Genomic DNA, 72,089 nt, shown 5'->3' on the forward strand with positions numbered 1-72,089 from the left:
AAGGATAAGCTAGAACCCACCAGGCACCGCTGCATCTGTTCATCATCATACACAACTGCAAAAAGAACTTCAAAAACTACTAATTCACTTCTGCCTTCCCAATGAAATACATGTTTTTTCTTTTGTCAAGGTCTAAATTAGATCCATGTAGAGAAACTTAGTTTGAGAAACTCAGTTTCCAGCTTAATTAAGTTGACACAGCACAACTTATCGCAGGAACCACTGCTACTACTAGTATGTTGCTGTAACTATTACTACTATTATTACTACTAATTTGCTAATTTCATCTTTCCTATGAAAAATGAATGTGAAATTCAGAAAATGGTTTTTAATGTAGTCAAGGAACCTATCTACATGCTTATCTTTATGAAGTCTGAATAACTATAGCAAGCTACCAGGAATCCTAATTGCATCAGTCTCTGGATTCTTTGGGAAAGGGAGGTGTATTGGAAAGGAACCTATCTACTTGCTTATCTTTATGAAGTCTGAATAATTATAGCAAGCTACCAGGAACCCTAATTGCATCAGTCTCTGGGTTCTTTGGGAAACGGATGTGTATTAGAAAGACCATCAACACCTAAGCCCTAAATTCAAATTCTGATAATGCCTCTTTCTAGCCATGCATTCTTAAGCAAGTTAAAATTTTCCTTGATACTTAGCTCCCTCATCTACAAAACAGACTTACCTGGACTTACTGTGAAGGTTACTATGAAGGCTAAATCAAATAATATACTGAAACAAATCCACCTTGTCCCCACCATTAGTTAAATGATAAAGTGCACTTTAAGACTGACACTAGAATTAAGTTCCAGAAACCAAGAGATGATGAAATCTGCACTATCATCACAGAGTAGGCATGAAGGGAGAGCTGGTTTAGAAGGAATAGGGTATTCTGAGAAGGGACGTTATGGTCTAGTCAAGGATAATAGTTCATAGTGATCTGTGAGAAACTGAGCCTGTCACATGTTCTCTGGTCCAATTCCAGGAATTAACTTATTTATTCATTCAATAAGTATTTCATGAATAATCACTATGTTTGATTATTACAGTCATTGTCACTGTACAGGGGCTATGAATAGGAAGATACAATTTGTACATCTAAAATGTAATGTAGGAAGAGTTGAAGATGGTGGTGTAGGAAGACTCTGAACTCACCTCTTCCCACAGACACACAGAATCTACATCTACAGATAGAGTCATTCCTCCTGAAAAAGAAGTGAGGACTGATGAAACAGCTTTGCACAGCAAAGGATGAGACGCCAAACAGAGAAGAGACAGAGACACAATAATGACCAAAACCCCACACCTGGTGGGGCGGGGGCGGGGGGGATATCACTGAGTGGCCTGTGCACAGATTCACCTAACCTGGGACACAGCAAAAAACCAAAAAAAAAAAAAAAAACAAAAACAAAAAACAGTGGTTTAAAGGGCAATTAGACTATAAGTGAAGGAAACCCATTTATGAATCCTCGAGTGTACACCAAACAATTGGGGAACTACTGGAACTCTCTCTGAGGTTGGAGCTGCTGGCGAGCACCATTGTTTAGGTTGTCCCTCCACTTTGATAGCGCAGATGGGAGCAGGGACTGGGCGCTGTAGCTAGTCTGCCCCCTCAGTGGGCCCTGGGCCGTTAGCCCATACCAGCTTCAGCTGTTCCACAAGAGTGGCTCCCCAACTATGCCTACCCTAGCTCCAGCCTTCCCACCAAGGCTGCCGTGGCATGGCACACACCAGGATACTCCTGGCCTCTGCCCGCTCCAGCTCCAACTGACTCACCAAGGCAGCCCGAGGACACAACATCCCAGGACACCCCAAGCCCATGCTGGCTTCAGCTTCAGCCATTTCCCAAAGTGCCTCCTACATGGAGTGCGATACGTTTTCCAGACCCAACTGTCCTGCCAGGGCAGCCCTGGCGCAAAGCACCCTGGGATCTGTTGGCTCATGCCCACTTCAGCTCCAGCTGCCCCTCCAGGGTGGCCCTAGTGTGGAGTGCCCTGGAACCACCCAGCCCGAGCCCACCACAGTTCCAACCAGCCAGTCAAAGTCAAGAGGCACATGTAGTCTACACAGTGGATATTCCCACACAAACCCACTCCCTTAAGACTGGCAGAGGTATGTTTCATCTAACCCACAGAAACAAACACAGAAAGTCAGACAAAATGGAGAGATAGAGGAATATGTTCAAAATGAAAGAACAAGACAATACTTCAGAAAAAGAACTAAATGTAAGAGAGATAAACAATCCACCTGATAAAGAATTCAAAGTAATGGTCATAAAGATGCTCACCACATGAGAGAAGACGGAATGAACTCAGTGAAAACTTCAGCAAAGAGATAGAAAATGTAAAAAAGAACCAGTCAGTGCTGAAGAATACAGCAACTGAAATGAAAAATTAATCATTAATCGAAGAAGAGAGGAAGAGTTTTCCAGACAAAAATTTAAGGAGTCCATCACCACTAAACTGGTCTTACAAGAAACACTAAGGAGACTTCTTTAAGTGGAAAAGAGAAGACCATAACTAGAAGTAAGAAAATTATGAAATAAAAACATTTTACTGGTAAAAGCAAACATATAATAAAGGTAGTGGATGATCACTTATAAAACTAGTATAAAGGTTGAAAGACAAAAGTAAAATCAATTATATAAAAAAATGAGTAAAGGGATTCATAAAAAGATGTTCAGTATGATATTAGATATATAAAACATGGAGGGTGGAAGTATAAATGTAGTGCTTTTAGAATGTGTTCAAACTTAAGCGACCATCAGCTTAAAATGGACTGCCATACACTTAGAATTTTATATATGAGCCTCGTGGTAACAAACTGAGAACCTATCTGATAGCTATACAAAAAATAAAGAAAAAGGAATCCAAGCATAACACTAAAGTCATCTATCACAAGGGAAGAGAGTAATAAAAAAGGAGCAGACAACTATAGAAAACAACAAAATGGCAACAAGTACATGCCTGTCGATTAATTACTTTAAATGTAAATGGTCTAATGCTCCAATCAAAAGACAGACATAAGGTGACTGCATCAAAAAAAAAAAAAAAAGACCCATCTATATGCTGCCTACAAGAGACTCACTTTAGACCTAAAGACACACATAGACTGAAACTGATGGAAAAAGATATTCTATGCAAATGAAAGTGAAAATAAAAAAGCTGAGGTAGCAATACTTATATCAGACAAAATAGACTTTATTTTTTTAATTTTATTTTTTATTTAAGTTCAATTAACATATAATGTATTATTAGTTTCAGAGGTAGAAGCGAGTGATTCATCAGTCTTATATAATACCCAGTGCTCATGACATCACATGCTCTCCTTAATGTCTCTCTCCATCCCTTCCCCCTCTCCCCTTCAGTAACCCTCAGTTTGTTTCCTATGATTAGGAGTCTCTTTTGGTTTGTCTCCCTCTCTGATTTCATCTTGTTTTATTTTTCCCTCTCTTCACTTATGATCCTCTGTTTTGTTTCTTAAATTCCACATATCAGTGAGATCACATGATAATCGCCTTTCTCTGATTGACTTATTTAGCTTACCACAAAATAGACTCTAAAACATAGAGTAAGAAGGGCAGCTGCGCGGCTCTGGGCAAGGCTGGGTGGGGAGGCCAGTGGCTGCCGACTGGATGCAGCCATAGGTCATGTGACCGAAGGGATCCCAATGGATGCCGGTCCTCCCCTGGCCTGAGCGCCCAGCTGGATCCCCAGCTATGGGGTGCTGCTACAGCATTAAGAAGAAGTACTCGGACCAGGACTGAGAGGAGTGGAAGCTGCTGCTGGATCCTAGCAGCACCCCTGCCAAAACCCTCAAAGGAGCTGACCCCAGCTACCACAGCCTGCCTTCCAAACTCACAAGATGAGCAGGCCCCGCTCTCCTCCAGCCTTGCTAAGACATGGAAGAGCATGAGTACACAGACCAAGCACGCAGTACAGCACCTGCTTGGCTGTGCTGAGCAGCAGCCTGACCCATAGGAAGAAGCTGCCGTGGCTGCTATCTCTCACCAGCCAGCCTCGCCAAGTGTGGGCTAGTAAGCCCATCCCCTTCTCCAACTTGCAGCAGGTCTCCAGGATAGCTGCTTATGCCTACAGTACACTTTCTCAGATCCAAGCAGATGCAGAAGAAGAGCTGGTTGTACAGTTTGGGATCCCATGAAGAAAAGGATCCTTGAACAGCTCTTCTTCTCCTCTCTTTGCCCCATCTCCATCCTGCTTCCCCTGGCCCCCAGCCTCTCTGAGGCTCTCACAGCACCCTAACCTGCTACTTATCACAAAGAAGAGTGTAGAAGGGGAGAAGAGTGAGGCTGGAAGCCTGAGTAAATAAGGATGGGGCAAGGGAGGGTAGAACCTTCGGGACTGGCATTCAAAACCCTGGCCAGGGATGGGGTAGGGGTCAAAAAGTTAGGGCCCAGTAGGTCTTCACTGTCACTGGAGAAGTGGAGGGACCACTGTGAGGGTGATCCCTAGGGGGCCTATGGAGCCCCTTTCCTACCATCTCTTGGCCTCACTCCTGTCTCCCTCTCCCTGACTTGGTGCTCACATGCACCTCACTAGGGTTTATTACTACAATATTATTGGCTATATTCCCTATGCTGTACATTACATCCCCATGACTTACTTATTTTATAACTGGAATTTTGTACCTCTTTATCCCCTTCATCTATTTTGCCCACCCCCCAATCCCTCCCCCTCTGTTAACCAACAGTTTTTCCCCCTTTATCTATGAGTCCATTTCTCTTGTTTTGCTTTATTCATTTGTTGCATATTTCTTCATTGATGATTTACTTTTCCCATTTCTGTTTCCTCTCTTCTCTCTTGATATTCCAATCTCACTTATTTATACTTTACTTTTTTCACTTACCATATTCTGCTTTTTATTATGATCATTTTATCCACTCATTCAATCAACACGTTGAGGAGGCTTGGAAATGAGGGTGGCATGAATCTAAGTTTGAAGGTGAGAAGTAATTTTTATTTAAGGTTTATTTATTTGAGAGAGTGTGCGTGTGAGAGCACATGAGGAAGGTGCAGAGGGAGAGAATCTCAAGCAGACTCCCTGCTGAGGGCAGAGCCTGAGGTGGGGCTCAATCCCAGGACCCATGAGATCATGACCTAAGCCGAAACCAAGAGTCGGATGCCCAACTAACTGAGCAAATCATGAGCCTCTGAAAGTGAGAAGTAATTTTTGAAATGTCATCTCATTTAAAAATCCTTTCAACAACATTTTAAACATCTATTATCATGCCCTGTTTTGAATGGGCAATCACAGGAAATGTTAGGTTACTCGCTCAAAGCCAGACAACTCTAAGATGGAACTGAAACTTGAGACCAGGTCTTCTGACAGTATCTTCTTTATTATACATCATCTTTCCATTATTCCACACTAACTTCTCGCAGAATTAGCAAGTAAGAGGCCTTCCTGCTGAATCTACCTCTCTCGTTTTGTTTTGTAAACACAGCAGGTTCTGGTTTGATTATTTTATCTGAATTTGAATTCTTTAATCGGAACTGCACTTTTCAACCCTCCAAGGTGCCCCACCAGTACCTGTGGTCTAATTCCAGGTTGTTTCCCACATTTAGGTCCCTTTCCTGCCCTTTAAAAAGGCTTTTGAGTTTTGGATCCCAAATGGTTCCTTAGAGCTCTGGGGTTTTTTTTTTGTTGGTTTTGTTGTTGTTGTTGTTGTTTTATTATGTTATGTTAGTCACCATACAGTACATCCCTGGTTTTTTATGTAAAGTTCAATGATTCATTACTTGCGTATAACACCCAGTGCACCATGCAATACGTGCCCTCCTTACTACCCATCACCTCTGCTTTAGAATTCTACTTCAGAGGTCAGGAAGGCTGCTGAAGTCACAGCTAGTGCATCCACTAGTCTTACTGTAAGAATTAAACAAATAAAAACCTTGAATTTTCTTTGTTACCAAAAGGAAGAAACCTTTGCCCCCTTCCTTAGAGGATTTTCTTGAGCAAATTTGTAATTATAAATCCTTCCTTTGTCCCTTTTAAAATTTTTTTAAAAAAATTTATTCACTTATTTGAGAGAGAGAGCAAGAGTGCAAGCGAGGTGGGACGTGGGGGGCAGAAGGAGACGGACAACCAGACTCCCCGCTGAGCCCGGAGGATGAGAGGGGGTTAATTCCAGGACCCTGAGATCAAGACCATCCCCGATATCAAGAGCCGGAGGCTTAAGGGACTGAGCCATCCAGGCACCCCTCCTTTGTCTCTTTTATATGTACATAAAATTTATTAAAAGCCAAAAAGCCTGTTGTCAGGTATAACTCTCTTTGAAATGTAAATATCAAGGAAAACAGTGCCCCATCTCCCCTCACCGCAGGAGATGATGGCCTAGGCGCCTTGCTCCAAGTTTTAAGTATCTGCTTGTCAGTTTTTTCTTTTGGATCGTGGCAATTAACAACAGGTGGCCACTACAAGGGTGACATACCGAAGAATGTATACAGCAAACTGTGTTAAGTCCTTTTACACTAGAACATGCATGGAGTGGATTGTATCTGCCTGGCATTGTAAAAGGGTATTTCGTTCTCTGCAGTTGCATTAGCGGATTCCCTGGGACACCCCTCCTAATCTGAATAACGGAATTTCTTTTTTCCCTCCACGTTTGTAGCGATTTTCTGAGATATCGGGAGATGTTGTTTAATTTCTCCTCGCCAATACCGATTTATTTGTGTCTCCGACCTTTACGACCCCCACCCCCAACGGTAAAGCAGGATGGTAACCGACCCGTCGCTCAGCTCGCAGTTCGTGGCGCGGGCGGGGCGAGAGAAGCCGGGAGAACCACGACTCCCAGCATGCCCTGCGCTCCCCGCGCTCCCGACTTCCTTTTCCGGTCCGTGGGCTGCAGAAACCGAAAGTGCTGTGCTTTGGGCGCCGCGCGGAGATTGGTTCACCTTCACCTGCGCGAGCCCCCGCCGACCCAGGTGGGAAGCCAGAGAGCAGTGAGACATGAACGGAGGAGTGGATTATTTGGTCGCTGAGGAGGAAATCAATCTTACCAGAGGACCCTCGGGTATGTGCGGCACAGGTCGTCTCCGGGAGCAGGGTGCTTGAGGTTGTAATTGCAGAGCAGACACCTCCTGCTGAGCCCGATTCCTTTGGCCTTGGAGCCGGCAGGCCCCAGCCTAGAGGTTCCCTGCAACGCGCTGAGCACGTAGAAGTCTATATTGGCATCCATCGTTAGCCCGACCCCTATCAGAGGAATCCACCTTATTTTTCAGTCGGATTATCACATGTATTTATAGTCAGGAAGTTTTTCTTTCGGGTGCTAATAGTACTAGAAAGTTCTGCCCCAAAGCCTGCTTTTTAACACCACATCCCTCCTTCCGTTGCCTACTTTATCCCAGTTCCTGTGAGAGACTGTTAAGTAAAAATGGGAGCGTAAACGGTGTTGACTGTAAACGCATAGCGGCTCTATCGGTGCTAGAATCCCTCCCTCCTTTCCGTTTTTGGGAAATTCATTTAGAGTGTCAGCTGGAATGCTAAAACGGAAAGAAACCTTAGAGATTTGCTACAGCACTTTTCAAACCTGGTTGTGCCTCAGAATTACCCAAGGTTTCTCGGTTTTGCTTTTAAAAAAATGTTAATTCCGAATAAAATCTTTAAAAAAAAATGTTAATTCCTCCGTCCCATCTCTAGGAATTTGGGTTCAAAGCAGGCTTTGTTTGGGTTTTTTTTCTTTCTTTTTAAACAAGCACGTCCTGTGATTCTGATACCGCTAAATCCTCTCTTTGCCCTCAGTCATCTTTCCCCTCGAACCCCCGTTTCCGCCAACGCTTTCTCTCGACTGGGCTCTTAACGCTTCTTACGTGCAGCCTGCCATGGGTTTTGTTGCCTGCCCTTGACAGCTGCCTAGTGTATGGATTAAGAGTTTTAGCTTTGGGATTATGTAGATCCATCTGGTATCTAACCTCTTACTAGAACTTTGACATCGGTTTTCTGACTAACTTTACTGATATAAGCTAAGCCTTAAGGTTTCTCATCCCTAAAATGTGCATGGTAATAGACTATGCTTCATAGCGTTATGAGAATGAAATGAGTTAATCTATGTAAAACGCTCAGAACATTGCCTGACACCTGGAAAGCACTGGGTTTACTACTATTGTTGTTATCATTGATAGATGAATAGCTACATTAGCACAGTAAATCTTGCTAAATACTGTTTTTCCAAGAGTCTTCAATAATTCACCAAGTACTATGAGCTCTGGTTCTGAAATGTTTCTGTAAATCTCCGCCTCCTTTCCGCTGGCATCTCCACTACCTGGAACAGTCCATCATCTTTTCTCATGTGGAATTTTGCAATATCTAGACTACCACTTATAGACTATTCATAAAATATAGCTTTCAGAATCATCTATACTTTGTCTTTTTTTTCTTGTTCTACAAGATTGGAAGTCTGCCCTACTTATGGAAATGTAATTCACTCTAATCTGCATGATTTAGTGTCAGGCTTCATGGGAGCACCTAAACGTTTGTTGAATGCTCATTCAGTATGCTCAGTTCTTTTAGACTAATTTTTCCTACTTTACGTAAATTTCTCCTTCTCTCACTCTTAATATTTATTGACTTTTGAGGCTAATGTGGAAAAGTATTGTTAACCCCAAAATCTGTTTTCTTGTACTTTTCATCCTACTTGTTCCTAGGGCCAGTTAAAACAATGCTAGTTCCTTTTCTGATTGTCCTGCAAGTATTTAAAGTTCTCCTGTTTTGTCTCTTTCCATCTATAGCCTAAGTATCCCTAATTATTATATTAGCTGCCTTAGTGTGATTTGGGATTTGATTCTTATCTCTTAAGAATTTAACGTACTTTGACATAATTCTTTTGCTGTGGCATCCACAGTATTTCCAGGATCTCCTGACTATAGCAGAGCAGAACTCTGATACTATCTTGTGTATTCAAGTCACTGAATATTTTTTATAAAGTTCAGTGTATTATCACTTCACATTTTTTCGTGTTTGCATAGGTAATGTTCAGCTCACCATTTGCTAAAATTTCTGATCCTGTTATCTTGCAGACCTAAAGTTGCTGGTGTTGACATTTTTTTGAATCATTGGAGTTAGGACAAACTTCAAGGTACTAATTAAGAAGAGTGATTATATCTAGCTAATATATTTCCCCCAAAAGTAGTTTAGTTTCTATAGTATATGTGCGTTTATTCACAATGAATATTTATTCATCAGGTGATTCCTTTAATTTTCCTAAGTATTTTCATGTCTTACTCATATAAGTTGATAAACTTACGAGTTTAGGAGAATAGAGCCACAAATTAGAATTGAACTGGGATGAAAACAGTCATTTGACGTTTGGTTACTTCAGTTACCAGGAGAATGTTTCAAGTTTCTGCTTATCACCTCTCAGAACTAGTTACCTGGAATGTGGTACTCTAAGAAGTCTCACATTCTGATTCAGCTTTTCTTCACTGTATCCATCTTGAAGAAGTCATTTATCACCACCAGAAACTTCTAGTAACTTCGGTAGACTCATAGAGAGTTTTTGTTCTGTAGAAGAAATATGAAAAGCCTCTAGTTCTAAATATGCATTTCTGTTTGTAGGAAACATTGTCACTCTTTATGTACAACTTCCTATGCAGAGACCTGATAGTTTAATCAGCTAAAAAATGTATATTCTTTTGCACTTTTGTGCCAGTGTTCTGTCAAGAGCAGGAATCTTGGGATACTTTCAGTGTTTGGGCTCATTTTGTAAGGTAAATGAACTTATTCTGTCTGATCGTGCTTACTGCAAGGGAAAGAATGAAATCTTGGGGGAAGTCATGACAAAGAAGTGAGTATCTGGGGAGGCAGAAAGAAGCTTGACATGTAGCTTGGCATCTCTCCTATTCCTACCTCCTCAGCTCCTTAAGGTGACACTTAGGTTGGATGACTTTGGAGGTGTCTTCCACTTCCAAGAGTTTATGATTTTTTTGGCCCATTCCACATGTTATTTTATGATTCCTGTCATTTTGGACTAACAGTGAGTGATCTGAAGAATTGTCAGAGGCAGTGGTCACAATTTTAAATGGCTTCAGTGGCTTCTAGAGGTCACCTTTTATCCTTTATGGAACACTGTTGATCTTTTTTCTTTCTGTGGAAGTTCAGCTTGGTTACAGTCACTAAGCCTCCCACATTGTCCTTTATCAAAGTAAGAGTTCTTAATTTTGAAAAGACCCAGTTACTCTAAGAACTATCACAAGAATCTAATGTAGTTGTGTGTCGTCGTGTCCCCCCCCCCCCCGCCCCCGCCAACCCCAGCCATAACAGGTAGAGATTGGCCATAAAGAGAACCTTGTGACCCACTGGATGTTAAGATTAGGATTCATTGTTCAGAACTGAGGCCTCAACGGGTTTCAGCAGGTTGATCCTGATACATTATCTTTAAAGAAGGAAGAGAATCTCTATTTTTCTGCTTTTTTTTTTTTGCAGAGGATACTGGGTTGGTATGATGTTTTAATAATAATTAGGGGGGTATTATATTTCTAGCACTATGCTATTTGCTTTATATATTAACTCATTTAATCTTCACAGCAACCCTGAGTGCTAAGTGATTCCTCCACATCATTAGATGAGGAAATGATCTCTCAGAGAGGTTAGGGATTTGTCCAAGTTCTAAAGCCAGTAAGTTTAACCTAGATCTGTTGACTCATACTATTTCATATACTACCTTCCAGTATAGTAGCCATGTCTAAGGAGTTGACTGCTAACCTTTCTTCTGGCCTTTATTTGATTATATCATGCCTTAAAGATTTGAGGCATCTTAAATGACTCACACAGTCCACAGTGGAAAGTTTTTATAGTTTGCTGTTGATAGAGCTGAGGGCATATTAGGGTAAGAACCTAAAAACAAGAAACCCCATTAAGTCCAAGCATTTAAGTCTCTACAGATTAGTCATGGCTTTGCATTTGACCTTGAGACTGTTAAGTTTTCCGAACTGTTACTCATATACCAAATAGATCTGAGACTAAGGTGCTATATCTTTGCCCTGTTTTCTCTTGCTTGCATGAAGCTTACCCTCATGGAATTTACATTACAATGGAGACATTACATTCACATATGAAAAGTGAAATCTCAGTGCAAAGGACGGTTAAGGACTATGATGAGCATGTATGTTGTCAGAGGGCAGAGGAAGTGTGGCGGGGAGTGTGTTAATCTGACACTGTGCTGGAAAAGTTCAAAGACTGAAGCCATTGATAAGGGCCAGACTCATCAATTACAAGAAGTTGGAATTTATGTTGGTCTTATAGACAGTCTGTAGGCCAGTGCCAGGCACGGGGAAGGGTATGGCCTAAGCAGTAATAGAAAAGAGAAAATTAGTAAAGCATATTCTGAGGTCAGTGAATATACCAGCCTGGATAGAAGGGAGGGTTCATTTAGGAGAGTTAAGGGAGATGAAGTTGCTGAGGTAGTTAGACTGGATTATGAAAAGTTCTTAATGCTAATGTGGAAACTTAACCTTTCTCTAAGGTTCCATCTTGATTCCTTCCCCTTCCTGTTCATTGATTAAGACTGAATTCAAGAGTCACCTCCTCTAGGAAGCCTTATATAGGCTAGCTGCCTCCTTGTTGTGAATATCATACACTATTTATTGAATGCTTGTCATATATTGCTAAACTAAGCACTTTGTCTCATGTACTCCCAACAAGGAACAGTTGAAATGGTTATTATTCCCATTTTACAAATGAGAAAACCTTGACTCTTATGTCGTGCAGTTCTTTAAGAGGTAGTTAAGAATCAGATTCAAGTCTGTGTGACTTAAAAACCCAGGCTCTGAACCATCATACAAAGTTTTTGTTCTCTTTAGGCTCCACCTGGACTCTCTGCATACCCCTGTCTCAGTTTTTATTTCTATATTTGCTTCCTTACTTGTATCTCCTCCCTCATTCAAAGGGTATATGTACTTCATCTTCTGTTTTCCTAATGCCTTGCTGGGTATGACACAAGGTCGTGGGTGAGTGTTCATGAAATGACTAGGAAAACTGATAAGTGTCAGAAAAATATAATAGAATGTTAAGTAAAGAAAACCGGTAACATAGTCTATTTCAGCTTTCGAAAAGTCAAACAGGTTCTCCACTAACTTTAAGAAAGAAAGGATGAATTTGAACATAATGCATTATGATGCATAAGAAACTAAGATTCAAGAAACGAGATAGAATAGCTAGAAAATAACATAAAGTGAGAAGAGTGTATTATACAAGTCTCTAAAGATTGCTTCAATGATCATTTTTGTTAATATATCTTCAAGATAATCCTTAAGAATAACTGTAAAGTAAAACATCTAGGAATTACTTTGGAGAAGTAGGAAGGCAAGCTGATAGATGCTGAGCTATAGAAACATTTTTAAAAGCCATGTGACAGGCAGAAAAGTCACCCATGACTGTATTTGAATAAGTGCAAAATTATTGAGGAAAAAGCTCTAAGATGATAGAATAGGAACAGATTGTTGGTTTCAGGAGACTCAGAAATAAAGGGAAGCTGTTCTTAAAAACATTCATTTAGTCTTTGAGGACTACACTCGATGAAGAATCAGATACTAAAATAAAGAATAAAAGATCCCTAATTTTAAGAATTTTGCAGTTCAGTCAGAGAATCGTTATTAATTATGATAGGCATATGTTAAGTACCTTCAAGAGGCAGAGTAACCAGAATAGCTGTGGACCTTCATAAGATATGTTCTGTTCCTTGTGGAGTAAGACAGAAGTCTCAAGACCGTATGAAATGTCTTTAGGAAATGTTTCGGAAACAAATTAGATAATATCCTCCCCTTGTACAAAACTATGGTTTATCCATGCCTACTACAATGTACGGATTACTGTATTTTGGGCAAGAAGCAGTAGAGTAAGAGAAAGTTGAAAAGAGGACAGTGGAGGAGGGTACAGATTGTAAAACGAGGTAAAAATGAAGAAATTGAAACATTTTGAAAGCAAGGGAGCAAAGGGAGACATGATCCACTAGAGACCTGGCATATACATTTAGTGTTTGAACAAAGGCTTATTCTGAAATGAGAGATTAAAGATACCTACATAGATATTTCAGAACAGAGCTGTCGATCAAGAAGAGAAGGCTGTAAAGCAACCAAAATGTTTTTTGGGGTTTCACTGGGATACAGGGTCAACCAAAATTGAAAGTGTGCCTGAGTTGTGAGCCAGGTACAGGCTTATAAAGGTAAAAACCACAAGGTCACATAACTTGTTTTGAAAAAATTATAGTGGTGCTCGTGGAGTTTAAGCTGAGTATCTAGTGCACGATTGGCTGTTTAATTAACAGGTGTTACATTATCTCTCTTTTTTCCAAAGTAGGAGGATGTGTGCAATTGGCAAAAGTCAAAAGTTCATGGTGTTCTGAGAATTGAAACAGGAGAGGTGCATAGGGCCTACTTTCTCAATGTCCTTTGCACTCTATTTTGAGTGACTCTTAGCAATGTTTCCTTCATTTTGAATCTTCTTTTACAGAGCAATAAAAAGAGGCCCAGGTATACGTCCTGGCAGGTACTGCCTGAACCATCTTGGGAGGCCATATTCTTTGTTGCCCCTGTCAGATGGAGCGCTGTGATGGGGAGGGACTGGCCATAGGCATAACAATTTTTGGATTGTGGCACCATCTTTTTGTTCCTTCAGTGTTAAAGATTTTCCCTCTTTCTCTTTTTATTTGTCAATGCGTATTTACTTGTTCATATCTTTTGGAACAGGTAGAAAGAGGCAAGAGACGTATTCCATCTTTGTACCAGAGGGTTTCTGCAAAGCGTAATAGTTTCGAATGAGAAGATGCCTAGTCGTTTCATCTCTTGAGTCACTCATTTGAATCATTCATTCATTCTTTCAATTCACATATATTTATTTTTTGCTAGTTACTGTGGCTACAGAAGAGAATTGAATTTTAATATAATTGCAGTGAGCAGCAGAGCATAGTGATTAAGAGCCAGAATGCTGAGTTACTAGCTGTGTGACCTCGGGCAGGTTACTGCACTTCCAAATGCCTCATTTTCCCTAGATGAGAGTATTAATCAGATCTGCTCATAGAGTTGTGAGACTTAAATGGATTTGTTTGTTTTACAAATATTTTTATATTGTAGACTCTGTAGCAGGCACTGTTCTAATAAGCATTTTACCAAAAGATAACTCAATTCATTTAAAGTACTTAAATGGTGCCTGCCCTTATCACTGCTATGTGGAGAATAGACATCAGCAGGATAAGAGGTCAGTCATCCAGGAAAGGCAGGGTAACCTGTGTCATAGGAATTTTAAGGTCATTGGCCTTTCCCGTCTGTATTTTTCTTCTTTTTCTTTTGTGCTTCCTTTTTTGGGTTATGAAAAAGCTTGCTAGAGTCTCTTAGAAACATTTTTAAACCTTGGTAGATTTCCTCAGAACTGGAAATGTTGGGAGTTCCTGGCCTGGGTATTTCCAACGGCATTAACAGTTGCTTCACACCAACTGAGGTCTGTATATTTACGAGGTACTGTATGGGCACAGGAGATGCAAAAATGAACAAAAGCCAGTTACCTGTGCACAGATGTTTATAGCAGCTTATTCATAATTGAAACTAGTTACTGCAGTAGGGTAAAGAGATAATTAAACAAGTAATTACAGTGAAGTATGTTTCCAGGCAAAGGGAAGAGGACAAAGTCATGGAGATATGGAACAGCTGTGTGTGTAGAATGGTGAAAAACAGAAAGTAGTAGTTATTAATTTAAAAAAACTTGTAAAATTTAATTCCAGTATAGTTAAAATACAGTGTAATATTAGTTTCAGGTGTAGAGTATAGTGATTCAGCAATTCCATACAACACCCAGTGCTCATCAGGGCAAATGCTCTCCTTAATCCCCATCACCTATTTGACCCCCCCCCACCTCCCCTTTGGTAACCATCAGTTTGTTCTCTATAGTTAAGAGTATGTTTCTTGGTTTGCCTCTCTCTTTTTTTCCTCTATGATCATTTGTTTCTTAAATTGCACATATGAGTGAAATCATATGGTATTTGTCTTTGACTTATTTCACATAGCATAATACTTGCTAGCTATATCCATGTTGTTGCAAATGGCAAGATGTTATTCTTTCTTGTGACTGAGTAGTATTCCATTGTATGGAATCCATTCATCAGTTGGTGGATACTTGGGCTGTTTCCATAGTTTGGCTATTGTAAATAATCCTGCTCTAAACATAGGGGTGCATATATCTCTTTGAATTAGTGTTTTTGTATTTTGGGGTAAATACCCAGTAGTGTGATTACTGGATTGTAAGGTAGTTCTATTTTTAACTTTTTTTTTTTTTTTTTAAAGTAGTCTCCATGCCCAGTGTGATACCCAATTTGGGGCTTCAACTCATGACCCTGAGATCAAGACCTGAGCTAAGATCAAGAGTCAGATGCTCAACTGACTGAGCCATCCAGGCACCCCTAATTTTAACTTTTTGAGGAACCTCCATACTGTTTTCCACAGTGGCTACACCACTTTGCATTCCCACCAACAGGCAAATATTATTTTTAAAAATTAAGACTTTATTTATTTAGAGTATTGTTGGTTTCACAGCAAAATTGAGGAAGATATATAGATTTCCCGTATGCCCCCCACCCCCACATGTACATATCCATCAACAGTGACAGGTTTATTTCTTTCTAATCTTTGTCTCTTATTTCTTACTGTACTGACTAGGACCTCCAGGACAGTGCTGAATACTAGTGGAGAGAGTGGACATCCTTTCCTCGTACCTAGTTTTAGGGATGTTAGTTGTTTGTAGATGCTTTTAATCAGACTTAACGTTCCCTTATATTTTTAGTTTGCTGAGAATTTTTATCATGAAAAGGTGTTGACTTTTGCCACCTGCTGTTTCTGCATATACTGAGGTAATCATATGATTTTTCCTTTACTTCACTAACAGCTGAATTTATTCATGTGTTTGACCAGTGTTAAAACCACCTTACATTCCTTAGGTAAACCCCACATTCATCCTTTCTATATAGTGTTGGATTCAGTTAGCTCATATTTTCTTGAAGATTTTTGAGTCTATGTGCATGAGGAATATTTTTCTGGTACCAGTATTTTGGTATCAAGATTATCTTGTCTGCATAAAATGGGTTGAGAAACATTTTGTGAAATTACTGAACATATTGTGGATTTTTTTGCATAAGGGAATTATTTCTTTCTTAAATGTTTGCTGTAATACACTAGTGTAATATTCTTGGCCTGAAGTTGTGGGAATATTTTTTATTATGAATTCAATATCTTTAATACACTTGGAGATATTTTTAATAGATATGGGGATATTCAGATATTCTTTTTCTTCTTGAAGTTTTCTTCTTCAGTTTTGATAAGTTGTGGGTTTTTTTGAAAGAATTTTCCCGTTTTGTTGACAATATTGTAATTATTCAGAATATTCCCTTATCCTTTTAATATCTTTAGGATATATAGTGATAATCCATTTTGTATTCCTGAAATTGGTAATCCGTAAATTACATTTTCTGAATTAGTCTTGCTAGCAGTTCATCAGCCTTATTAATCCTCTCAAAGAACCTCTTTGGGCTTTGTTAAATTTTTTTCACTTATTATTTTCTTCTTTTACTTCCTTTAGGTTTAATGTAGTCTTCTTTTTCTAGCTTCTTAAGTTAGAAGTTGAAATCATTGATTTTATACCTATTTATTTCTTCTGTGAACATGTAAAGGTGTAAATTTCCCTCTAAATGTTGCTTTGGCTACATCCCACAATTTTTTTTTAAAAGATTTTATTTATTTATTTGAGAGAGAGAGACAGCCAGCGAGAGAGGGAACACAAGCAGGGGGAGTGGGAGAGGAAGAAGCAGGCTCCTAGCGGAGCAGCCTGATGTGGGGCTCGATCCCAGAACGCCGGGATCACGCCCTGAGCCGAAGGCAGATGCTTAACGACTGCGCCACCCAGGCCCCCCCCCCCCACAATTTTTAATATATTGTGATTTCATTTTCATTGTCATTCAACTACAGTGTTTTCTATTTTCCCTTATAGTTTCATCTTTTACTCATGGGTTATTTGTTTTACAAACATTGAGGGAATTTTTTCGATATATTTTTGTTATGGACTGAATGTTTGTGCGCCCCCTTCATATGTTGAAGCCTTAACCCTCAGTGTGACAGTATTTAGAGATTTGGAGATAAGGCATTTACAGAAGTCATTAAAGTTAAGTTAAGGGTGGGGCACTGATCATGTAGAATTAGTGTCCTTGTAGGGACCCAGAGAACTCCTCCCTCTCTCTCTCTCTCCACATGCACAAAGAAGCACATAGTGAGATGGTGGCTACCTACTAGTAAAGAGGAGGCCTCAGCATGAAATTTTCCTTGTTGGTACTTTGATTTTGGACCTCCCAAGCCTCCGGAACAGAAATTTCAGCTATGTAGGCTGTGGTGTTTTGTTATGGCAGCCCAAGGAAGCTAAAACAGTTATTTTTGCTGATTTCTAATTTGTGTCTATCTTTTGAAATTTAGTGAGACAGACTTATGGAGCAGCCTGTGGTCAATCTTTGTGAACATTACCTGTGCATTAGAAAGGAATGTTTATTCCATAGTTGTTGAGTCTGTTGTTCTGTAAAGATAAATTAGGTCAAGTTGGTTCTTTTTTTTTTTTTTTTAAGATTTTATTTATTTATTCGACAGAGATAGAGACAGCCAGCTAGAGAGGGAACACAAGCAGGGGGAGTGGGAGAGGAAGAAGCAGGCTCATAGAGGAGGAGCCTGATGTGGGGCTCGATCCCAGAACGCCGGGATCACGCCCTGAGCCGAAGGCAGACGCTTAACCGCTGTGCCACCCAGGCGCCCCACAACGTCTGTTTTTCTGAAAAAAATAGTTATTTTGCTGTTGTTTTTGAACATTGTATTCACTGGATATAAAATTCTAGGTTGGCTTTTATTTTTCTTTTAGTGTGTTAAAGATGATGTTTCATTGACTTAAGGCATGCATAGTTTTTGAGGAAAAAACTATTGTCATTGTCATCTTTGTGCCTTAGTACATGTGTGTCCTTTTTTTCCTGTTTATATCTGCTTTTGAGGAATGTGGTTATGATATACTTCACTGTTTTTTTTCTTTTGTGTTTATTCTGATTGGAGTTTGTTGAGCTTAGATCCGTTTGTGTAAATTTTTCACAAATTTGAGCCAATTGTTTCTTTTTTTAAAATTTTTAAAAATTTATTTGAGAGAGAGCAGAGCTAGTGGGAGAGAACATGAGTGGGGGAGGGGCAGAGGGAGAGGGAGAAGCAGGCTCCCAGTTGAGCAGGGAGCCCGATGTGGGGCTCTATCCCAGGACTCTGGGATCATGACCTGAGCCAAAAGCAGACACTTAACTGACTGAGGTGCCCAGGCGCCCCAAGCCAGTTGTTTCTTCGAATATTTTTTGTTTCCCTTTTTCCTCTTCTTCTGAACTCCAGGTATATATTGCTATTATCCTACATGGTACTGTGGTTTCCCTTCTAAGTCTTTAGGTTCATTAATCTTTTCTCCTGTGGTATCAAATCTGCTGTTAATCACATCTGGTATATTTTTCCTTTCAGACATTGTAATTTTCAAAATGTAAGTTTCATTTTTAAAAAAATCTTCCATTTTCGTACATACATAAATGGAACAGAATAGAGTCCAGAAGTAAACCCATGCATGTATAGTCAATTAATTAATGACAAAGAGCTAAGAATATACAATAGGGAAAGGATAGTCTCTTCAAAAATGGTGTTGGGAAAACTAGACAGAATGCAAAAGACTTGGAAACATGGATGAGAGTGAAACTGAACCACTGTTTTACACCATAAACAAAAATCAACTCAAGGTGGATTAAAGCCTTGAAAAAAATCTTCCGTCAGTATGTTTGACTTCTTTTATTTCCACATAGTTATAATAGCTTGTTAAACATCCTTGTTTGCCCATTTCATCCTTTATTATTTCTGGCTGTTTCTTACGACTGATTTTTCTCTTGATTGTGGGTCATGTTTTCTTGTTTCTTAGCATGTTAATTTTTAATTAGATTCTGGATGTTGTGAATATTACATTGTTGCATGTCTGCATTTTGTTTTATTACAGTAACATTCTTAATGTTACAATGTTGAACTTTGTTTTAGCGGGCAGTTAAGTAACTTGTAGATCAGTTCGACCCCCTGAAGGCCTGTTAGTAACCTTTTCTAGGTTCTAAAGTAGCATTTACTTCAGCTATACTTAAGCTCTATGAATGAGGTATGCTGTAAGTGAATGTCCACAGAATTTTCAAGTGAATCATTGAGGATTTCCATTCTGGCTGGTCGGAACTTGAAAATCTTGCATTTTGTGAACTCTGATAATTATTCAGCATACAGCTTCCTAGTTTTTGTTTTTTCCAGCTTTGTGGAGTTTGACTCAACATATGCAAGGGCCAGTACTTGGTAAAGACTCATGCAGATACCTGGATCTCTTTTTTTTCTGCCTCGTTCCTCCTTTCCAGAACTTTGCCCTGCAGCTTCCAGCAACCTCACCCTCTCCAAACTCTAATCCCCATTGCATCAACTTAGTGAAGCTGCTAGGTTCTGCTTGGGTCTTGCTCCCTCTGGTTGTGATCAGAAATTGCCTCCACATGGAATATTAGGGGGAATCATTGAACTACACTGTTTTAATTCAGCAACGTATTAAGAAGAATGTATGCCATGCCAAAATGGGGTTTATTCCGTGAATGCAAAGATGATTCAATGAACGAAAATCATTCAATGTAATACGACATATTAATAGAATGAAGGGAAAAACAAACATGATCATCTCAGCAGATACACAAAAAGCATTTAAGGACATTCAACACCTTTCCATGTTAAAAACAAAGTAGGAATAGGAGGAAATTTCCTCAACATGATAAAAGCCATGTATGAAGAATCCACAGCTAACATCATACTCACTTATGTAAGCATGAAAGCTAAGATAAGGAACAAGCCAAGGATGCCTGCTTTCACCACTTCTGTTCAACATGGTATTAAAACTTCTAACCAGGGCGCCTGGGTGGCTCAGTTGGTTAAGTGTCTGCCTTCAGCTCAGGTCATGATCCCAGGGTCCTATGGGGAGTCTGCTTCTCCCTCTGCCCGCCCCCCCCCCCATGTGCTCTCTCTCCCTCTCTCTCAAATAAATAAGTAAAATCTTTAAAAAATAAAATAAAATTTCTAACTGGAAAGATTAGGCAAGAAAAAGAAAGAAAAGATAATACAAATTGAAGAGGAAGAAGTAAAATTGTTCACAAAAGTAAACCCTACAGGTTCTACAAACAAACACATAATACCTGTTAGAATTTATAACAAATTCAGCAAAGTTGGAGGATACAAACTCAACATACAAGATCAGTTTCTATACATTAACAATGAACAATCTGAAAAGGAAATTAAATGATTCCATTTACAGTAGCATCAAAAACAATAAAATACTTAAAAATAAGTTTAAGGAGGCAATAACTTGTACATTGAAAACTACAAAATTTGAAAGAAATTAAAGACATGCGTAAGTGGAAGTATATTCCACATTCATGGATTGAAAGACTTAATATTGTTAAGATGACAGACAATACTATCCAAAGCATTCTGCAGACTCAGTGCAATCTTTGTCAAAATCTAATCAGCCTTTTTGCAGAAATAGAAAAGGACATTCTGGGGCGCCTGGGTGGCACAGCGGTTAAGCGTCTGCCTTCGGCTCAGGGCGTGATCCTGGCGTTATGGGATCGAGCCCCACATCAGGCTCCTCCGCTATGAGCCTGCTTCTTCCTCTCCCACTCCCCCTGCTTGTGTTCCCTCTCTCGCTGGCTATCTCTATCTCTGTCAAATAAATAAATTCTTTAAAAAAAAAAAAAAAAAAGAAAAGGACATTCTTCAATTCATGTGAAATCTCAGAGGACCCCCCCCCCCACTAGCCAGTGCAGTCTTGAAAAGAAAGAACAAAGTTGGGGACTCACAACTTCCTGATTTCAAAGCTTGCTACAGAGCTACAGTGTTCCAAATAGTGTGGTAGGACAGATGTATAGAGGACAGATGTATAAGGACATAAAGACAGATGTATAGAACAATGGAATAGAATAGGGGGCCCAGAAATAAACCCTTTCCTATATGGTCAGATGTTTTTGAAAGGGTGCCAAGACCATTCATTTCATGGAAGGACAGTTCCCAACAATTGGTGTTGGGAAAACTGAATCTCTGAATGCAAAACACTGGAGTTGGATTCTTGCCCTACATCACATACAAAAGTTAACTAAAAATACATCAAACACCTAAATGTAAGAGCTAACACTATATATCCATTGATTGATGAATGGATAAAGACGATGTGGTATATGTATACAATGAAATATTATTCAGCCATAAAGAATGAAATCTTGCCATTTGCAGTGACATGGGTAGAGCTAGAGAGTATTAATGCTAAGCGAAATAAGAAAGACAAATTATGATTTCACTCATATGTGGAATATAAGAAATAAAACAAACGAGCCAAGGGAAAAAAAGAGATTGAGGCAAATCAAGAAACAGGCTCTTAACCAAAGAATACAAACTGATGATTACCAGAGGAGAGGTGGGTGGGGGTTAGATTAAATAGGTGGTGGGGATTAAGAAGTGCAGTTGTTATGAGTACTGGGTGTTGTATAGACGTGTTGAATAACTATGTTGCACACCTGAAACTACTATTACACTAACTAGAATTTAAATAAAAACTTAAAAATAATTAATAAACAGGATATCTACCCCCCCAAAAGATCTAACACTATAAAATTCTTAGAAGAAAAGAGGGGAAATATTTACATTTTTGGGCATGGTGATTTTTTGGATGTGACATCAAATGCACAGGCAACAAAAGAAAAAAATAAATTGGGTTTTACCAAAATTAAAAATTTTGTGCATCAAAAGACACTAAAGAGAATTAAAGATAACACACAAAATGAGAGAAGATACTCACAAGTCATATATCTGATAATGGATTAATATCCAGAATATATAAAGAACTCTTACAACTCAACAACAACAACAAACCAATTCAGTTTAAGCAAAGGACCTGAAGGACATTTCTCTAGAGAAGATATGCAAATGGCCAGTAAACTCAGGAAAAGATATTCAACATCACTGGCCTTAGGAAAGTGCAAATCAAAACCATGATGACCTATCACATCCACTTCCACTTCATATCCACTAGGATGACTATTCCAAAAAAAGAAACCACCAAGCTAAAATAAATAGTGTTGGCGAGGATATGGAGAAATTGGAACCCTGGGCATTGCTCGTTGGAATGTAAAATGAGGCAGCTGTTGTGGNNNGTTGAGCAGTTCCTCAGATTGTCAGAAAAATTGCCACATGATCTAGCATTTCAGTTCCTAGATAATTGCCCAAAAGGATTGAAAGCAGGGACTCAGATACATGTACACCAATGTTCTCAGCGTTATTCACAGTAGCCAAAATGTGGAAACAACCAAACGTCCACTGACAGATGACTGGATACACAATATGTTGTATGTACATACAATGGAATATTACTCAGCTTGTAAAAGGAATGAAATTCTGATATGTGTTACAACATGGGTGAACCTGGAAGATACCATGCTAAGTGAAAAAAGGCAAGTCACCAAAGAACAAATATTGTATGATTCCACTTATATATGAGGTATATAGAATCGGCAAACTCCTAGAGATATAGAGTATAATAGGGGTTACCAGGGTGAAGGAGAGGGAGGAATTACTGTTTAATGGGTACAAAATTTTTGTTTGGAGTAATGAAAAAGGTGTAGATCTGGATAGTGGTGGTGGTTGCACAATGTTGTGCATGTACTTAATGCCACTGAGTTATACATTTAAAAATGGCTAAAAGGGGCACCTGGGTGGTGCAGTCATTGGGCGTCTGCCTTCGGCTCGGGGCGTGATCCCGGCGTTGCGGGATCGAGTCCCACATCGGGCTCCTCGGCTGGGAGCCTGCTTCTTCCTCTCCCTCTCCCCTGCTGTGTTCCCTCTCTCGCTGGCTGTCTCTCTGTCACATAAATAAATAAAATCTTAAAAAAAAAATGGCTAAAAAGTTAAATATTATGTTACATATATTTTACCACTAAACAAACAGTGAGTTGGATTGACATCTAGGGAAGATTTGTGATATTATCTTGCAGAAAAAACTGCAGGTTGATAGAGGGGAAATAGGGTGTTTGTCAGTCTGGTGTTCGTAATTCAGCAAGTGGCTACCATTGTTGGTGTTAATGGACTGTTTTGTTTCATTTTAATTATGTCCAGAATTACTATTTCCAGAATAATATATAATAGGTTAAACATTGTTTTTTTCTTTTACTTTATAACTTTTAGATTTTATAGACAAGAATCTAAAATAAACGAGGGGTTTTTCCTTCTCTTGCCTGAAAGTAAGCAAGAGGGACCCTGACTCAGGTGACAGAACTCCAGAATAATCAGTTTTTCCTCTGTAATATATTACTTTTGGAAACTGCTCTACAACCATTATTCCAACACAGGCAGGTTGACTCCCAAGATAGGCAGCCTTGCTTAGCAGACTTTTTCCTAAAGCAGTTGTTTCTATTGCCTACAAAGATACGGTATGGCAAAATGGTTTAAAACTCACATTTCGGAATCAAATATCCTGACTTACTGTCTTGGCTTTGTGAAGAGCTGTGTGACCTTTTGTAAAATTACTTAATCTCTTCATGCCTCATCTTGAAATTCATCTGTAAAATGTGAATAGTAATCACTTCGCCTGTTTGTTGAGAAGATTAAATGAGATAACGTATCTAAAGTGTATAGCATAGTACCTGGTACATATCAAATGCTCAATAAATATTAACTGTTGCTTCTGCTATTACTGCTCTTATGCTTAAACAAGCTCATGGTCCAGACCTGGAGACGGTTGGGGGGTAGCTGCAAGAAGGCATCTCTTGTTTAACTTTACAAAACTCTTATACAAGACGTACTTCCTTTCTCTCCCAGTCCTACGTCATTCGTATGCCGTCTTTACTTTTTTGCATTTAGACTTCTCTTCCAAATTACAGTTCAAGCACCCATTTTAATCTTATCACATTTAAAAAATTTATTGGCACATTATAACCAGAGTTTACTAGGCAACACTTATTCATTCCCTCACTTTTTAAAAAGTCTTTTGAGTCCCAGTCTTTTTCTTTTTCCCTCTCCCCTCAATCCCATTTGGATTATAGATGCTGAGAGCTGAATTTATTATATCCTTTAGCTCCATCACGCATTGTCATCATCAGTACATGCAAAGTCCCTCTCTAGTTTTATTTTTACCCTTCATCCCTAAACTACATGTGGTATCCTTCCCCCAAAGGTACCCATTCTAATGTGTCTTTACATGTCTTTAAATACATGCGCTTTTGTAAGTAGGTAATAACTGTTTTGTGTGCTGGGTTTCTAATTTATAAGAAGATATTGTGCTATTAATGTCAGCATTACATTTTAAAACTCTGTTACCTTATATATGATTATTCAGATCTTCTAACTCTTAGCCAAATTCTAGTTATCTAGTCCCTAAAGGATAGACATCTAAATTACCATCAGTTTCACCCTACCACAAAGCATGCTGCAATTAACATTCTTACATCACCCTTTTTTTTTTTCTTATATTACCGTTTATAGATAGGATGGTCACATTGGTGCAAAATGAGATGCTTTTTAAATTGAAAGGGACTATTTCAATTATACTGGAACAACAGGTATATACCAAGATTCCCAGACAAACCAGGATATGTGATCTACCCTACTTATGAAAGACTTCCCTAGTACGCAGTTGATAATCAGCAGATATATACTGGGATAGACCACTTCCCTCTGCTTATTTCCAGCTGACATCTGTTGCAATTGGTTGGTGCATGTGCTGGACTGATGGTTGCATATTTTAAATACCACCCTTGCTAGAAACTCTTCACGATAGGGCTGTCTGGGTTACGAGTTATAGAAATACTTAATTTCAGTAAGTTTGAGTTCCAAACCAGTCTTGTCCTATTAATGGATGGACTTTTAATCTGCCTTATATTTCAGGACTTACCACCTTGGTACTGTGTATTTGTTAATCTTTTCTCTGTCAAACTCTCCAATTTGGGGTGGTAGCAGGCACCACTGTGTGTTGACAACTACTCTGATAGTAACTACTTTGTACGTCATAAAGGATTTTTTTCAGATTTTATGTTATTAGGCCCTACCAATTATCTTTTGAGGTAGAGAGCGCAGGATTTGTAATCCTTATGTTACAGAAAAGGAAACTGAGAATCAGAGAGGTACACGGACTTATATTAGTCCACATATCTGGTAAGTTATAGAGTTGAATTTGTGACCAGGTCTTCTGACTTTAATTTGTTTCTTCAAAATCTAAAAGGGGCAGGGAAAAGGATAAATTTCTGTTTGTGGTTAAAGCAGGGACTGTCCCATTTAGCTTTATGTCTTCTTCAAAAACATTACACAGTACCTGGCACATAGTAAGTGATCAGGTTTGAATTGGTAGTACTGCTGCTCAGTCCTCTGGTGACTCCCATTTTTTTCAGCAATGCTTCAAATTATAGGTGAGTTCAGTTCTGTAAATGTTCCGGCTGAACAAAGAGACCTCATGTCAGTCTCAGAGTTTTCATGTTAAGTGGTGTAGTTCCTTTATAACTAACGTAACAATCACTTACAAACATGCCTATATAATGTCATTTCTGGGTGAGAGTAAGCACTTGTATGTTTATAGAAAATTTCAGTAAGATTTCTTCCACTCTCCTTTTTAAGGCACTGTTCTGTAGCTTTCAATAACCAGTAGCTAAGTCCCTCCTCTTTCTAACTACTATATTGCATTTAGCTACTTAACACATGCTCCCTGTGCCCCAAGTCCCCCGAGTCATCTGTAACGTTTGGTGAAGATGTTAGATTGGGAAGATTTTCTCCAAATAGTTTGTGCTAGTATTGTGAGAGGCTGGTTGTCCTCAGCCACCTTGCTCAAGCCTGTCACAGTTTTGAAGTAATTTCAAAGCCTTCACGAATCAGGCTTCACCTACGTTTCTGTCTTATCACTACCCACTGTCCCTTTTCCAGTACCTCCCACCCACTATGATACAAATCAAGAGTGTTCTAAGGGAAACCATTTAGTAACTTAAATTTTCATACCCTATTCTTCAAGGAAGTTGAAATAGTCATCTTTCAGAAGGAGCTCTTGCTATCCTGTATCTTAAACCCTTTTCATTCTCTAGCTGAGATGATAGTTGGTCCACAAGGTATGCTATCTAATGAGATGTTTCCTGCTGCTTCTTTCTCTTTGGCCATGTGTTTCCTTAAATCACAGATTGATTTGCTAGTACTTATGTTAATACTGTGAGCTTCGCACATAAGCTTTCATCCCACCAATGGGGAGAATTTTTTGGAAAGCCCACATATGTCTCCTTAAGTGTCTGTTTTCTACTGAAACCAATAGTAAGCTAGTGATTATGGCTATTCCTTCTAATTGTGCCGCCAGATTTTTGTTTAATTGTTTTCAAACTTTTTTTTCTCTTGGCACTGTGGCTATGACTTCTACAGTATCTGACAGAAAGAAAACCCTAGAGAGGTTCCTTTTTTTTTTTTTTTCCCTTTTTAATGCATAGATAAAATCCCTTTGTAACAATGGTTTTTGTATAGTGAAATTCTTTCCACAACTTAGTGGTTTGTCCATGGAAATGATACTTTACTAGTCTTCTTTCTTTTTAAAATTTTATTTTATTTTATTATGGTAAGAACACTTAAATGAGACCTACTCTCTTAATAGATTTTTAAGTGTACAGTAATACTATTGTTATCTATAGGCATCAAGTTCTACGTCAGATCTCCAGAACTTACTCATCTTGCATAACTGAAATTTTATACCCATTTAAATTAGTCACTTAGAGAAACAAAGAATAGAAGAGTGGTTGCCAGGGTTTAGGTCGAGAGGGAGAATGGAGAGCTGTTAACCCGTGGATAGTTTCCTACAGTGAATAAAACTTGGCAAACTACCCAAATTCATGGTTGTTTGCACTGTAGGTAGAAAAAGAAACAGTGAATTTGGTGATTTAGTCGTATTATGAAGCTTCAGTTACCCTTGTAGTTCCCAGGATTCCTGCCAGCATCTACACTCAGAATAGAAAAGCAAATGAAACTCCTAAGACCATTTCTTCCACAACACTTGCATACACAAACTGTCCTGAACATTGGGAGAAGGGAAGGATGAAGGGGAAGCTTTGGTTAAGAATCTCTCCTCCACTGAATTAAAGACAGTTCATTTGCTAATTAGTTTTTTTTAAAAGATTTTATTTATTTATTTGACAGAGAGACAGCCAGCGAGAGAGGGAACACAAGCAGGGGGAGTGGGAGAGGAAGAAGCAGGCTCCCAGCGGAGGAGCCTGATGGACGCGGGCGGGGGAGGGGGGGGGCAGTCACGCCCTGAGCCGAAGGCAGACGCTTAACGCTTAACGACTGAACCACCCAGGTGCCCCAATAAAAAAAGTTTTGCTAGTTACTTAAAAGCATGGCTTCTCATGAGCACAACTCACCGTGTTACATTAATAGCAGGAAAGTCAAGAATTGGGTCCTCTAAATGCCACCAGCAGAATCAAAATCGAATGTGAACAAAAGCACATCTTACAAGAATCACCATTATTCTTTCACTGAGTTTAGTATAGATCTTTTCTTTTTATACCCAGCAAACTATGTTTGATGACTGCGTTTGTATTTTTAGTCTTGCCTGGTCTAAGTGGGCGACTCTGGTATTCTTGACCTCTGTTGACGACACTCTTCACTGACCTTGCCCGTGTCTGCTGGTCAGTTACATCACAGTTGGCTCATCAGCCTCCCCTCCCCACTAGGACTTTACTCTTTCTCTCTTCTCCTCTAATCCCTTTCTTCTTCACCACTGTCTCCTTTACAACTCCTCCATGATTTTCTCAGGGCTGGGCTTCAACATCGTCGGTGGCACAGATCAGCAGTATGTCTCCAACGACAGTGGCATCTACGTCAGCCGCATCAAAGAGAATGGGGCTGCGGCCCTGGATGGGCGGCTCCAGGAGGGTGATAAGATCCTCTCGGTGAGAACTGGCTTCGGCCTCCTTCACTGTTCCTTGCTCCCTAGACCCCAGTTCTTACCCTTGGCCCCTTCCTTGGGAAGATTTCTGCCTGCCTTTTTGCATCTGGAAATATCTGGATTGTAGAATTTTGTGGGAGGGACCTTGATTAGTCACCTTTACCAACCCAAACATAAAGAGGATAATTCCTCACTTGATAGACAAGGCATATTCAGTCCAGAATGTGAAGCTACTTAGCCAAGTTCAAAAGACAGGGAATGGGGAGGGATAAGGGACTAATGTGGGTGAAAGGGACTTAACACCCACAATTGTTGGCCTTCAATTATACTTTATCACCTCCCTTTTGTTAATTGAAAGACTAATGTGTGTCTTCCTGTAGTCCAAAGAGACACAAAAGGAAGGTGGGAATTAAGTGTCTTTTTTAGACTCAGAGCCCTTCTCACCCATCATGAAGATGGAAAATTGGAATGCATTCTTTTTTTTTTTTTTAAAGATTTAATTTATTTATTTGACTGAAATAGAGACAGCCAGCGAGAGAGGGAACACAAGCAGGGGGAGTGGGAGAGGAAGAAGCAGGCTCATAGCGGAGGAGCCTGAGGTGGGGCTCGATCCCATAACGTCGGGATTACGCCCTGAGCCGAAGGCAGACGCTTAACGACTGCGCCACCCAGGCGCCCCTGGAATGCATTCTTACTTGGGTATCTGTCCACTGGGCTCCCATTTCACTCTGCTGTTTGTAATAAGACACTATATGGTGAGCATTAATTTGATTCTTTTTTAGAAGTTCCTCAAGGGCAGGGACTAGATCTTTTTTTAACCTTTTGTATCCTTGCACAATGGTCATTATATATTTAACAAATCACCAAGTTGAGAAATTCAGGCAAACTCAGAAAGGTATAGTATCATGGATGGTAATATCCTATTTTTGTCCTTCTCACCAACTATTTTGCTTCTTTTCAGACCATTGAACTCTCCTAGATCCTTTTTTTTTTAATTTGAGAGATACAGACTGATAAATAAATACCTTTTATCTCAAAACGATACTGAGAAGTTTACAAGTAGATTATTTCCTATAGCTCCCTGGAGAAAGACATCCTAAAAACATGAATTCAACTTGAGTGGTAGATTAAGGAAAATTTAAGAGTGGGTTGTTAAAGTGATAGCATGTAGGTAGAAACTAGGCAGTTTAAAGTGATGTATACCACATTCTCTCTAGAACACTGGGGCCTGGGTTACATTTGAAAAGTATGGGGGTTAAGACGATAGCCATATTATTCAGAAAGATTTGGTAAAAGGTAGATTGTTGAAAAATGAGAATGGTTACAAGTTTTTGAGCACCATATGCTGAGCAATATGCTGAGAACTTTACACTTATTTAATATTGTGGTAACCCTATGAGGTGAGTACATTTATTATGAGTGTTTTGCGGCTAAGGAAGTTAAGTCTTGGTGAGGTCAAGCAGCTTGCCCGAGGTCACACAGGTAGTAGGTGGCAGGACTAAAACTAGTCTGTCTGAATTTGGAGCCTCTACTCTATCAGTTTGATGTACCGCCTCCTAAGAGGTGAATGAGGAGCTAGGGCTGGGTTATCCTAAACAGAAAGTTGAATTAATCGATTTTATGTATGGTTTTATATAAAAACTACAATCAGGCTTTCTATAAAGGATAGAATTAGGGGGGAAAGGTCATATAGCTCAGTGTGAGAGAATTTATCAGACATAAGCTAAGACGAGCAGCTTTTCTTACGTGGACCATTGCCTCATAGAGGAAAGAAATTATTGGAAGGCCACCCAAGTTTTTTTAAAAGGGTATGGCAGGAGATAGATGTCTATGCAGAGAAAAGTAGATGTCAAACTCAGCTCGCTTCACTTTAAAAGTTATAGCAAGAAGAATTTTACTTTATCGAAGTAAAAGGAATAGGAGAAATATCAACAAAGAGCTATACAAGATATTAAATATTACAAATACGTATAAGACACATAATAAAGAATGATTCAAGTTTATGTTTTGGCCAATTAAGACATGGGAAAGTAGAGAGGGAGAAAATGCCTGGTGAAGAATAGGCAAAAATGTAAGAGGGATACGGAGAGAAATAAGACTGAGAGAGAAGGCAGAGCATATAGGGGAGGAGAAGGCTAGCGTGTTCTCTTCATTCTCGCGAGGGCTCTCTTATTTGACTGCAGTTTCCCTTCCAAGAGTTTGCTCCAGAATTCTCCTGTCTAGACCCCATTCCTAAGAAATACTGTCTCTGTTGCCTCACTCACCGTCCTCTCCGTCCTCTCCACTCTCTCTCCTTCCGCAAACTTGTTGGGCCTTAACCGGTAAATGGTTCTGTCTCCTCTGTAGCTCACTCTCTCCCTCTGATGTTCTTAAGTGCTCTAGTACTGGCTTTGGAGCCTCTGTAAAATGATGATGCTGAACTATTTATTAGCCTATATTCTCACTGATTCTTTACTGATTCTTTACGGGTTTTTCTTCACATAGGTTATTTTTCCATGTTGTAAAATATGCCCCAACTCTTTTAACTTTTGCTAGATAATCAGACTAAGAATATGTCACTTCCTTAGCACATCCATTTTGGATAATTAATACAAGTCTCATTTAGTGATCTAGATTTCCTGCCATTTATTATTGATTTAATTTAATCTTTCCATTTCTCTTGAAATAATGCCCATGTTTTGTCTTAATTTCACGTAAAATTCAATAATCGCATGACTTAATGCAGTTTCCTCTTATCAAAAGTTAAATTTTTTGTGATCTCTGTGGAATGTTTAAACTTCAAAAAATGGGGGGGAGAGGGAGGAAGAAAAGAAAAATTTTTAACTAATATAAATTATTTTTAAGGCCCTATTGCATCTGACAGCCATGAGACAAAAACAGACATTACCAGTAGAATGAACCTGAAGTTGAGATGAGGGCTGGAGATGGAGATTCCTCACCCAAAGTTTATTTTGTGTGTGTGATGGTGAGGACAATTTAATATTTGTATAGGTTACCAGGGAACCTGGAGAAATTTTACTTTTGGGGAAAGAAATGTAAACTATCTAGGTTTGTCATTTCCCTTGTGTGTCTGCCTAAATGAGGGCAGGTGGCTAGTCAAGAGTAGGCCTCCTCAGTGAACTTGACATTTTTATGAAGCTCAAGGTAATGTGAGCTGATTATTACACTGAATAGATGAATATTCCCTTTTGACCAAACCCCTTATATGACAAAATGGCACTGATCAGGCCACTCGTCAGCTGCATTTCATGGTCTCATCAAAGAGAATTCTTAACTTGGTGAATGACAGAGCTGAGTAATCCTCGGCATTTGCAGCTACTGTACTTGGCAGCCCGCAGAGCACTGTGCCAGGTGCCGTGGAATGATCTGAAAAATGAATGACTTGGCTTTGCCTGTAGCTTAGAAATCAATGGGAAAGGCCCACTAGAAACCCTCATCCAGTCAGCTGCCAAGACATTGAGCTATGCAGAGTCCCTTAGATGAAGGATGCCTCGAGAGGCCCTTTGTCCTCCTATCTCAGTATCTCCAGCATGTACCCTTGTAGCTGGCCTGCAGTAGGCATGCAGTAAGATCGCTGCTCTGTGAGTGCATCATAGCATAACGGACTTTGTTGGCTTGGTCTGATTTATTAGAACTGGATAATCTGGTTTTTTCTTCCTTCTTCAACTCTGATGAAAAAAGGCCCCTCCCCAATTGTGATTCATTTCAGGATCTTGGCCGAAAAATTAAAATATCCAGAGTATAATCTGTGGTCAGTGCTTATTAAATTGAGTCCATTCCTTCTCTACATTGTCTACATTTATATTGATATTATTTTATAGTTAGAGCTCTTGAGGCAATTCAAAATTATTAATCATCAAAGGTAACTAATTTGGGGGTATCTGGGTTGCACTGTCAGTTAAGCGTCTGACTCTTGATTTCGGCTCAGATCATGATCTCAGAGTTGTGAGATCGAGCCCTGTGACGGTCTCAAGCTGGCTGTGAAGCCTGCTTGAGATTTCTCCCTTGCCCTCTACCTCTCTCTGTCTCTGTCTGTCTCTGCCTCTCTAGAATAAATAAATAAATGAATAAATAATAGTCACATAGGTGAAAAGTTAAAGTTCAAAAAAAAAAAAACCCACTAATTTTTAACTCAGTTTACTCATTTCCTAAGGCAGAAAATAGGAGACTCATTTTTAAAGACTGCTCACAACCACAGTTAAAGCAAAAAAATTGTACGTTTCCCACCTGGCAAGCAGAACACCACCATTTCAGTTCTCTGAACATTCAGTCAGCAGAATTTTCTAGCATGTTGCAAATCTGCCATAGCTCAGGTTCATGAGTTAAGGAAGCTGAAGTAGCAAGTTTAGCAGTTCTAAGATTTCTCCATTGAGTAGCTCTTGGGACTAAAAGTGAGGTCCAAGGACCATCTGGCCATTACTTGGGAGCTTATTAGAAATGCAGTCTCAGGAACCCTCCCAGACCTACTGGAATCAAAATCTGCCTTATAGCAAGATCCCTGGGTGTGAATAAAGGCTGTGAATAAAGTGTGAGAGGCACTGCTATAGGCAAGTGTTACTCAGACGTTTTAAATTATGACCTATCATAGGTAATACACACTCACATGCATACACACATGTAATTGAAGCAGAGCTTAAGAAAATAGTATTTATCCCTTCTGTATGTGATACATTCTATGTTATCTTTTCTTCTGATTTCACTGTTTTAAAATTAAATACTGATCTTAACCCACTGGATTGACTTCGTTGTGTTCTGTGGTGGGTCCATAGACTCAAATTTGAAAAATCACTACTTTGGAAAATGGAAAATCACTGATGAAATCTGTGTATGCACAGAATTTGTATTGAATAGGGTAAGTAGGCTGGGTGTAGAAACCAGTTAAAGATTGGTTCAGGCAGTTCAGGTTAGAATTAACTCATTTGCAGCCCCTTGGAGGGCTTGTGAAAGCATGGATTACTTTTAACTTTTAAGTTCCCTGGTGAATGCTAAAGCTGTTGGTTCTGGGGTCACACTTTGAGAATCCCTGGTCTATATTAGTGTGGATGGTGACAAAAAGAGTGAATTCCACATATATTTAAGGGTAAAATCTATGGAACTTGGTTAGTCAATCTGAGGTAGAATCTAAAAATGCTTAGAGGAGGCAAATATTAGAAAGCCAGCTTGGCTTTGGAGTAGAGGTGACCTTGTCAAGAGACAAAGAATCATAATTTGTTTTATGGGGATGTTTTTATTTTGGGCAAAGGATAAGAAAGGGTTCTTTAAAAAAGAAATTCCCCTTGAATGTCTCAAAGCCCTCTTGTCTGGGTTTTTTTTTTTTTTTTTAAGTAATTAGAATAACAGTCCTTTCATAGTACTTTCAGCCCTAACTAGGAGGGTTGACAGGCATGATTGGTATAATTGGCTTATGCCCTGTATGGCACCCTCTTTTGCCTGATACCACCAATGTCCTTCTTCCCCATGAGCAGAAGGAGGCTCAGGTGAGAACCAAGGTTACACACTGAGTCACTGACAGGCAAAGCTGCTGTCAGAGTCCAGGCCTTTCAGCTTTGTATAATATTGAGAATCTGTCAGTCAGGCTTTTGCAGGGTGCAGTCTGCACGCAAACCTCAGGAAATCATGTGATATTTATTATACTCAAGTGTTGTTCAAAGTACTCTTCAGATATTACAGGAGTTACAATAGTTTTGTGATACAGTCTCTCCAAGTTATTTATAGTAGAATGTAAAGTGATATAATATAGGGTAGAATTCACTTTGAGCTTTAAGATCGTTACGTAATATGGAGATTCAAAGAAGTAAATCAGTCACATCTAGCAGAGTTATCTAGAAAGGTCTTGTCAACGACTTGGCACTTAATTAAACTTTATCTTCCTAAATGTTAACGCTGCTTCAATATGTGCACATGAATAAAAATATTAATATATAAACACCTTATATTCTTATACAAAACTCTAAAATTTTAAAAGTGTATAACAAATTAGATACAAATGAAACTGCAAAATCAGTAAAAATTCAATTTACAATATTAACGTGATGGATAGCGATATGTTGCTGAAACGAAATCCTTGCTTACAATGTAAATTTCTATGGGTTAGTGTTTTAAAGTGAAGGTTTTACAGCCAGGCTATTTGAATCCTGGCTTTGCTACTTCCATTCTATATGCCCATGGACAAGTTGCGTAGCCTTCCAGGCTTTATCATCTATAAAATGGGAGTTCGTAAGTCATAGGATTATTGTGAAGACTAAATAAGTTAGTACGTGTAAAATGAAGAGACCGCTCCATACATGATAATAAATATGCAGTGATTCCTGGCAGTTATTGTTGACTGTGATTGCAAAGATGATTTTGAACTCAGTACTCCTGCCATTGAATGTCATGTAGTGACTCAGTTCTCCCACTTGCATTCTTACCACTATGAAACTTGGTTCTGATATCTTTGACATGCATTGACATGACCGCATCATTAACCTAACTTGTCTCTAAGAGAAAATGCCTATTTCCTTACAATGAGAAATATAGTTATCACATGGGCCGGATTAGTTACATGAGCCTTCCCACTACAGTCAGCAATCTCACACCGATTCTCTCCCCCAGGAATTAACTAGAAAGTTGAGATGTTGAGAATTCATTGTGATGGTTCTAGGAGTCCTGAAGTTCTTTCCCTGGGTCATGTTTGCCAAAACAAACAAAAGGCATAATCAGAAGGTGGCTTGGAGGCATGAAATCAAAGTCTATCAACTAGAAAACTATATTCATTTCTACACTATAGGTAGCAGGACTGATCCTGTTTAAGATTAAACTTGGAAGGTACATAGAATTTTTAAAAAGGGAAGTGTATTCAGATGGTGGAAATAGCTAGGGCATAGGTATAAAGGTAAGGATATATGTTTTATGTCCTAGGGACAGTGAATTATGTGATTTAGAGCACAGGATTTATGAAAGGGAGTAATGCGAGATTAAACTAAGGAGGTGGGTTGGAGCCACTTCCTGGAGGACTTTGAACACCAGAATGAGAAATCAGGCATGCACTCTCTCCGCCCCTGCTCCCAGTTTTGTAGAAACAAAACGGTACCTTAGGAAGCTTGATCTGGAGACCGTATTTGGATAGGATAGAGTGGGGGAGGGACTAGAGGTAAGTGAATCAGAGAGAAGGTGATCACAATAGTTCATCTGAAAGTATCCCGCCTAAAGAGAGAGGCAGTTGAAGGCAAATAGTGTGTTAGGCTATAGGATTTGACAGGGTATTGTATGTGAACATCGATAGGGAGTGGAGTTTAAAAATATCAGAATTTTAGTTTGAAGGAATGGTAGTGGCAATAGTCTGGTTTTGTGGGAAGTATAAAGGAGGCTTTGGATATGTTGAATTGGGGTGTAGCAGAATACTCCAGTACAGGCACCCAGCAGGAAACTGGCAAGTCCAGAAGTAGAAACGAGGATAAAAATTGGGGAGTTGTCTTGCAGAGTACAGTTGAAATTGTGAAAGATCACCATGGGAGAGCAGAGAGAGGGACAGAGGACTACAGACATGGAGGAATGCTTCCTTCCCTTAAGAGGGAAGGAAGGGAAGAGGGATCAGGAAAGGAATCCTTCAAGAACCGAGGGAGCTAAGTCTTCAAAAACTGAGACCATACAGAACTGACCATACAGAACTGCAAAAGGGAGGGAGGTCTGACGACTGGGAAAGGGCTGTAGGATTTGATGATTGGAAGTCACCGCTGACTCGCAGGACAGAATATTCTTTCCTGCCACCTCATACATTAGGGCAGTACCAGGGAATAGAGTGCATGGCTGCAGAGGGAGTGGAGGCAGTGCTTTCAAACAGCTCTTTCAACAGGTTTTGCAATGGAAGGAAGAGGACAGAAGATGGGCAGAGGGTAATAGTGGGTTCCAAGAAATATTTACTTTGTTTTCTTTATAGATGAGGATAATTTTAGCTGAGAAAGAGCAGAGAGCAATAATAATGAAGGAATCAAGAGGATCAAGTGATCACTTATGTTCTCTAAGAAGGCTAGAAGGAATGTGACCAAGAGCACCAGTGGGTGGTTTAGCCTTGGTAAAGGAAATGGATCTAATTCAGAAACAAGGGCCAAAGCAGTAGTGAGAGACTACCACAAAACTTTGAAAGGGAAGGAAAGAACATGGAGAGAGAGTGAGAAGTTATCAGTATTCTCAAAAAAGATAAGGCAAAGGAGTCGAGAGAGGAGATAGGATCAGAGCTGGGGTTTGATGATAGGAAAGGTCTGGAACAGCTGCTCCTGGGCATTCATTAGGGAGTTCACCAGGTGAGTAAAGCGGTCATAAGGATATAGCAAGTATCAGCCAGCATGGATCTGTGCTGGAAAGTATGAGTGTATTTTTCCAGGAGTATTAAACTCAGTGATGACAAGGAAAGTAAATGCAGTGTGTTGTGCAGAATTGAAAAGATGGCAGAAGATCATGGGGACAAGGGATTCTAATAGTTTACAAAGTGCTTTGTTGAAATTACAGCAAGAACTCCTAGATGGGTAAGGATGCAAATAAAGTCTAAAAAGGTTATTAAAGGTTTTGATGAGGAAAATGAGCAGATTCAGTAAAGGAATAGGAAATGTGAAGGGAGTAGAAATTGTGGTCAGTTTTCTGAGAGTAAGGTAGACAGTCTATAACACCAAAGTGTTGTTAGATAAATTCACCTAGCAGGAGATTGTGTGGAAGAGTGATATGAACCTCTTGGAGAAGGAAGACGGTAACAAGGAAGATGAGAGGCTTGAATAAATCAATGGCTTGAGCTTCAGCTAAGAGTAGTTGGTGAGTTCAGGAGGAAAAGTAATAGTGTAGAAGGAACAGTACCTTGCAAGGGCACTGTAACTTTACTTCTGGTATTTAAAAACCCTAGCCCTAGCTCCTACATGTACTTTGCCTTTGGGTAAATTATCTACCTTGCTAAGCTCCAATTTCTTTGTCTTTGAAAACAAGATAAAAATGGTGTCTACCTCATAGGATTATCATGAGAATGACATTAGACAGTGTATGTAAAGCATACAGCACAAAACCTGCCAAATAAGTACATGAGGTGTTCTTGCTGCTGTTGCTATTGACATTGACATGCACAAAAGATGTGTAGGTCTTGTATAAAGTGGGCTCTGCTGTGCCACTGAGTGTGGCATAGGGTAGATATCACTTGTGGACAGTGTCACTCCTAACACTAAGAAGTATTAATACCACTGGTCATGTCTCACTTCTAAATGGTAGGACTGACCTACACTGAAGTTTTAGGAATTTGTATCATCAAAGAAACACTGTAAAATTAGTAAATTGGTGGAGGATGGGAATATCCATGGAATCAAGGAAAATTGTTCACAATTGAACAAGACCAATAGAAAGGGCTAGTAGGTTTGCACCACATCAAAATAAATTGTTTCATAGAGTTATATTTCTAGAGTTGAAGCCTACAGTGCCAGGGATTAGCAATGTAAAGGGTAGGGTCGCAACCCAGAAGACCATGTTAGCTGTAGGCAAGCAGGCTGCTGCTCACGGGAGACACACAGGTACAGTGACAGAAACCCAAGTGTCAAAATGAGATAGGCAGCAGGAGCTAAGGTGAAGGAGAGACTTCCTTTTTTTTTTTTTTTTTTAAACCTTGGTGCTCTTCAGATGGCCCATGGAACCTCAGTTCTAGGAAAACATAGCTTTGAAAGTGAAAAAGTGACTCTGAGCTCTACGTTACTTGACCCATTCTCCTAGTCCTTGGAATTTGCTCTGTAGTTTTTAAATGTTTAGTCACATGAATAGAAATCTTTGACTTATGGTTCTACCTCTCTTACTACTTTTCTTGCTGTTTTTGACAGGTCAATGGCCAAGACCTCAGGAACTTGCTGCACCAGGATGCTGTAGACCTTTTTCGTAACGCAGGCTATGCCGTGTCCCTGAGAGTGCAGCACAGGGTAGGTGTCGACTGCGGCCAGCGAGCTGGCGCCAAGCTTTCGTATCATTCCTGGGCGTAAAGCGCAGAGTCATCTTCCATAGTGCATTTGGCTTTTTTGTTTGTTTTTTCTTTCATTCTCACTCTTTTGAAAAGCTTGTCTGGCACAGGCAGGGGTCTTCAGGGACTTCCACTACTCATGAAAGGAAATTCAGACAGTCTGCTTACAGCCTAGGTCCTAGCTTCCAGGCGATGTGCCTTAAATATAAAGCCTGACAACCAAATTAAAATAAATGGCGAGAAAATTCAACAGAATCAATTTTCTTTTTTAGTGGGGAAGGAAACCTGTGTCTGCCCTTGAACATACCTGTTAATGAAACTTGAAGTGTAGAGGTGGGGGTTTTCTGATACCCACCGTGTGCTTTTCCCTATCACCACATGAACCCTTTTCTTATCAACTTGGTGACCCTCTTGACCAAAGCTCTAATGCTCAAAGGGGATCTCCAGGAGAAAGGAAATGGAATTCAGAATTTAGTCAAGGGGCACCTGAGTGGCTCGGTGGGTTAAGCATATGCCTTCGGCTCAGGTCATGATCCTGGAGTTCTGGGATTGAGCCCTGCGTCGGGCTCCCTGCTCAGTGGGGAGTCGGCGTCTCCCTCTGCCTCCCTGCCCCCCCTGCCCACGTGTGCTCGCGCGCTCACTCACTGTCTCAAATAAATAAATTTAAAAAAATTTTTTTTAAAGAATTTAGTCAAAGCAGCACCTCTCCCTGCATCCACTTCTTAGTTCCTAGTGTTTTATAATTTGTATGGTGGGTGGAGAAGCCGGGTAGACCTAATTCCTCCCGTGGCACCAAGGACTTTGGGGTGCATTTACAGCACAGGTTCAGTGTGCCCTCTTAAATGATGCTGTCATTGCCTCACTCAGCTCTTGAGTGAGGCTTCAGAGGCTGAAGAAGAGCTTGACAGGAGATGGTACAAAGCTGAAGGGGTGAGGCATGAAAGATATCAGGGTTGCAAGCAGAATCTGTGTGATGGATTAGAAAACAGGTCAGTAGGAGACAGTATTGGTAATCAGCTACTTCTGCCTTGGCTCTTCTGTTTCTAAAGCATGGAAGACTTGATGCAATAGTAAAGGCAAGTAGTGAATGTAAGTATACACTTCAGGTATGATTAGAGTTCTTTTTGAAGGCATGTGGGAAATGATTTCCAAAGTTCACGTTTTGGAAAACGTCCATAAATAATTTCTAATAAAACAGAGTAACCCCTAATAAAACTCTGGTCAGAGAATTGGCCTAGCCCTAAAAACCGTATGTTGTTCTTGGGCATGCCCTCTCAGGACATCTGAACAGGAAACGAGTGAAGATGTAGAGATGGGCTAAAGGATAGAAAAGGTAGTTTATGCAGCACTGCCTTTCAGACTGAAGGGTCAGACTTTTCACAGGTTGTAATGAGGAGGTTAAATTGAACCGAAACGAGATGGCATCACAACTGTAGCAAGTTAGCTATTAAAAGTTAATATGAAGAGGGGCGCCTGAGTGGCTCAGTCAGTTAAGCATCTGACTCTTGGTTTTGGCTCAGGTCATGACCTCAGAGTCGTGGGATCAAGCCCCACATTGGGCTCCACGCTGGGCATGGGCCCTGCTTAGGATTCTTTCTCTCCCTCTGCCCCTTCCCCCACCCGCCTCCATGCCCCCACTTGCTTGCTAAAAAAAGTTAATATGAAGAAATGCCACCCAGCCTCAAAAGGGAATGCTTATTAGGCAGTGGAAAATTATTACCACTAGGATGTGATTTGTTTTTACTTGTTTACCTCTGAGTCTTTTACCTCTGTGCCATGTAAGTTTCCTCTTTATCTGTGTCTAGTGTTACAAAATAGAGATGAAGGCCATGACACCGTATCAGGAGATGTTGGTGCCTTTGGGGAATTGGAAAGTATTTCCAGACATGGCACCGTACCTGTGTTACTGTTGCTCAGATCTGCCCTTACTGCTTTCTGACAACTGGCAGTCTTTCTAAGTAACCATTTCTAGGAAGGTGGGCACCCTCTGCGCCTGCCCAGTCATTTTGAGGTTCCCTACAGGATCAATAGGCTTCATTTCCTATCTTCATTTTCCTAGTATGATACACACAGAGCTTGGTGGAGGCAATAGAGAAACAGAAAGAGGTTATCTCTCACCCTTGGGTCCCTCTAGGTCAGTAGCACAGCAAGGTTAAATGCCTCCCCATCAGGCTTCTTTCCAGGGAGTTGATGGCACTGATGTATCAATTGAGAACAGAGAGGACTCCTTCCGCTGGACAGTGCTTGGAGGTTACAGCTTTGGGTGGTCTAGACCCAGGTGATGTGTAACCTGGACACTTCAGCTGGGGTAAAAACACATTGCTCACTAGAGATAACGTTTTTCTCTCCCTTCCAGTTACAGGTGCAGAATGGGCCTATAGGACATCGAAGTGAAGGGGAGCCGAGTGGCATCCCCACAGCTCTGGTGCTGCTGCCTGTGTTCGCCCTCACCGTGATAGCAGCCTGGGCCTTCATGAGATACCGGCAGCAACTCTGAAAAGCTTGCTCTCTTCCAGTCCTCCCGCTAGAAGACACATTTCCTTTCCCTCTCACCCTCGTCCCCTGCCATTCTCCCATGTCCTTCCCTCTCTCTGCGTAGCCAACACATCATTGAAAGAGACTGCTACCCAAGCAGGACCTCTCTGTCCAAATCTCCACATCCTCATATCTCATGGGAGAGTGAAGGCATCGTTTGAAAGAAGGCTGAAGAAAAGACATGCTTAGAACAAATGGGGAGTTACGTATTTTGCTAGGACTGCCAATAGAAGTTCAGCTACAATCCAAAGAGGGAAAGGTCCAGTCTTCCCATCAGCACGGGTGATACCTTTTTCTTAGCTGGCAAGCCTCAAAGGCCAGCTGTGTGATTGAAAGAAGAGAGGATTTTTCTTCTAATCATCTTCCTTGGGAAGTTTTTGTGGCCTTTATTTAATTTCTATCTACATACTTGGGTGCCTATATCAAACACAGGATAATGAGAGCATTTTTACTTTTGTAAAAAAGCAAATGCGTGCACATTCGCACGCACACGCACGGACACACGCACGGACACACACACATCCATACATGACAGTATAATAGTGATGCCTTATGGAGAATTAAAGAAGTGGAAAGCTGCTTTTGGTTTCAGGTTTCTGATAGAAGGGAAGTTCTTAATGGAAGAATTGGATATATAGCAGGAGTGAGACAGTGAGCCTTGAAAGAGGATGCCCAATCCGAGTCATTAAAAAAAAAAAAAAAAGGAAAACCGAAGCAACTAATTAAGGATCTTAGAACAGTATTTCTTCTCATAATAGCTATGCTGAAGTGGGGGTGAAATGTCATAATCCAGCTTTGGTGTGATCCATCTGTTCCCCACACCTCGAGATGTAAAGATAAATCTTACTTGTTCTCTGGGCTGCCCCAGTGAATTTTTTGGTACCTCACAGGCCTGTTAAAGGATCAGTTGGGATGATTGTCGGAGCTTTGGGGATGGGGCCAGACCAACCCAGGGAAAAAAACTCTAAAAGACAAAAGGGTAATGCCTCCAAGGTGGCCCCTGAACCGTCTCAGGCCATCTAACAGATTTTTTGGTTTCTAGTGACAGGCAAATTCTGAGAGAAGGAACTGCTCTCTGGCAGGGTAGACATGAAATCAGCTCTGCTTCTGATTCAGTTGAGAGAGTTTGGGTTGCGGGTTTTTTTGAAAGGCTCTAGGCATTGGCTATGGCTTCTAATAAACCATATTGCACGGAAGGGGAAGAAAAAGGTTTTTTTTGTTTGTTTTGTTTTTTAGTGGGTAGGGAAGTTTGGTGGCTGTTTCATGGGGAAACCTTGAGAGAAGGATACGGATGAATGGACGCTCAGGAATACCAAAGACATTAATGAGGTAGGAGCCATTCTGTTCATGTGATGTCAAACGTTGGTTTTAAACAAGCACTAAGGAGAGCTGAACCAAGGCTAATTCTCTGGCTTTAAAAAAATCCTTTCCATCCTCCAAATATGTTGTCTAGACTGTAGGCCTTACATAATCCTGACAGCATGAGTATGAAGACTTTCCCTGAGGCAACCAGTTGTGTCCAGTTTTTAGCTTGGACAATCCAGTTAGCATTTTACGGATGTTGACTAGACACTGGCTTTGTTAAGACCCTTCTACAAAGAGTGTCAGATTTATATTGCAGACAGCAAAAGGGAACGGTTCCTGAGAAGACACTTAAGAAAGTTCTATGGAGAAAGGAGACAAATGAAGGACCCTTGAGGAGCTCACAGTCTAGTTAGAGTTCATAAATAGATGAGAAGTTAAAAGTATATCATCAGGTTAAGTAACAGTTGAAAACAGTAAGAAATGGGAAAAGAAATTCAGAACACAACGTAGTAACAGAGAAGTGCAGGCAGCCATCACCACCCCCCCAACTCCAAAAAAGAGAGCTGCCACATAATGGCTTCAGGCCAGAGTGGGAGGGAAGGCTTTTAAAGGTACAAACCCTCGTAAGACCTTGCTTCTGGGCCAACCATTGGTATAGGGAGAAACTTGCTTTAAACAATCCTGGTAGGACTTAGGCCTTTAGACCTGAGTTGTTCAGTACCTTTGAGCCTCACTTAGACGGCTGCACCCGTAGGTCAGCAGAGACGCATGAACGCTATTCCAGGTCTCACCTTGACCAGCCCGGCTGTGCCGGCACAAGCCCTGCCGCCCTCCCTGTGTCTGGAGGCGTGTGCAGCAGCTTCTGCGGTGGGCCTGCTTCCCTCCCAGGGTTCATCTCAGGGTTTGGACATCAACGCCTGAGACGATCTTGAGACTTTCAGAATGAAATGACGAGCAGGAGGAAAGCTATCTAGTTTGTTTGTTTGTTTGTTGGTAGGTGTAAATAAAAAGGACACCTGTCCCCTTGTTGGTAGAAGGTTTGCTTGTTCAATAATAGGGATTCTTATGCACTTTAATAATTTAGGTTTTCTCTGGAATTAGCGAGCATTTTAAAGATCCATGACTAAAGTTTCAGGCACGTGTGCTATTCAGTTTTTATTTCTGATTGTCTAGAAAACTAAATTATTATCCTAGGTGAGGTCTCAGAGGTATGATATAGATAGATAATGAGGTATCTATTGTAAGTCGTTAAAAATTCATGGTCTTTATATATCGGATCTATTATTTCTTTCACTTTATAGATTGTATCTAATAGTCCCGCTACCTAAATTACTGTGCTTAAAGTTTTGAAAATTGAGCGCAAGTATTTTAAGACAATATACTTAAAACACTTCTCCTATTTATCATCTTATATTACATATATGATTTTAATAAGACATTGTTTGCTTCAGTTGTCTCCTTCTCCTGCCAAGTTTTAATCTGTGCTATTGATTTAACTTAATTATTCACACCGTCTAGCTATGTGTAATGGAAAAAGGAAATTAATATTTGTTACTGCGTTTCGTGCCAGGTAGTGTACTAAACCCGGGTGGGTACACTATTTTGTTCATCACTCACAACTCTCGAGATCTAAGTATTGTTAAAAAGACACTAAGGAAAAGAGAATAAATTACTTTTCCTAAGATTACATAGGTGGTAATGATAGAAATCAGGAAATAACCTAGGACTTGAGGCGCCACTCTCAATGATATTTCTCACTGGCCGCGGCTCTCAAAGTGTGGTCTCTGGATAAAAGCATCGGCATCACTGGGGAACTTGTGAGAAAAGTAAGTTCTTGGGCTTCACCCCAGACCTACTGAATCAAACTGTGTACAGCACCCAGCAGTCTGTGTGTTAATAATCCCTCCAGGTGACTGATTTGCAGTAGAGTTTGAAAATCACTGCTCCCTGACAATAGTTGGCCCCTTTTTCTCAGGTTAGAATCATCTGAAGAGCTTATAAATTCTGGTTCCCAGCCTGTACCTAGACCAATTAAATAAAATCTCTGGGATGGGACTCAGGCAGCAGTAAAATAAAGTTCATAGGTGGATTCCACTGCGCAGTGTCAGTAGACAATGCTCCGTGGCATTTAAATTATTAAATAAAAACAAAAAAATAATAAATTAGCAAATCACGCACAGGCATTTGCCCCAGGATAAAATGAGAATTTCGCTTGGGTCTTTTTCGAGCCCCGCTCCCTGTGAGTTTCTGCCCAAGTATAGATGTGGAATAAGAAATGGGGGTATTCTGCAGCTTCTTACTTGCTAAGGACTGACCAGCAAAATATATTAGCGTTTTAGTTTGTGCATCTGTTAAATAAATTAGAACCCAATCAAAAAACGTTGGAGCTAAAAGGGAGCAAGAAAGATTCTAGGATGAATCTATCTTAGAGATGAGAAAATCAAAGCTCAGAGAGGTAAACAACTCAGATCAAAGACTTTGTTGCAAAGATGCCCTTTCTGTCTCTTATTTACGTCTGGAATGGATGCACCACATGAACATAGAAGAAACTATCCTTTTTATCTCAACCCACTTCTCTCTCCTCTCTTTGGGCCTTGAATAGAGACTGGGGATTGCAAGCCGTCATGCAGAACCGGGAGATTCCACAGAAGAATCTACGAAAGCCCTAAGATAAAATTCAATCACATGAGTTCTCCTGTGACTAGTCCAGTAGTTCTAAACTAGAGAAGTGTGTTTTTTTGATGCTGGACATTGTTTTTATTGTGTAAATAGCAATTTAAACTATTATTTAAAGAAATGGAACAACATAAGAAACATTAGGTTGTCAAGTATGGGCCGGGGTGGGGAGTGGTATTCGTGTAATTTCATGTGGAGCCAATAAAGATTTTATTCTAGTCCATTTTAGTCAGAATTTATCTTTGGACAGATGAGGCTTTTTTCTTTCAGCACATGACTACCTATATATTGGGTGCTGATGATACAGAGACGCATGAGATCCAGTCACTCTAAGCTGAAATAGCTCATTATCTGAATGTGGGGGAGTATTCGTTGGTGATCTTAAAATATTTTGCTAACATCATCTAGAAATACAAGATTAAGTTATGAAGCTCTCAACCTCCTACCTATAATTGGTTCAGAGTTGGTTACTATCCTGGAATAAGCCCCTTTTGCTGTTTCTCTTTGATCTATAAGCAAATCTTTTTGAGACCAGCACTCACATCCCAAAGGGCAATTGTGATAAAAAAGAAGACTATTTTAAGGAATTCTGTTCTGATGGGAACCAGATTCTTAACTGCCATAGGCTCTTGCCTGATGTTGATAGTTACGCACAGATACACTATAAAGCTTGATGTGCTTACCCGATGCCCTTGGTACTGTAACAACCTATATCGTAGGAAAGTATTGCTGTGTCTAAAGGAGTTCTACAAATGCTAGGTCCCGTTTCCAAACGTTTTCCATGCTCTTCATGTTCTTTTTCTTTTTGCTAGGGGAAGAGAGTAGGGGAGAGGGCTGAAGTCTGTTTTGAAATGCAAGTCAATCATTAACAGAGTCGTTGACAAAAGAACTTCACTAAATTTATTAACCAATTATAGGAAAATGGGATGATCCCTCTTCCTAGTTTACAGATTTCCGAATTGAATCCCACTTTAATTCTGCATTTGCAATGCTGATTTGAATATGAGTTTCTTATTCCTAAATATATGTGCGTTTTTACCCCCAGGCCGTGTTACTTCTTATACGATTATTTCCCTTATGAATCTTGTTTTGCTTCCTTTCTACTTTGATCCTAGTTCACATTGCGTGCCTAGATCTAAACAGCAATCAGTTTCTCAGATCAAATAGATGCCCTGTTGCAACTTGGAAGACACAGGGACATAGAACCATATCTTCTAGAGAACATCGCCACAGATTAAATGTGTAAAAGAGGCCATTAAAATAGCTGATAATCTCTCCTAAACTTTGCTATTTGATACCAGAGATAGCAGATGAGAGAACAGTATATCTGACTGTGCCTAGCTCATATTGGCATTCATAAAAACTTGCTGCATTTGTCAGCGAATCTTACAATCTTTTTTCCACCTTATTTTGGAGATTATTGAATAAATATCTCCTTATTTTTCTGTCATCTTCTTACCATAGCATCTCACAGAACAGTGGAAAGAGGAAGAAGTCTAAATGACCAGTTTGGGGCTTAGCTTTGATATAGGAGATAAGGATAAGGGTACATACAGTCGCCAACATTTACTATCTTACTTATATCCCCTCTCTCCCTGGAAAGCCTGACAAGATATATAGAAGGCAGAAAAGGGTTTGTGCTGCAGAATGAAAAAGGGCTTGTCAGAACTGAATATTGACCTTTTGTCTAAGTTACTTCGCATATAGCTGACTTGGATATGAAGAGAAAAGGCAGTGTACCTTGGTCATCATTGCTCTGTCACATGACTTAAGCAAAGTTCAGACCCGAATGAAGTCCAAGGGCTAGTCTATCATTGTAGTGTGTACAGAATGGCCATTTTCTCCCTTGATGGGCAAAGAAGGTATGTCAGTTACCAATTACGTAACAAACCACTGCGAAACCTTGTGAGTTAAAACAATACTTTAATAATTTTTAAAAGATTCTGTGGGTTTCTGAGCGTTTCCTGCTGATACCATCTGGGGTCACATGCAGCTGCATCCATCTGATGGCAGAACAGGGGTGAGGGGTGGGTAGTCCAGAATGGCCTCACTTTGGCACTTAATGCTGGCTATTGGCTAGGGTGCCTTGATTCTTGACACATGGCCTCTCATCTGCCAATAGACTAGATCGAGCTCTTCACAGCATGGGGGGAGACCACATCTGGTCAAGTTTTGAAGCCAGACCAGAACTTTTTCTGTGCTCCTTATACTCCACCACATTGCTCTTGCTTGTGTGTTTAAGAGGAAAATAGTGTGTATAGAAGAATAACTTACTCATGGAACATTTATTTGCCAGAAGTCACAAAAAGTAGGGTCTCTTCAGGTGCAGATAGAAGACAGGGAATAAAAAAGGGTTGATAGTTTCCCCAATCTGTTTTGGATATGGGTATTAATAGAATAATTGAGGTATAGTAAGGCCAAAAGATCAGGAGACAACTGACATTGAAAAGATAGTTTGTTACACATGGTTCCCAAGAGAAGGGGACACACCATGCCATGGGGACCACAGAGGAAAACACTAGCATTGGTTGTAAGGCACTGGGAAAGGGAGGAGGCGCAGACAGGAACTGTTCCTGTGGTTGCATGGGAAGGAACAGGCAATGCCAGGTAAATAGGGTTAGGATTGGCTGGTTCGAATAATTTTAGTGGTCTGTGTGGCATACCTAGTTGTCTGGTATCTGGCCTTGGGGTGATTAGGGCATGTGAATAATGACCCTGAGTGTGAGAGCGCCATAAAGGAGTATAGGCTCCGGATTGGTTGGTTCGTATTGGAAAAGTACACTTGTGAGAGAGTTGTTCACTATCTGTAAAAATCGGTTAGCCCTGGAAGGAGCAGTCCCTTCAGGGTCAGCAAGGCCCCAGATGTCAAAACATTAAAATACAGAAAATAAAAAACCTAGTGAATACACATCCACTACTACTGTTGTGGGTTCTCTGTCCCTCTAATTTCTACCTTTACTCCCAAACCTACAGAAATGACTGAGATACCCAAAGGTAATCTGAACTCTCTAGAAAATAGCCAAGAACAAGGAAGGAAGCAATGACAACATTTTTTTTTTTAAACTCGAGCAATCAAGTATCACTAAACCCAGGAGCAAAAAGTCCTCAGTTTTATTTGATTTAATTTTCTAACAAGCTTGGTTAGCCGGTTTCCTAATCCATAATAAATTACTAGTTAAAATTATGGCTGGTTTCACTGCCTGCTAGGGTCTGGCAATACGTACCCTCCAGGGCCCCTGAGCAGTTAATGGGGAGTGATTCTTCGATGTCACAACTTTCATCCATCCTCAAACACAGTGCAATTTCAAACTTTACGTGAGGCCAGTGGTTAATTAGGAACCACTTTATAGAAAAGAGGTTTTCAGTTAGCTTTTCTGGACAGCAACCACTAAAGCAAAGGATCATGATCTGTCTCCAGCCACGTCAAAGGACCCTGGGTACCCAGTGGGCCTTGGGCCCATTCAGTTTGGTGGCATGATGCTTTCAGCATTTTATTTGGTCTCTTACTGACTATTCCCCACCACCACATTGTTCTTTGAATCTTAGTCCAAACCACCATCCAATTTCATGTGGACTACTGCATTAGCTTTCTAACTGCCCTCTTCACTAGCCATGTGTCCCCCTCCAATTTGCTTGCCTTAGACTAGAGATCCTGGTAAAATAGATTCAATCATGTCTTTCCTCTGCTTACAAATCCCCTCGAAGTTTCCCACTGCCCTTAGGATTCAGTCCACAATACTCAAAGTTCCTGCCTGCTTCTCTGAACTCATTTCACCCAACACTTAACCCTTTCTCTCTGATCCCTCCCCTCCCCGGCCTTTTGGTTACTCAGAAATGACAGACTCCCTGCTTAGTGGAAAGCCTGCTTCTCCCTCTCCCACTCCCCCTGCTTGTGTTCCCTCTCTTGCTGCCTCTCTCTCTCTCAAATAAATAAAATCTTTAAAAAAAAAGAAAAAAGAAAAAAATGCCAGTCTCTTCCCCTCATGGTCTTCAAACGAACTTTGAAGTTTGTGTGTTTTCTCCTCTACTGATTTTCTAATGAAATTCTTAACTTCATGTTATTTCTTCAGAAGCCTTCTGTTTAGTTTTCTTTTTTTTTAAGATTTATTTATTTTTTTAAAAAAGATTTTAATTATTTATTTGAGAGAGAGAATGAAAGAGAGAGTGAGAGAGCATGAGAGGGGGGAGGGTCAGAGGGAGAAGCAGACCCCCCGCACTGAGCAGGAAGCCTGACGCGGGATTCAATCCTGAGACTCCAGGATCATGACCTGAGCTGAAGGCAGTCGTTTAACTGACTGAGCCACCCAAGCACCTTATTTATTTTAGAGAGAGGGAGAGCGTGAGCATGTGTGAGTGGGGGGGGGGAGGGCGAGAATCTCAAGCATACTCCCCACTGAGCATGGAGCCCAACACAGGGCTCGATCTCACAACCCTGAGATCATGACCTGAGTCAAAATCAAGAGTCAGGGGACACTTAACTGACTGAGCCACCCAGATGCCCCAAAGCCTTCTGTTTTCAAGCTTGTCTAGCCCCAAGGGCACCCTCGGCTTGGTTCCCTTGCTACAGCCTGCACATCCCCTCCCCATCACCACGTGCTTCACGCATCTGCTCCCCACAGCCCTATCTGCCTCACCACAGAAGCCTCCACAAATTAGCCCTTTAACATCCAGCTTCTCCATCCCTTAGACCATCTGAATACCAACTTCTTATGCATTTACATTTTTTTTCAAGTTTGCTTCTTTTTTCTCATTGGTGCGCTAGTCTCCAATCATTCTTCTTGGACTTCTGATTTTTCCCTGGACATCAAATCTGGGGTTACACAGAAAATGATAATTTTTTGACAGACACCAATATGTACAGACAGTAAAATAACTTTGCACCCTGTCCTCATAAAAGTCAGGCTTTAAGAACTCAAATGCTTCCATAAACCTTCAAACAACTGGCAGGGGAAGTTGATATAAGCCCTATGATCATACAGTCAGAAGGAAAAGGCTCTTGGATTCATGAAATGGCAAATTCCTTTGAGGTACCAGTAAAGCTACCTATATAATAGTCCCCAAGAAGAACTTAATAGAGAAGGAAAATTTTGCATGGAGATGGAGGTACAGGAAACAAGTGCTTCCCACTCCTTTTTAAGTAGGTTAATGTAGAGCTTGTTTAAACAAGCATTCAACAAAAAGCAAATTCAAATAATTCAAAATAAAGTACAAAAAATCGCATTAAAGGAGACCCATAGCAACACTGTTTATATGCCCATCCCCCCAATCCTAAATTCTCTTTCATTCTATAACTGCTCCAGACTCTTGCCCATGAATCTACACAATTTTTTCCCAGCACTCCCCACTGTGCAGTTTAACTTAACCTCTCAGGCTAAATGCTCCCACCTTATTGCTTCAGTCCCCAGGTTTGCAAGGTGTCTCTTCTTTGAAGAGACTGGGGTGACAGAAGATTGGAGAAATACCTCCAAAATAGAATTTTTAGTCTCACTTTAATAAAGTTTATCCTGATCAGTCCAAAATCTCCCTTGGCTCAGCTCAGGTGATGCTTCTTTGGGGCACAGGGGATGGGAGGTTTGACTCATTTCCTCAGCCTCAGAACCAAAAATTAAGCCCCAACGTTCAAATTCAAACTCTGAAGTATCCTTCCCTCTCTCCTGTTTTCATCTTGCTTATATGCTATTTGGAGCAACAATGACTTTATACATGAAAACTGATAATACAGTGTGATAGTGTTCTGTGATATATATTAGTCAAAGGCCACTGGAGCTCTGAGAAGGGAGTAATTTATATTGCCTGTGGAGTAAGGGAGGCTTCAAGAACGTGTTGTCCTTGAAGCTGCATTTCGAAGATGTGGAAATTCATGCAATACTTAGGGAAAAATATCTCCTCCAAGATGGAGTATGGAGTGAATGAAGAAGAGTCACAGAAAAGGCAGGCCATTAAAAAGGACCTTAAATTCCTTGCGAAGAAAATTGGAGTGACTAGTGTAGGCAAACAACAAACAAATAAACAAAACCAACCAGGAGAATCTCATCGCTTAAGCTTTTTAGATAACTTTTCAGCAGAGTGGAAGACAGACTTAAGAATCACAATTAAGGTACGTTTGTTTTTTGGGTTTTTTCATATTTGACCCAGTAGGCCTATGGATATGGGTGTTATTACAGCTGGTGAAACGTAGAGCTGGAGTTTCTCCTCTGAAGACCACTTAGGGATGACTTCAATAGGTGGAAAGATGACAAAGGATTAAACCAGGAACATTTCAGTGGCAACAGAGGCAGGGACAGACGGGAAGATCTCAGGGATAACATGGGAAATGTTACTCTATGTCACCTGTATTTTATACTATTATGTCATCCCAAGTAGTACTAGGTAGGTGAGGCTTTCTCTGACTCACCCTGGCAAATGGCACGTGGGGGGTGTTTCCTAAGTAACTATTGTGCTTAAGGCACGTGTTCATTTGCCCATTAAACTGCCCCCTTCTTAAAGGCAGGGATTATATCTTTTCATCTCTGTTTCCCTCGAACCTTCTAATGACCTGCAAAAATATATGCTGGAGGGTTGCAAAATGAGTGGAAAACAAACACTCATAAATGAAGACTACAGGCTACCTAGTGGTTAAAGCACTAGCATTAAAGGATCAGTGATATCAAGGCACTACACTGCCATTCAACCTTCCCTTTCGTGGTGATTTATTTATTTCTAAATCTTTATTAAACTGGTAAACTCCCCATCCCACAAACAGCCAGAGTACCAGAAGCTGCAATATTGGCTCCAAAGTATCTTTTTTTTCTTGGCTAATTTTATAGAGCGGTTATGTGCTAGGGAACATCAGAAGACGTTGGCCAAGACCCAGACCTGGCAGGTATCGGTTTCCACATCACTTGATGAGGACTACAAACACGGTTTCAGTCCTAAGTCCCGACTGCAAACCAGTGTGCCGGAACCAAAGGGCGGATAGTCGAATTTCCACCCGAACGCGCGAGTGTGTTACGACGCATTGATTGTTTTTGTCTGGCGGAGGCCTATTGGGGGAGGACCGACCACCGGGAGGCCAAGGAAAGGAGGCGAGTCAAGGACTGCTTCCTGCGGAGGGAGCCTGGATTCGGGAGGCCGTGCTGGGCCTGTTGAGCTAGGCGTCCGTGCACGTGGGAGAGTTCAGTCATGTCTGTACATTCGGTGATGCGCTCCCTGCGCAAGAACAAAACGCTTCGGTACGGAGTCCCCATGCTGGTGAGCGCAGGGAGGAGAACGTGCGGGGCGGGATTCCGGAAGGGGCGGGGCGTCTAGGTCGGCTGGGTCCCGGCGGCCGGGATCTGGGAGGCGGGAGGCGGGGAGCAGCAGCCTGGGCGGGGAGGGGGCTGGTGGGAGGTGGCGGTCTTAGGCCTCTCCTTTCGCTGATGCCAGGTCTCCAGTTCCCCTTTTACCCTCCCTGGTAGTTACCAGGGTGTGCGTCAGAGAGCGAGGTCAGAACCAGGTTTTACACCGGGTCTGGGTGATTACTAAAGTGACATTTTTAACCCCGTGCTACACCTGGATGGTGCTGTGGATCGTTGGAACTAGATGTATTTACTTAATTTGTACAATTTCGGGCATCTCCACGTTTCAGCTTCCTGGTTTGTGAACTGGTTTAATTCTTCCCGGGTTGTCGTTAGGAGTTAAATAAAACCTTGTGAAAATGGAGTGTTTAGCACGGTGCGTGCCACATTGCAGCAGCCTTCAAAAGGTCGCTGACTTAGAATTGATCATTTTGAAGCACATTGAGTGTACTTTTGGTGTTTATATATTTGCGTCCTGTCCGACACTGAGCTCCCTGAGGATCTCATTCGTCTGAAAGATACAGGTTGAGGTTGACATAACACAAACCAGAATTGGAATCCAGCCATATAATTCCCCTCCTCCCCGCCCCCCCCCCCGCTGTTTCACCTTGGCTAGTTATTTTGCTTCAGCAAGCCTTGATGTGATAGTAAATGAGACAATTTCAATAAAGCGTGTGGACAAAAGCCACTTTTCTTTTTAAATACCTAACAGTTTAATCCTTTATGTGAATATTGGTATAGGCGAAGTTAACAGCTTTTGCATTTAAACAGAATGAAAGGAGAGAAGTGATCTTTATTTGTGTAGATGACAGGACAAGTGTAAAAACTATCCTCTCTATAGATTCCTCTGCCCCCAGATGGAGATCCATTCAGCAGCATTGCGATTGTGGTCACTAACTTGAGGTCACCTTCATGTTCCAGTGAAAGCCAATTTGATTTTGTTTCTTATTTTTCAGAATCACCAAAGCTGCGATATTGAAACCACTAGTGTTGAAGTACCTTCTAGGTACTTAGGGGTTTCCTCTTTTGTTTTATTTCAGGGAATGGAAAGTGCCACAGTAGCCTTTTCCCCAAATGTGTTACTCTGTACTGGTCTCTATCTATACCGGACCTAGAGGACCATGTTTCAAAATATGAATCCTAAACATATAAATAAATTGAAGAGGAAAATGTTGAATTCAGTACTCTGAAACCAAACACTACTGGAAAGAACTCAAAAGATACATCGTCCTCATCATGTATCAGTTGCATATGCATATGCCATAATTACTACACTACATTTATCTTCAAGCTGAAATTATTTCCTCTCTTGGATAACTACTAATGCTTCATGGGACATACAGACTTTGAACACCAGGTATATGCAAATACTGCCCTCCTTCCGTTTTTGTCCAAACTACTTGAGTAAAGAGAATATACTTGTTTCAGCTTCCACACTGCCCATTTAGTCAGAATTTACCTTTCTAATCTGACCAGTGACCTACTGGTTCCTACACACCAAAAAATTAGCCCATTTAAAGCGTTCGGTTCAGCGTTTTTAGTATATTCACAGAGTTATGCGACTATCACCACTGTCTAACTTTACAATAATTTCATCATCCCAGAAGAGACACCATGCTCATTAGTAGTCACTTCCTATTTTCTCCTCCCTCTCCTCCCACCTAGGCAACCGCTAATCTACTTATGTCTATAGATTTAATAGCACAATATGACATGTGGTCTTTTGTGACAGACTTCTTTCAATTAGCGTAGTGTTTCCAAGATTCATTCATGTTGTAACATGTATCAAAACTTCATTTGTTTTTATGGCTAAATAATAGTCCATCATTTGGATAGACAGTTTTTTTAATCTTAATCCTATCCTATTTATTTATCATTATATTTATCCATTGATGAACATTTTAGATTGTTTCCATTTTTTGGCCATTTTGAATAATGTTGCTACGAACATTCACGTACAAGTTTTTGTATGGATGTATGTTTTCATTTCTCTTAGGTATGTACCTAGTGGTAGAATTGCTGGGTCATGTGATACTACATGTTTAACATTTGGAGGAACTGTCAAGCTATTTCCCGGAGGGGCTCCGTCATTTTACAGTCCCACCATCAATGAATCCTCCACATCCTTGTCAACACTTATGACTGTCCATCTTTTTTATTATACCCTTCTTGGTGGATGTGAAGGTATCTCATTGTGGTTTTGATTTGCATTTCCCTTATGGCCAATGATATGGAACCTACTTTGATATGGTTATTGGTCATCTGTATCTCTTTTTTGGAGAAATGTTTATTCAAATCATTTGCCCATTTTTAAATCGGGCTGTTTTTCTTTTTATTGGGTGGAGATTTCCGTAAACACCTGGAAACAGTCAATCTTTGTCGAGGGGCTCTGGGTGCTTGTTTTGGTGTGTCTTCAGCACTTAGCTGGGCAGGTTACAACTCTGCCTTGAGCTTTTATTTCCTGCTTGCTCAGAAACTCCGGGTTAGCCACAGGCACGTGTTTAAGGCCTTCTCAGGTCTTTCCTGAGCTTACTTACGTACCGCTCTGTGCATGGGCACAGTTCTGTCCATGAACATTTCCTACTAGATTCTCAAGAATATGCTTGAACTTTTCAGAGTCCCCTGTGGATACCTTATTTCTCATATTTTCCTTTTAAGGTTTTTGGTTAGACTGTTATTTGCCCTGTTGCCTACCACCTCAGGCAGGCATGATGTTAAACAATTGCATCTGAATTTTTTCAACAAACACTTCCTGGGAGAAGTCTGTTGGTACTGGTTGAGCTCTAAGTCAGGAAAACTGAAGACAGCCTTGTGACTGAGGTTTCCATTGGGCCACCAGATTTGGTCAAGCAGAGACAGTTCTCAGGGAATAAGATTTTAAGGAGCTCCAACTCCATTCTGCCCCTTTAAAGGTGACTTCTTGGGGCGCCTGGGTGGCACAGCGGTTAAGCGTCTGCCTTCGGCTCAGGGCGTGATCCCGGCGTTATGGGATCGAGCCCCACATCAGGCTCCTCCGCTATAAGCCTGCTTCTTCCTCTCCCACTCCCCCTGCTTGTGTTCCCTCTCTCGCTGGCTGTCTCTATCTCTGTCGAATAAATAAATAAAATCTTAAAAAAAAAAAATAAAGGTGACTTCTTTGTACCATGATTACATTGTTTGTTTTCATGGTTACCATGGAGCTGGGGTGGAGAGGGGGAATAAAAATGCCACCAAGCTTTCTGTTCTTACTGAAAGGCAGTCTTCTTAAGAAAATGTTCCCAACATTACTGCAAGTTTTTGCTTAATTTTCAAATTTCTGAAAAAGTTGATTTGAGAACTTTTGCCAGTTTTTTTCATTGCTTTGATGGAGAAGATTTTTGGAGATTCTTAGTCTGCCATTTCACTGATGTCACCTTTTGGTTCTTTTTTTCATGTGTTTTGTGAGATTTTGTAATATTTCATTTGTTTTAAGAACTTCTGTTACTGATCTCTGAAGCATTTTTATAATGGTTCCTTTAAAATCTTTGTTAGATCATGGGGCACCTGGGTGGCTCAGTCGGTTAAGTGTCCAACTCTTGGTTTCGGCTCAAGTCATGGTCTCAGGGTCCTGAGATCGAGCCACATCCAGCTGGTGTGGGCTTGGGGCTCCCTGCTCAGTGGGGAGTCTGCTTCTCCCTCTCCCTCTGCCTCTGGCCCTCCCCAACAGGTGCGGGTGCGGTGCTCTCTCTCAAATAATAAATCTTAAAAAAAAATAAAATCTCTGTCAGATCATTCCAATATCTGGTTTATCTGCATATTAATATCTCTTGATAGTATTTTCTGATTCAACTTGCTGTTTTCCTGATTCTTGCTATGACAAGTGAGTTTTTATTGTATCGTGGACATTCTGAATATTATGTTAGGAAACTCTGTATCCTATTTATGTCTTCTACTTTAGCAAGAAGTCACCATGCTAGACTTAGCTTGTAGGTAGTAGCACACTATTTTGGGCTTTCTTTCCAATGATAATTTAGGTTCCAGAGCCCTTGCAGTGCTATTCTGGTCTGCTTTGTTTGTTTACCTGGTGCTGCTTTGTTCCCCTGGTGCCTGCTTGATCCCTTCTAAAGGTGGAGTGTTAGTAATCAACATGTGACTATTTTTAAAATTATAGGATTGATTGAAATCGCAAAAGAAATCAATGTAGCTAGAGAAGACCAATCATTGTGCCCTGGGGTTCTCCAGCATTAGGGGGTTGAATGTACAGGAAGAACGAATAAAGGACACTAACAAATATTCTCAGGTAAAGGAAAAACCAGGTTTGAGGGAAAAGGAGGAAAGTGATCAACTGTGTCAAATTTTGCTCATGAAATAAGATGAGAGCAGAGAGTTAACCATTGGATTTGGTAACGTGGATGTCTTTGATGGTTGGAATGGGTCTAAGAGAGAGTGGGAGGACAGTGAGCATCAACAACTCCTTTGAGAAATTTTAGTGCAGATAGGAACAAGGAAAGAGGATAGTAATGTGAGGAAGTGAGGTCTAGAGACTTTGTTAATAAGCGGGAGAAATAATAGCATTTTTTATGATGAATCATGTGGTAGTGAGCAAGATTTTCATGGTACAGGAAACAAGAGAATTGATGAATCAGGGTCCTTCGATAGATAAGATGATATGGGATCTATTGCACAAATGAAGATATTTAGTGAGGAGTGTAGATACTGTGGTAATGAGTGGTAGGTGGTGCAGTGCAATTCTGACCCTAATCAGAATTAGCACAGACTTAACAGAGTAAGGGAATAGTCCTTCATGAAACGCCCCTTATTTCAGACACCAGCTGAAAGCTCTGGGATTCTTAGACCACCTGTGCTTCTGATCAACTGGTTATAAATTCATGGGTTCCTATTAACACTCTCAAGTTCAATAATTCTCTAGAGTGACTCACAGAACTCAGGAAAGCACTATACTTACAATTATAGTTTTATTATGAAGGGTACAAATTAGGAAAAGCCAAAGGAAGAGACCCACAGGGTAAGGTCTGAAAAGGTCCCAAAAGCAGAGTTTCCATGTTTTCCTCCTGTGAAGTTAGGGCATGCCACCCTCCCAGCACATTGGTGTGTTCACCAACCAGGAAAATCAAGTAAGCTTCAGTGTCCATAGTTTTTTTAAATTGGGGTTTCATTATCCAGGTATGGTTAATTGAATCATTAACTATGTAAGGGAACTCAGGGTCCACCCCATCTCCTTGGAGGTCAGGTTGATACCATATGGCTTAAAACCCCACCCCTCTAGTCACATGGTTGATCATGCCAGCATGGCCTGCCTGTATACTGCAACTATCTAGGGGCCTACCATGAGTCATTAGCATAAACTCATTAGGCCTCATTAGCATAAACTCAGGTGTGGTCCTAGGGGCCCACCATCAATAACAAAGATACTCCTGTCACTCAGGAAAGTCCGAGTTAGTACCTCCCTCTCAGGAACCCAAGACAAAGATCAAACGAATTCTTCATTATGTAACATGTGGGTGCTGTGATTGCAGTAGTTCCAGAAAGAGGTGATGGTGGCCTGGACTAGAGTATTAGAAGAAGGTAGAGTCAGAAATTGTCAGATTCAAGAAATATTTTGAAAGTAGAGGTGACAGAACTCAGGGATGATTAGATATGAGATATGAATGAGGGGAGCTTATGATGATTACAAAGAAGTTTGCTTGAGCTGTTGGATGAAAGCAGTTGACATTTACTGGGATTTGAAAGATTGGGGCAGAAAGAGTATTGGGGTAAAAGTCGAGGGTTTTTTAAAATGTTAATTTATGTATATCTGTTAGACTTTTTTTTTTTTTTTTTAAGATTTTATTTATCTGAGAGCATGGCGGGGAGGGGCAGAGAGAGAGGGGGAAGCAGACTCCCCGAAGATGGCCCAGTGTGGGCGGATCCCGGGACCTGGAGATCATAACCTGAGCTGAAGTCAGATGTGTAACCAACTGGTCCACCCCGGTGCCCCGTTTATCTGTTAGACTTGCAAGTGGAGGTGTCAAATAGGAAGGCAGGTTTCAGTTTAGTGGGATGCCTCCCATTGAAAATGTGCATTTGGAGGTTGTTAGGTTCTAGAGCCTATTTGAAGCCATGAAATTGGATGACATCAGCTGTGGACTTAGTGTTGGTTTTGAATAGTTAGAAGAAATGTGAAGATTTGAGCCTTTTGGGATACTCCCAACATTTTGAGGTTGGGAAGATGAGGAAGAATGAATAAAACGAGACTGAGACAGTTACGAAAGCCAGGGATGTGTCTTTTCATTGAAACACAAAGACAAAGGTTATTTTGCTTATACAAATTAATTCTTACATATTGACATTGCCAGATATTAGCTGCTTATATATAACAGATATGTTTCCTGATTTGTTGTCTTTTGATTTTGTGTTGTTTTTATTTCATTTATTTGTCAGGATAGACATTTAAAATTTTTATGTGGTCAAACTTACTGGGTTTTAAAATTTATAGCCTCAAGGTTTTGTTAGCATTTCAACTTCAAAATTGTAAAGTTTTATATTTTACAATGTTTTCTATCTTTGTATTTCCTTATTTGGTAATATTAATATGTTGACATAAAAAGGAAGGTAGGGATCAAACTTTATTTTTATCCAAATTGCTAGACTTTTACAGCTTTAGGATTAGGGGTGAAAGCCCATTAGATTATTGGAGGAGGTGATAAAGCAGCAATGACAGTTGGAGGGATCTTTTAAGGTTTGCCATATATTGAGAAGTGTGGTGTATTTTATGAGATTCTTTCATTAGTTGGTGAGAAAATGGAGAAAAATGCTGTCTAGTTAGCTTATTTTGCAAACACATAAAATTGAAAGAATTCTGGTCTTGAAGAAATGAGGCCAGAATTTAATTCCTGGCTTTACTCAGGGTAATCACAGGCAAGTCATGTAGGTGCCTGTGCTTTTATTTCCTCATCTGTTAAATGGATTTTTTTCTTAGCTTCTTTTGTAAGATCAACTAATATAATGCTCGTGATGATGTTATTTAAACCATAAGGTGGAATACAAGTAATGGGGGGGCACCTGGGTGGCTCAGTTGGTTGAGTGTCCAATTCTTGGTTTCTGCTCAGGTCATGATCCCGGGGTCATGTGATCAAGCCCCACATTGGGCTCTGCGCTCAGCGCTTAGCACAGAGTCTGCTTGTCTCTCTCCCTCCCTTTGTGCTCCCCCCCAAAAATGAATAAAATCTTTAAAAATGAACAAACAAGTAATGGGGTACTGACTTTGGTATTTGGTAATATGATAAAATGTTTCCTAGTGACTGTCCATACTGCATCTACTCTGAACAGATGAATGGTAACTCACCAGGAAAATAAAGTATTGCATCACTTTTGGCATTAATCTGTAGATAGACTGAATTCTGCCCTTCTATTTTGTTTAATTGTTTCCTTTCTTTGTTTCAGTTGCTGATTGTTGGAGGTTCTTTCGGTCTTCGTGAGTTTTCACAAATCCGCTATGATGCTGTGAAAATTAAAGTAAGGACGGTAATTGGAGTTCGACATGTGGCTGCATAGGCGGTTGTTCTGGTTTAGATGTGTATACCACACTCTGTACTAAGCAGTCTGAGTTTTGTCTAATTTTTCAAGGGGTTGTATGATCTTTGGGCTCTTTCTTATTCTTTAAGACAACATGAATGATCATATGGAAGTAAATCATGAAATGTAAAGAATTTAGTTATCTTATTCATAGAAAATTTGCAATACTGCATTCTCCCATAAAATGTATTCAGTGGAGTTGTTTTTAAAAAAGGACTTAAAAGGGACTGAACAATGTTCGATAATGTCACTCCCATTATATTACTCCAATTATAAATTAGCTATTTCATATTAATACCAGTAATTTCATAAATTATATTGATATATAAAGTATACTGATATTACTAATACTGAAGGAAAGGAAAATTATTTTTCATTACAAATAATGATATCTTTTTAGGTATAATATGTTTATATATTATATATAAACTTTTATATTTATATATAAATATATGTAAAATTTATTTTGCGGGTGAGGAAACTGAGGCTCAGAGAGCTTCAGTAACTTACCTATGGTTACATGGCTATTTAGAGGTAGTGCTAGGATTTTCACCCTCTTTGATTCAGTTACTAACAAATTTAGGCCAAGTGTTAGATACAAACTCTAGTCATTTAACTCTGATTAATTCATTCAGAAGTATGTTGTTTTTGTTTGTGGCCACATGTGATATTTGAGTTTTTTCCCAAGTTTTATATATATATATAAAACCTATGTACATATATGTATAATTTCTTATATACATATATATAATATTTTATATATAAATTTTCTACCAATATTATTGAGATCCTCTAATGAAATATATATTATATAATATATATTAACTATATTAATAAATAATTATTGGTATGAAATTACAGAGTATTAAAGGGACCTATTCAATTTTCTCAGTTAATTTTATAGTTTAAGAGAAACACCAACTCCAACTAGTCTTAAAGACAGTAAGTATTAGGGTAAATACTAAATTAAAAAGAATGTATAATATATGTAATCTTCCATGAAATCATGTTTTTATTTACTTTTTCCTTTAGTATCTTGAATATATATGTTACTTTAAAGTCTTATCTCCAACATACATCAGCTATAGATCTGTTTTTATTGTCTAATTTTTTCCTTTTGTTGGTTTTGTGAGTAAATGTTCTGTCTTTGAACACAGCTTGTAATTATTTTTATTTTTATTTATTTTTTTAAGATTTTATTTATTTATTTGGAGAGAGTGAGTGAAAGAGAGAGCATGAGCAGGGACAGGGACAAAGGGAGAGGGAGAAACAGACTGAGCAGGGAGCCTGACATGGGCCTCAATCCCGGGACTCTGAGATCATGACTTGAGCTGAAGGCAGATGCTTAACTGACTGAGCTACCCAGGTGCCCTGACCTTGTAATTTTTGAATTAAATATTGGATATTGTTTGTAAACACTTGTAGAGATTCCAGGTGGTATTGTTTTCCTCCTGAAAGGCTTTATCCTTTTTTCTGGGAGGCAGATAGACTGGGGGCTAATCCCCTTACTACTCTGGAGGAGTGAGTATTGAGGTTGATCACTTCTCCTGTGTCTGTTGGCCACTTATATTTCCTTTATTGTGTGTCCTCTATTGTGATGTTTCAGGTCTCGGTTGCCCATTGTTTCTGTTGGTTGTTGGTCTGTTTCTTGTTGTTTTATAAGATTTCTTTATACGTGCCTGATTATAAACCTTTCATCTTAATGGTGTCTTTTGATGAACAAATTTAGTGTAGTCTGTTTTATTCTTTTTTTTACTTTAAAGTTACTTTTTCTTTTTGTCCTTTTAAGAAGTTTTTCTTGCGCCAAAATATAAATATTTTCCTATATGATTGCTAAAGTTCTTGTTTTGCCTTTTATGCTCGGGTCTGCAAATATAAAACCCAAATGGAATTGATTTTTTGTATACGGTGTGAGGAATTGTGATATTCTGATTTATAAGAAGTATGTATTTGGTCTTTGCTCTGTTTTCGGGCATTGAGCTAAAACCCCTGGAATATCCTAAGTGATGAGAGTGAGCAAGGTGTCTTTTGTTATGTTAATGAATTTATGGACTGCCCCTGGCTAACCTACAGATTGGGGCTGGTTGCTAGGAGAGACAAGCTTGTGAGACAGGGTTGGAACTTTCAGTCCCACCCCTTGACTTCCAGGGAGGGGAGTAGGGCTAGAGGTTGAATCAATTGCCAATGGCAAGGACTTAATCAATCACCCCCTGTAATGAAGCCTCAATAAAAACCCAAAAAGATAGGGGTCAGATAGATTCCTGACTGGGGGAGCTCGTAGATGTTGTGGGAGAGTAGCCCTCTTAGAGAAGGCATGGAATCTCCATACCCTTCCCCTATACCTTGCCTGTGCATCTCTTCTATTTGGCCTTTTATAAGTAAAATGTTTCAATTCTGTGAGCTGCTCTAGCAAATTAATCAAACCCAGGGAGGGGTTGTTGGAACCTCCAGTCTATAACCAGTCAGAAGTACAGGTGACATCCTGGATTTGCAATTTGTGTGTAAAGTGGGGGCGGGGGCTGTCTTGGACAACTGAGCCTTTAACCTGTGGGATCTGACTCTATCTCCAGTTAGGTAGTGTCAGAATTGAGTTAATTGCTTGGTGGTTTGAAAAAAAACCCACACACATTGGAGGAACTGTAACCGAACTAGCTGTACCTGAACTAATGTAAATTCGTTTGCTGCTTGGTGAGTTGCAGATAGAGATTACCTGGATTACAACAGGTAATCTCTAAGTAATTCCGGCAGGTGGTATTGTCTCATAAAGGAAACTTTATTTGCGGCAAATAGGAAAGAGATCATGGGAATAACTTCCAAATCCGTGACTACCCAAACAGGGGTGAGAGAGTTCTTTTTATTTAAGATTAGGATGAATATTCGGAAAGGGGAGTTGTCATCACACATAAAGGCAGGAATAAGGTTGTGCAGATGTAGTATGTTATGAAGCCTGTGCTCCTCCTAGGGCAGAGACTTTAACATTGTACTGAAGTAGAGTTAACTGTTGGACAAAGGGAAGGAGCTAGGGATGTGATCCAAGAGCCAGTATAAACTGGATGGGAACTTGGGCTGGTTATCTCAGGTAAGCTCTGCAGGGCCTTGCTTGTTCATAGCTTGGAACCATATCAGTTGACTCCCAAGTCCAGGCCTCTGCAGAGACAACCAGTGTATTTCTTAGTGGAGTCTGAAAAGAAACAGTAGCTGACTACAGAGAAACAGTTCTCTGAAAAATAAGCTTTAAATTTTCTCCTGGTTTCAATCTTGCAAAGACAACTCAGGAATGTGCTAGGTCAATGTTTTGAAACAGCACTGGGAGTTTTACCATTGATTTTTTTGTCTCTGATATGGTTAGGCTATCTACTGGCCCATTAGAGACTTAGTTTTTGCATTCCCATTGTTCCCTTAAAATTCTTAACTACTGTTCCCCCCCCCCCCAATTTCTTTGTAATTCTAACACCCCCTAGGCAGTACTGCAAGAAGTGTGCTTGGGCAAGTAGAGTCGATAAGGCACAGATCCAGGGGGTGGGGGAATGGTGGGAGGGGAAATGGTGGGAGGGGATAGCTGGGGACCTGTAATGACTTCTCTTGTATCACAAAAGCTATGTCTGGGTCTTTCTTTTTCTGGGGATCCCTAACTCTGCTTATAGAATATTTTCCCTAATGTAGACAGCAAGTTGTTCAAGCACCATTTACTGACATAACATTTTTTCCTTCCTGCTCTTCTGTGCCTGTGTTGTTGTCTGTTCTGTTGCATTAGTTTATTTGCAAATTACATTGTGGTTTTCAAGTTAATTGTGCATTCCTGAGAAATGAACTCCCCTTGATCTTGGTATACTGTCTTTTTGATATGTTGCTGTCTTTTTGTAGTGTGTTTTTCAGGAATTCTGCATTAGTGAAGTTGGCCTGTTCTCTCTTTTTCAAATTTTGACATCAAGCTTATGCTTACCACATAACTAGAAAGTTTTTTATTACACTGGCATTATTTCTTCTTTAGTGGAATCCACTGGTAAAGCCATCTGAACCTGGAGTTTTCTTTATGTGAGATTTTAAAGTACAGATTCAGCTCTTTATACATTATAACACTGTTCAAATAATTTATTTTTTCTGTTACATGTTAGAAAGTTGTATTTTTCTATGAATTTGCCCATTTTGTTTAAATTTTCAAGTTTACTGGCCTAATTATCCCAGTATCTATTGCCCATAAGATTTATGTTATTGATCTCCTTTTCATTCTCAATACTCTTATTTGTGACTTCTCTTTATTCTAAATCAATTTTACTTGAGAGTTATCAATAGCTTTTGGTTTAGTTGATTCTTTCTTCATTCGTTTGACCTTTAATTAGTTCTGTTCTCTATTTACTTTTTCCTTTGAGTTTCTTTTCTTTTTCCTAACTTTATGAGGTAGATTCTTAGCTCATTCCCTTTCCATCTTTTTTCGTAATATATGCTTACAAGCTGATGAATTTCCTTTTAAACATGGGTCTAGCTATGTCATGTAAGTTTAATATATAATATATTCACACCCCTTTATTAAAATTTTTTTCAGCTATTCATAAGCTATTTGGAAGTGTGTTTTTCCTTAGTTTATAAGCCTAAAGGGTTTTCTAGTTAAATTATTTTTTATTGATTTCTAACTTAGATGTGTTGTAATCAAAGAATATTTTCAGTGAGTTCATTCTTTGATATTTGTTGAGACTTGCTTTATGACCCAGCATAGGATCAGTTTATATATAAGTAATGTGTGCTTGAAGGAATGTATATCTGCCAGTGTTGGGTACATATTAAAAATTTGTGCATCCATTTGGTCAAGTTTGTAGTGTTTTCTCAAATTTTCTGTAGTGTTGACTTTTTAAATCTGTTTTTTTCTATCTGCTACTGAGAAAATTGTGCTAACATCTCTCATTATGACTCCATTTCACTATATTAGGCACACATAGTTTCAGAATTATTACATCTTCATGGGGATTTGAGTTTTTATTATGAAGTTTTTGTTAAAAAACAAAATTTAAATAAATTTAAGTATCAATACATTTAAAGATCAAATTGGTTTTATTCAGTGATTCATGCATCAGGCAAATGGAATGGAGCTCTAAAGAGCTGTATGAAATAGGAGACTTTTATAGGCCTAACGGAGCAGGGACAAGGAAAGAGCACATTATTTCATCTTTCTTTGGGGGACAGACGGGAACAATCAGGTAGTTTACTTCACTACTTTGACCAGGAAATTCCAGACTGACTGGTTAAGATTACATTCCTGGGGGAGGGTGGAATTTAGATTAGATATTAAGTTTCAGTTTGGTGACATGCTTAGCAGAAGTGACTCCATTTGGGGCCTGTTGTCTTAACACTTTGATTGCTAATAATGCTTTTTTTCCTTAAAGGCTGTTTTGTTGGATATTAGTGTGATTTCATTAGCTTCCTTTTTAATCTTAACCTTTCTATAAATTTAGGTTTTAAATATATCTCTTATAAACAGAATATATGTTTTTAATAGTCCTGTTTTTTAATTGAATCATTGAATCCATTTACATTTCATGTAAGTTTTTACATATTTGGGTTTAAATATACTTTTTTAAAATTTGCTATTTGTTACAGTTATTTCTTTTTGACTTTTTTTGTCCTCTTTTGGATTAACAGTGTTTTATTAATTTGTTTTTGTGTTAGTTTGAAAGCTGTATTTTTACTCTTCCACTGGAGGTTACTCTAGAGATTGTTGTAGTTTTTAGTTTTTGTTTTTTTCCTCCTACTGTTTGGTCTTGAGGGGGAGCAGGATATGCTGTCCCAGAATGAGGCATTTTGACATGTGGATTATTTTAAGCTCAAGACCCAGCAGACTGTGGAAAAGCTTTTTATCTTTCCATTCGCTGCCTAAAACAACTTAGATGGAGGGCCTGTACCAGGAAGAGACCTATTACCAGAGATAACTTTTTATATCAGAAAGACTTATCTGTATGGCATAGTAGGTATTTGTTTACCAAACATTTGCTCTTTTCATCTTCCTGTGAATTGTCTTCCTCCCCTTTTAAACCCTAGTTCCCTACCTCATTTTCCTTACCTTAGAATGATATTTAATTGCCTGACTCAGTTGCCTGTCTACCTGTGAGTCTCCTGTCTTTGTGGGCCTCCCCTACGTACGTAATTAAATTTGTTTTTCTCCTGTTCATCTGTTTTATGTCAATTAAATATTAGGCCAGCCAATGAACATAGAAGGGAAGAAGGGAAAATTCCTCCCCAACAGTCTGGTTTTGGTATTAAGGTAATGCTGGCTTCATAACATGAGTTGGGTTCCCTCCCTTTTTATTTTCTGAAACAGATTGTACAGAATTGGTGTTACTTAACTATTTTATAGAATTTGCCAGTGACACTTTCTGGGCTTCAGTCTTTCTTTACTAAAATGTATTTAGCTATGGATTTAATTTTTTAGATAAGACAATTCTGGTTATGGGTTCCTTTTTTTCCTGACATTTCCTAATTGGTTTTCACTTGAGTAAAGAAACCCTGATGATTTTGTATGTAGATCCATGCACTTTGATTGATTTTTTTGTGTTAATCTAACCACTTTGTTGAATTCTATTAACCGTAATCATAGTAAATATTCTTAACAGAGAAACATTAGAATCATTCCCATTTAAGTTAAGAATAAGAAAAGAATATTCATAATGGTAGCTACTTTTTAGTACTGTTTTGGAGGTCATAGCCCTATAGTGTACGTAGTCAAACAGCAAAAAGAAATAAGTGGTATGAAGCTTAGAAAGAAAAAATTGAAAATGTGATTATGTGCAGATGAAATGTTGCCTACCAAGAAATTTGTCTGCTGAAGAAGATTAAAACTATTAGAATGAAAAAGATAGTTCAACAGGGTCGCTTTTCACTTCCAAATGCTTTGTAATTTTCATATTTTATAGCCTCTTAACATGTTAATATAATTTAAAACTTTCTTAGCTTCCATATATTTGGATTCTTCCTGCAGTTATCTTTTTGTTATTGATTTTATTTTATTTTATTTTATTTTAGATTTTTTTTTATTATTTATTCGACAGAGATAGAGACAGCCAGCGAGAGAGGGAACACAAGCAGGGGGAGTGGGAGAGGAAGAAGCAGGCTCCCAGCAGAAGAGCCTGATGTGGGGCTCGATCCCATAACACCGGGATCACGTCCTGAGCCGAAGGCAGACGCTTAACCGCTGTGCCACCCAGGCGCCCCTGTTATTGATTTTAAATGCTGTTGCTTCTCGGCCTTTGGGCTAAGGTCAAGTAATCTGAAATGTTACCTATTGTAGTCAGTGCGGCATGTATGACAATATTTTTTTACATGTGAATTTGCCTAGTTTTCCTTTCTGCCCTAGAACAAGTTCAGTTCTTACAAACATCTTATGTGTATTTGAGGGGAAATGGCAATCTAAATTTTCTGGGCTCAAAATTCTATATATGCCTGTTAGAAAAATCTTATTATTTTACTCATATCTTCAATAATCACATTAATTTATAATCTGCTTAATCTATTAGATACTGCAAAAGGTATGTTAAGCTCTTCTAGAATGTTTGTGTTTATTTCTTACGTTTTTATCCATTTTGATGCATTCATTTTAAAGCAATGTAGTCACATGAAATTTTATAATTCTTTTATATTTTTGAAAGATTGTTCCATTTACCAATATAAAATGGTCCTTTTTGATGGTTTGCCTTGAACTGTGTTTTGTCCATTATAAATACTGCTATTTATTTAGTGATCCTCCTATCCCCATAGTTTTTTTTGTGGTATATCATTTTTATAGCCCTCTACTGTCAGCTTTGTGCTTTCATTCTTTTTTAAGTGCATTTCTTGTAAGCAGTGTGTAGCAGGATATTTTTAAAGTTCAGAAAATCTCTACTAGCTAATAGATGAGTTTAATACTTACTGTAATTATTGATATGTTTGTATATATTTCTACCACTCAAAACTGATCGAGGAAAAAAATCAAGTAAACGTCAAGAAAGAAGAAAAGATAAAATAGTAAAAATAAAACTTAAAAGTAATCCTCCATCAATAGCAATGCTGAAATAATTCTATCTCTTTTAGCATACAAGGTTGCTAATGAGCAGTCTTTTTTCTAATCCATATTCCTTTATAAGTAAACAGTCTTTTCACTCTTTTTTGATTTTGAGATTTTCTTTTTTATCCTTAATATTCTAAAGCTTCACTCTTACTTGATTAAGAATGGGCTATTTTTGTTTTGTTGTGGTTATTTTTTATTGTGTTGTTTCAATCTGGGGACTCATGCTTTTCTAAATATTCAGTTAATTACTGGTCGATTATTTAATTGTATCCCTTCCTCCATTCTCTTTGTTTTCTGATTCTGAAAACCCTAGTAGACATGTGTTGGAACTTTTGGATCTAGCTTTCATACAGCTTTTCTTTCGTTCATCCCAACTCTTGTGCATCATTATAACGGAATCCTCAGGTTGTATTTCTAGTGTATTAATTTGGTCTTAAGCTGTGTTCGTTCACTATTCTGCTATTCCATTTATTTTAATTAGGGTTTTGTTGTTGTTGTTTGTTTATTGACTTCTGCAATCACATTCTTTTTTCCTAAACCCTTTGCCACACACGGATAACATGGCATCAGCTCCTATTTACCACTATGGAATCCTGTCTAATATTTTCTTAGACGCTTCTTTATTTCAGGTGTATTGAAGGTGTTCTTTTTCGTTTTCAAGAGCAGCATTACATTTATTAGTATTTTATGTTATTTGTATGTAACAACATAATTTAGGGTAGTGGTTAACAGCATGGACTCTGGAAGCATAATGCCAAGGTTCAAAGGCAATTTCTTCCTCTTCAACAAGGCATTCAGACTCTTTGTGTCCCTTTGTCTTTCATCGCGATCATCATCATAATAATTATATGTTTTTGTGAGTATATGTCAAAATGCCTGGCACATAAAAAGTGCTCAGTAAATACAAGCTGCTGATAGTTGTAGTAGTAGTGGTAGCGGTACGTTAGTTATCACTATACGATCGGACTGATGGAGATTTTGTCATGTGTTTGTGATCTGCCTTACCATCCCAGCCACCCCGTATATGACTTTAAATTCAAAATCGAATCTCACAGACTTAAAAAACTTATGGCTCCTCTTTCTTTTCTACAGATTGATCCTGAATTAGAAAAAAAACTGAAAATGAATAAAGTATCATTGGAATCAGAGTATGAGGTACATATGTTAATATATGTTATATGTTAATATAATCTCTCTTTTGTAACAGTCTTCCTAGTCAGTGACTGATTCTATCTGTCTTAAGGTGAACTGAAATTATTACCAGTGCAGAAAAAAATTACCCTAAGCAGTATGGTATTGGGACAACTATGTAGTTATTTGAAAAGAAAATAAAGATGGATCTATATTTCACATATTAAAATGAACAAATTCTAGGTGGAACAAGAATTTAAAAATAAAAAAAACCAATGCTAAGAATACTAGGAGAAAAAAATGGAGATTCTTTTTTGTGGTCTTGAGGCAGAAAAGCTGATTTAAATGTGATACAAAATTCAAAAGCTTTAAATGTAAAGACTGATGAGTTTATATATAAAAATTAAAAGTTCAGCCTAAAAAAATAATGTGTATAAAGTCACTAGTTAAATGAGGAATCCTAAAAATATTGTTTATCTTATCATGATGAATTAGTTTATTTAAATATGAACAGCATCTACAGGTCAACATGGAAAAGTTTAACAATTTAGTTGATCAGTGGGAACATGGGCAAAGAATATAAAGACTTCAGCAAAAAGGAAATATCATTCTTTTTTGTGTGTTTGTCTTTTTTTTTAACGATTTTTTAAATTTAAATTCAGTTGGCCAACATATACTAGTGCATCATTAGTTTTTGATGTAGTGCCCTCCTTAATGCCCGCCACCCAGTTACCCCACTCCCACACACACCTTCCTTTCCACAACCCTCACTTTGTTTCCTGGAGTCAAGAGTCCCTTGTGGTTTGTCTCCCTCTCTGATTTCTTCCCATCCAGTTTTCCTTCTCTTCCCCTATGGTCCTCTGCGCTATTTCTTATATTCCACATATGAGTGAAACCATATGATAATTGTCTTTCTCTGACTGACTTACTTCACTTAGCATAATACCCTCCAGTTCCATCCATGTTGGTGTAAATGGTGGGTATTCATCCTTTCTGATGGCTGAGCAATATTCCATTGTATATATAACCAACCACTTCTCCTTTATCCATTCATCTTTTGAAGGGCATCTCGGCTCCTTCCACAGTTTGGCTCCTGTGGACATTGCTGCTATGAACATAGGGGTACACGTGCCCCTTCTTTTTACTACATCTGTATCTTTGGGGTAAATACCCACTAGTGCAATTGCTGGGTCTTGGAGTAGCTCTATTTTTAACTTCTTGAGGAACCTCCATACAGTAGTCCAGAGTGGCTGCACCAGCTTGCATTCCCACTAACAGTGTGAGAGGGTTCCCCTTTCTCCACGTCCTTGCCAACATTTGTTGTTCCTTATCTTGTTAATTTTTACCACCTAACTGGTGTAAGGTGGTATTTCATTGTGGTTTTGATTTGTATTTCCCTGATGGCAAGTGATGTGGAGAATAAATATCGTTCTTAAACATATGACAAGATACCAAACTTATAGGAATGTTAGTTAAAATTATAATGACATGTCATTGTCCACCCATCTGATGGCAAAAATGAAAATGTTTAATAGCACATGGTATTATAGCATGTGGTTAGGAAGGATGTTCTCCATTTCTTATATTTGGTTCATTTTTTGGCTGTGGATCGTATTTTCCTGTTCTTTGTATGCTTGGTCATTTTTGCTTCAAAGGTGAACATTGTGAATAATACACAAGAAACTTGTGAAGAGTGTTGATTCTCATTTTAGCAGGCAGTTCAATTATTGGCTGATCATTTTGAGCTTGGTTTTGTCTTTTTTTTTTTTTTTTTTTAAAGATTTTTATTTATTTATTTGACAGAAATAGAGACAGCCAGTGAGGGAGGGAACACAAGCAGGGGGAGTGGGAGAGGAAGAAGCAGGCTCACAGCAGAGGAGCCTGACGTGGGGCTCGATCCCAGAACACCGGGATCACGCCCTGAGCCGAAGGCAGACGCCTAACCGCTGTACCACCCAGGCGCCCCGGTTTTGTCTTTTTAAGGGAGGATCTGTGGAAAGGCTTTGGTGTTTCCTAAACTGCTGTAACTCTGTGGGACTCATTCTCCAAATTGTCTCTCCAGAGGATCTTGTCAGAGCTTGGCTTTAAGCTTTGTTGGAATGAGTCCAAAGTAGGTTTTACTCTTGGCATAACCCTCATTCCTAAAGAGTAGCCTTTTTGGTGTCTCAGGTGTGTATCAAGGTACAAGCTAGGTATTAAAGAGAGGTCTCCACTGTAGCAGGGCTGAAAATCCAATATTGATACTGGTGTTTTTTTTTTCAGCACTTCTTGATTCCGTTTCATACTCAATTCTGTAGCAGTTGGTTGTTACGTGGTAAGCCGTAGGTGGTCTTGCCCAACACATGTACGGCATAATCTTCAGTGACTGTATTTGTTTTGCAAAATCCCGCAGAGACTCTTTCCTTTACTAAAGATCTTTGAAGACTGGAACACTTTTATGTGAAGTTGTTCTGCCAGCCTTGCATCCCATCTAAGAATTATTCTTAAGTTCTCTTGAGCATATATGTCTTCTGTTATGTGGGTAAACGCCATTCTTTCTTCCAACCTTTTTATACCTTTGGATACCTTCATAACTATACTTGAAAATAATTTACTCCCTTGCACATTAAATTAGTAAAACTTTGTTCATTTACATATGTTTAATACAGACGCCTAGTGAAACTGTAAGTGATGTTTAGAGAATGGTTTCAGTTCACTGCTTCCCCATTGTCTTGTCGAAACCCGTGACTTGCTACTTCTCAATCTGTAAGCACTATGTCAGTAGTGATGCTGTGGAGGGTTTGTCTGGGAGTAAATTTTCCTTCAGTTATTTTGGAGACCATAGAATTTGAGAGCTGAAGAACCCATGTAGACTTGGTTCAGCCTTTTTATTATTACTTATGAGGGAATTAGTGCCCGGATGGCTTAAATCACTTGCCCAAGATTATGTAGCTTGTTAGTAAAAGAGAAATGCTTATTATCCAAGTGTCAGTGTAAATTTATATCCTTTTCCCTGTCTCTGGATATAAGCTATTACGTGTTCTCTGAGCCTCTTTTTCTGTCTTATTTATTCAATAATTCCAGAACAATCAAAGCAGATGTAGAAAAGTTACTGTCAGAATGGTGTCGAGGGGTGAAAAAAACATTTATATTCTTCCCTTTATCCCACCTTCATTTCCGTGCTGAGAGGCATTTCACACTAACTGTGAAGATATGATGATCCAAACTGTAGTTGAAACTAGGTTTTATTGACTGGAAGGGATTTGCTCATGGCAGCTGTGGGGAATGTCTTCATTTGCAGGCCCAGGCTCATTTCTCAGATTTAGGACAAATCATATTAGTCTCTTTTCTTCCTTCTAGCAGACTTTAGGCTCTCCACCTTTCTTTGTTCTTTTCCTCTCATTTACTGCTGTCACCCATGCTAACCCATGCTAGTCATTATTATGCTGGATCAGCCTTCAGAGCTGGACTTTTGTTTTCCCGGCTTTTGCCTTTTTTATGCTCTCAAAAATAAAGTATGCAGACTTTCTCTAATTTGATAATTTTATTCTGATGGTGGGAGGGAGAAAGATAATCTAATCAACATCCATAGCAAGCAAGAAAAATTCCCAATCCTAGG

At 39.5% G+C, this 72,089-nt stretch overlaps 2 protein-coding genes and 1 pseudogene across 2 annotated transcripts in view; all 3 read left to right on the top strand.

The window, feature by feature from the left end:
- Positions 1–3,490: 3,490 nt before the first annotated feature.
- Positions 3,491–4,639, top strand: LOC103671555 (annotated as a pseudogene).
- Positions 4,640–6,842: 2,203 nt separating this feature from the next.
- Positions 6,843–41,706, top strand: LOC103671562 (synaptojanin 2 binding protein). Its single transcript, XM_008700213.2, has 4 exons — positions 6,843–7,033; positions 27,873–28,009; positions 37,830–37,925; positions 40,320–41,706. Exons 1-4 carry the CDS (start codon positions 6,970–6,972, stop codon positions 40,458–40,460), a joined length of 438 nt encoding a protein of 145 aa, XP_008698435.1. The 5' UTR covers positions 6,843–6,969; the 3' UTR covers positions 40,461–41,706.
- Positions 41,707–51,496: 9,790 nt separating this feature from the next.
- Positions 51,497–72,089, top strand: part of LOC103671570 (cytochrome c oxidase assembly protein COX16 homolog, mitochondrial) — a 21,209-nt gene continuing 616 nt past the window's right edge. The window contains exons 1-3 of the mRNA XM_008700221.2: positions 51,497–51,709; positions 59,197–59,268; positions 68,453–68,515. Of these exons, the coding sequence (XP_008698443.1) occupies positions 51,641–51,709; positions 59,197–59,268; positions 68,453–68,515 (204 nt within the window). The 5' untranslated portion in view covers positions 51,497–51,640. The remainder of the gene's footprint in view (positions 51,710–59,196; positions 59,269–68,452; positions 68,516–72,089) is intronic.

Source organism: Ursus maritimus, unplaced genomic scaffold, assembly GCF_017311325.1.
Source record: "Ursus maritimus isolate PB19 unplaced genomic scaffold, ASM1731132v1 scaffold_25, whole genome shotgun sequence".
NCBI lineage: Eukaryota > Metazoa > Chordata > Mammalia > Carnivora > Ursidae > Ursus > Ursus maritimus.

What these genes read in the sequence shown, in the direction of transcription:
- LOC103671562 (XM_008700213.2), top strand. Translation starts at nt 6,970, where the DNA reads ATGAACGGAGGAGTGGATTATTTGGTCGCTGAGGAGGAAATCAATCTT. An exon ending in TCTTACCAGAGGACCCTCGG is followed by an intron (nt 7,034 to 27,872) that starts GTATGTGCGGCA and finishes TGATTTTCTCAG; the next exon opens with GGCTGGGCTTCAACATCGTC. An exon ending in AGGGTGATAAGATCCTCTCG is followed by an intron (nt 28,010 to 37,829) that starts GTGAGAACTGGC and finishes TGTTTTTGACAG; the next exon opens with GTCAATGGCCAAGACCTCAG.